The sequence below is a fragment of the Callionymus lyra genome, unplaced genomic scaffold (genome assembly GCF_982586985.1).
Source record: "Callionymus lyra unplaced genomic scaffold, fCalLyr1.hap1.1 HAP1_SCAFFOLD_252, whole genome shotgun sequence".
In the NCBI taxonomy this organism is placed as follows: Eukaryota; Metazoa; Chordata; class Actinopteri; order Syngnathiformes; family Callionymidae; genus Callionymus; species Callionymus lyra.
Window position 1 is genome coordinate 2,660 of NW_028258676.1, and position 62,878 is coordinate 65,537.

The 62,878-nt window shown below is 42.9% G+C and overlaps 2 protein-coding genes and 3 pseudogenes across 2 annotated transcripts; 3 read left to right on the plus strand and 2 right to left on the minus strand.

Annotated features, from left to right (window-relative positions):
• Nucleotides 1–1,558: 1,558 nt before the first annotated feature.
• On the plus strand, nucleotides 1,559–5,879 carry LOC148057960 (acidic mammalian chitinase-like). The gene is made up of 12 exons (XM_087782672.1): nucleotides 1,559–1,583; nucleotides 2,321–2,390; nucleotides 2,449–2,475; nucleotides 2,568–2,772; nucleotides 3,146–3,202; nucleotides 3,263–3,428; nucleotides 3,518–3,642; nucleotides 3,698–3,821; nucleotides 4,812–4,994; nucleotides 5,059–5,175; nucleotides 5,238–5,370; nucleotides 5,441–5,879. The coding sequence occupies exons 2-12, from the start codon at nucleotides 2,366–2,368 to the stop codon at nucleotides 5,701–5,703; spliced, it is 1,425 nt and encodes a 474-aa protein (XP_087638798.1). The 5' UTR covers nucleotides 1,559–1,583; nucleotides 2,321–2,365; the 3' UTR covers nucleotides 5,704–5,879.
• Nucleotides 5,880–8,798: 2,919 nt separating this feature from the next.
• LOC148057961 (general transcription factor II-I repeat domain-containing protein 2B pseudogene) lies at nucleotides 8,799–11,316 on the plus strand (annotated as a pseudogene).
• Nucleotides 11,317–22,810: 11,494 nt separating this feature from the next.
• On the plus strand, nucleotides 22,811–32,662 carry LOC148057962 (acidic mammalian chitinase-like; annotated as a pseudogene).
• A 2,378-nt stretch (nucleotides 32,663–35,040) lies between these two features.
• LOC148057963 (general transcription factor II-I repeat domain-containing protein 2B pseudogene) lies at nucleotides 35,041–37,696 on the minus strand (annotated as a pseudogene).
• Nucleotides 37,697–40,345: 2,649 nt separating this feature from the next.
• Nucleotides 40,346–59,847, minus strand: LOC148057964 (uncharacterized; the record flags this gene model as incomplete). The annotated part of the gene is given in 18 exon segments (XM_087782673.1): nucleotides 40,346–41,595; nucleotides 45,927–46,166; nucleotides 46,216–46,389; nucleotides 47,165–47,323; nucleotides 50,681–50,804; nucleotides 50,863–51,069; nucleotides 51,126–51,181; nucleotides 51,241–51,359; nucleotides 51,419–51,531; nucleotides 51,643–51,752; nucleotides 51,817–51,943; nucleotides 53,153–53,255; nucleotides 53,329–53,516; nucleotides 53,581–53,738; nucleotides 54,248–54,301; nucleotides 57,551–57,625; nucleotides 57,994–58,146; nucleotides 59,218–59,847. Coding segments are annotated over 18 exon segments (4,040 nt in total), but the record flags the coding sequence as incomplete, so codon positions are not given.
• Nucleotides 59,848–62,878: the final 3,031 nt, after the last annotated feature.

A 62,878-nucleotide genomic window follows, 5' to 3' on the forward strand; every position in this document is an offset into this window, starting at 1 on the left:
TGTATTTCATTGTCAACGTGGGAGTAAACAAAGGTGGAGTGGCATTTTGAGCTGTTACAGGATAAATCTGATCAAGCATTTCACAGTGGGAACTGGGAATGGTTATACTTATAATATCCACTATACAAGTGGTAAAATTTGGTTCCATGACACTTGGAACTAATCTTAGCACAGGTCTGGGTCCTGCACATACAAGGCACTCAGTTTTAGCAGGTTTACCTCTTGTGATAGTAATAACCAATTGTTAGATGTTGCAGTGATTCCAGTATGTATGTATGTAGACTGATCAATGGTTATTTTTTTCTAAATCTAGCACGATTATATTTTCTTCTTGTGCAAACTTTTCATTAATTACCTTACTTTTACATGCCATGAGTATGTGAGCTGGATACGGTTTTCTGTAAGGTTGTAAAAATAGGGGAATACATTAATCAATGCATCCGGTGATATTCCCAAATCCCAAACTGTCTTGAAATAAGGGCCTTACCCAAGGTCTGTTGTGAACCATTTGTATCAAAGTCATATTCACCTCTGTCCAATCTATGTTTAAGGTTAATGTAGTAGTAGCGGATGAGAATGTCTTCTTCAGTGAGATATTGTGCTTCATGGTTTTCCAATACTCATACATTCGTTTGTCTTTCTTTGTTGGTCCATATGGGAATACGAATTAAAGAGAATAAAATAAGATAAATCTGAGAAGTATGAGCATTAAAAGAGATCTTACAAAATCTCATCCGGAGATGGGATCAAACCCCGAGCTTTCAGGACATAGGCCAACACTCTACCAAATGGGTTGATCACTTTGATCAGAGAAACCATTATAACATCTAGAACCCCCTTCCAAGCCCCCATCCTTCACCCATGCCTCTCTGTCATTAACGGAAAGATTAAATAAAGCTTTTTGCTTTTTAATAGTTGTCTTTTGTTGTGAATGAAAATACTTTGATAATAACAGTTATGTTACGATAATATTTACTGTAATATAACATTTTATTTGTTGTCATTGTTGTCTTTCTAAGTATAAAGTGTGTAAAATAATTTCAAAAATATTGATCTTTGTCCCTGTTGTATTACTGCAAGGTTTTTCAAATATTGTCCTTCACTTGTGTTTGAACATGGTTTAGGATCAATGGACTGATTCTGTGAAATGCACTGGATTCAAAGAACAATTTAAACTGAAAGCAGTTTCAAACATGAAATACATTCTTTAAAGCCTAATGCAATTATGCTAAGATATACATATTTTTCAATCTTTCTGATTTAAGTCTATATGAAGAGGAACTTTCGGTTGACCCTGTGTTTGTTTCATGTAAAGTGAAATCCTTCCGATTGTTTTTGCTGTTAACTGAAAGACCAAAGTTCTGGTTTACGACACCACCCCCCCCATCTCTCTCTGGCATCCTGATTACTTCCTTACTCATTGCCCCTTCCCTTTCTGCAACAAGGTACAGCACGTCTCCCCAGCCCCAGTACTTTCTCAAGACGCAAGCAAGCTGCACGCAAGCTGCTCTTTCTGCTGCTGCTCATCCTTTTCACCACAACCGCCTCGTCATCATCACGTCTTCCTCTCTCCTCTCGACGACGTAAGCAACTGTAACATTGTCACTCCTGCATTGATTGATGTGTTGGGATTTTTCAAATTGATCGGAGGTAGTGAGATTAGCTCAAGATAAGTTGTAAAACTTTCCCAGAAGTTGACAATTATCAAAGCCTTCAAGTTCCGTTACTTCCTGAGTAATTCATATTGTTCCTTTCATGATATCAAAGCAAGCATTATCATTCCATTCCATTGTTCTTAACTGTCCTACCTTTTCTCTTTGTTTCTTTCAATAAATCCTATAAAAAGTACGTCAGCTGCCTTTACAATTTTTCATTTTTTTGTATAATCAATTTAAGTGCCTCTTACTCAGTAAAGAACAGATAATCACGTTAACAAGTAGTAACTTCAGTTAAATGAGATTGATTAAAATTAGTGTTTCATAGTTAAGGCCGATTAATGAATTATTATCCACTTATATTTAATAGTTTCCCTTGTACTATAAAACAAAGGGCTGTGCTCCAACTTCAGGTAAATTTTTACCTTCAAGCAATTTTAAAGTTAAAACGACGAGAACCTTTTTATAAGGCATATATAATTACTACACATGTTTTCAATGCTGGAACTAATGTTTATTATTTCCTTTGTAAAATTGTTTATTTATTGAAAAACAAAAACATAAAACCGATTTTGTCAAAAAAGAAATATCCCTGTGTTTCGCTTTGAATGACACAATCTGATCTCTGTTAATGATCTCTCTGTGTATTTCCTAAAAATAAACAGAAAGCCAGTGGCTCAGTTACTGTGATCTGATCGACAGCAGGAATCATGAGCAGGATAGTCCTCATCGCAGGTAGGATTTGGTTCTAATTACGGTCATCAGTTCATTGATTATTTCTAATTATTTCAAGGTCTTTGTCTTTTCGTGAGCAACATCAGTGAGTTTAAATCAAACATTTCCCTTTAATACGATTGTTAAATAAAATCAAATTGTTAATATAGTTGTTTAAATATTTGATTCTATCTTCAGCGTCATCCACCAGACTGGTGTGCTACTTCACCAACTGGTCCCAGTATCGACCTGGTGATGGAAAGTTTATGCCGCTGGATGTCGACCCAAACCTGTGCACTCACCTGATCTATGCATTTTCCTTCATCAACGAATTAAATCAAATAGTGACTGTAGAGTGGAACGACGAGGAGCTCTATAAAGACTTCAACGGACTGAAACAGAGGTAGTTTTATATCTATTTGTAGTGTAGACATTAGTTTAGCCATGATATGCAGACTGAAGAGTTGAAGTCACAGCCATGCTAGGGATTAACCGCACTATGCAAAATAACATCACCTGTTAAAAAACATATGTAAATGTTTGTAAAATGAGATACATTTTTTTTACTTTACATTATCATTTGTCAAATGTACTTGAAGAATAATCAGTTGTAAAATAATTTGAAAACAGTTAATTGTTAAATCATTATAACTGGTATAAAATGTGGGTGGTGGGATACAGAATAGAGCACATGGCAGAATGCTTCTGAAACACCTGACATTGGTGGGCATTGACTCAATGTATCTGTGACACGTCTTTTTCTGTTTTTTGCACAGAAATCCAAATCTAAAAACTCTGTTGGCAGTCGGGGGTTGGACGTTTGGATCTCAGAAGTGAGTCGTTTGCCCAGAGATATCTTTCTTAAAACTGAATGGATGTGATCCTCTCCTCAGATTTTCCACGATGGTGTCCACGCCAGCCAACAGGCAAACATTCATTCAATCTACCATAACATTTCTGAGAAGTAAAAGATTTGATGGTCTGGATCTGGACTGGGAATACCCTGCTGCTAGAGGAAGTCATGCAGTGGACAAACAAAGGTTCACTCTTTTATGCAAGGTTAGCACTGTTGCATACAACACAATCGGTACGATAAATTGACAGGAAGTAGCGCTAGATCTGAACCAATCTCTTTTGTGATGCTGCAGGAGCTTTTGGAGGCGTACGAGGCTGAAGGGAAAGAAACTGGAAAAACACGACTTCTGCTGTCTGCGGCTGTTGCTGCTGGGAAAGGAACGATCGATCCTGGTTATGAAGTCGCTGAGTTGGCAAAGTAGGTTCAAAAGTGTCACCTTAGAAAATATCTAATTCAACAAGTGTTTTGTCAGGTATCTGGATTTTATCAACGTGATGACGTATGACTTTCACGGCACATGGGAGAGTGTGACGGGTCACAACAGCCCTCTGTACAAAGGAAGCAGCGACGTCGGCAACAACGTGTACCTGAATACTGTGAGTGTGGGATGTTTACACCTCCAATACATTGTTAACCCCCGTTTTCCCCTTACACTGCTAAAAAAGAAAAGTCCCAAAGATTTGGGATATCAACATTTAAAAAATGTTTATTCATGATGTTTCTTTTACTTATTTCTTTACTTAAATGTTAATAGTGAATATGGGAAGACCCGGACAAGATATTTGGTTAATTTACTATATTTGCATCCAAGCCCACATTTGAAAAGTAAAACATTTCTAAGGATTGGCAGAGGTACAAACTCTCTGTGCTTCGATATCAAGGGTTGACAACCCAGCCCTATGATGCGGCTCTGAGTTTTTTGAAAAAAAAGTATAAATGTGGGAATTTTATTTAAATGTTTCATAGCGTTTTTCCAATGATTCATGAAAAACAAGTAAACATCTTCTTACGTTAACTTTGTATTAACTGTTACAGTAAGACGTATCTTCGATGATATAAGAACAACATTAGTTCTTCAAGATAATGAGCTCAGAACACGGACTCCTCGTTCCCCGTAACCTGTTTCACTCTTAAAGGAACAGTGACACACAAAACAATCGTATTATCGTTATCGTATTTTCCTTTGGTTTGTTCAAAAATGTAATTTCAAATTTGTGCAGACCTGAAAATACTTGGTGAACTATAATTTATTTCTGCTTACATAGAAAATATTTAATATTTTTACGCAAGTCAGTTACAAACGTGTACATTGTAATAAATTAGGTTAAGTTTGATATCAGATAGTTTCTCAAGAAGAGAAAGTGTAAATTCAATGGAATTATATAAAAACAAAAGGGTTTTGCGGCTCCCAGGGTTTTTCTCTCGTCGGAAACGGGTCCAAACGGCTCTTTGAGTGATAAAGGTTGCCGAGCCCCTGTTCTTTATCATTACATTTTCAAACTAAAATGCTATTTCAACTTTGAACTGGTTTTTCTATCTCTTAAATTGTTATTTTTTATAAACAATGTTAATTAAACATTTTCAAGGACTTTGCGATGGGTTATTGGAGAGACCAGGGGATGCCTGTGGAGAAGCTCAACATGGGATTTGCTACATATGGAAGAACGTTTACACTCTCTACTCAGTCCAGCGCTGTCGGGGCCCCGGCATCTGGTCCTGCTCCTGCTGGTGTTTTCACCAGAGAGGCAGGATTCTGGTCCTATTACGAGGTGAATAAGTTAACCTTATTATGGGTCTACATGATGGTGGTTGCTTGAGATATTTACCTTTCAGGTTTGTACCTTCCTCCAAGGAGCCACGGTCATAATGACAGAGGACCAGAAGGTTCCGTACGCTACCAAAGAAACTCAATGGGTTGGCTACGATAACAAGGACAGCTTTGAGATCAAGGTCGCCAAAAAACTCTTCACATAAACTTCTTTATGATTTTAACCTGCTTTTTTTCCCTTTAGGCTCGCTACATGAAGGAGAAGGGATTCGGAGGTGCCTTCATCTGGGCTTTGGACCTGGACGATTTTAAAGGGAAGTTCTGTGGGCAGGGAAACTTCCCACTCATTAATTATCTAAAATCACTTCTGGGATCAGGTAAACAATAGAGCAGCTAAGATGACTGGATATTGAAAAAGGAAGGTTAACAGTGATGTTTATTTTGCAGCTCTTCCTCCTTTACCTTCACAACTTCCTCCATTGGTGCCTGTGATTCCTCCTAAACCCCTGCCAACAAATGCTCCGCTCCCTCCTGTGGCCCCAAGTGACAACTTTTGTGCAAACAAAGTTGGGGGGATTTATGCCAAGTCCGATGCTTCAGGTTCTTATTACAGTTGCGCCAACGGCATTACGTGGGTCCAACACTGCGTGACGGGTTTGGTTTTTGATGATAGTTGCAAGTGTTGTAACTGGCCCAGCAGTACCAAATAACAAGAGGTTCTTAACTCCACCTAGAATCAAATTACTTACACATAAACCCTTTATTTTCTCTGCTTTGGGAAATGGACCACGCGAAGTACAGGAGCGCTGGCCACTGCTTATGTATATTTGCCAGCCAGGGAGGTTGTTCATCCTGACCCAGAATAAACCTACATGACTATTTTAAATGATGTACGTTTTCATTTAACAAACAAAGTCAACTTTGTAACATACCATGATGTCACAGGATGCATATATATATATGTTTTGACAAATATGAGCATGTTTTGTTTAATGTTTGATGCTTTGTACATGATGTCATTGTTTATTCTGTTTGTGTATGTTGTTTTGAATGGAGGGAAAATCGGGGGGACGTTTTTTTAATGGGTTGATGGGAGGGGAGACAGGGAGTGTGAGGTAAGGGGAGACACCTGATTCACTCTCTGTCCTTTGCTATGATTCACTCAGGCGTGTGTCACTGAGCTATAATGATTGTATAATTATTAATTTTAACTTGCAAAACACTTCGGATGCATTTATGGAGACACATTCGGACTCTTAAATGAATGCTCTCTGCTTTTAAAAGGGAGGAGAGATAATCTTAATGAATTCACCTGGTTGGACACTTTACAGATCTACAAATATGCTGTAATTTTTGAATTCACATGAACCACACCCTGAAGGTTTCCTTACTTAAATATAAGCCGATCATGTTGTTCTTCAGCTGATCAAGACGGATACATCGTTTGTAAGTGCTTGACTTTAATTAATTTGTGTTTTACACATTTTATCCAGATTGAATCTGATACTCTTTCAAATGAAAATAACGCTTAGACAAAATGTTAAAAGTTAAATTATCTACCCAATATTTACGACCATATAACCTGGTAAGATATCTTTCAATTATTTACTGATGAAGAAAGGAGGACAAGGACTCAGTTGCAATCCACAGGACCCCTTTGTCATAATAATGCTGAGGGTGAGGTCCACGGATGACGGCTGTGCAGACGTTCAGTCTGTGATGGCAGGCAGATCTTCCTGAGGTGGAGGAAGGGATTGTTTGACAGGCTTTTCAAACAGGCAGACAGGCGGATAGATGGGTTGCTGATTAACTCAGTTCAAGTGGCTTAATCATTTTACTGTCAGATGAGGACTGGAGCTCAGAGCAGCTTCTTGTACCTCCTGGTGAGTGCTGGCAGGAGGAACTGATCATTTGTGCTGGTGCCTCAGTTAAGCACTTTCAGGAGGAGTGGACGAGAAGGCCTGGACCCCTTGTGTTGGAAGGAGAAACAGCAGGAATATCAGGGTTGGCTTCATGGAACTCCTGCAGAAGGGTGGGGTCAAGAACCTCCGTTTCCTAGGAACCCTACATCTCTTCTCCAGCATATAACCCCTTCCAGTCAACCGGGTATTGGAGCCCTGTGTCAGCTCACTGTACAGTGTTTCGCTTCTTGCTCTTTGTTGAATTGCTGGGATCTATTTTTCCTTAATCAACTATAGTCCGATTTCAACTGTATAGTGTCTTGAGATAACTTTGTTATGATAAGACACTTTAAATAAAATTGAATTGAATTGAATTGAATCATCTTGATCTGGGAATCCTGGAGAAAGGGCTGGACCTTGACTCAGTAAACATTACGTTTAGGATGAATCCTGAGGGTTTTGGGCAACTTGAGACAGACCACTACCAGATTGATGATCTTTTCTATTTCAAAGGATCAGATAATTAGGGGAGACTTTTTTGATCTTCAGAGGGAGTTGGTAGTTGGTGGCCAGCCAGACCTTAATTAGGCCACACCAACTTAAATTTATGGATGACCCCAAAACTAATGCGAGAGGGCCAACAAAAAAAAAAAAGACTCCAGCAAAAAAAAAAAAAAGCTAAACCACAGAACTACAAACTGGTATTCTGAATTGAACCACAGAACACAGTGTAACAAACAAACAACAAGTCTTTATTTATAGGAGGTAGCTTTGCTTGTATACACCTTCAAGCTACTTCTGTAATATTCGTGTATGGTGGATTTAAGACATTGAATTCCAAGACAATAAGAAATGCATATTGTAGAGGAAAGAGTAACAGAATTATCGTGCATTTGGATTTCGAGTAGACTACTGATATCTCAGTTGTTTGATATTAAAGTGGATGATGTCTTGTAGATTAACAGATACTTGCAGCCTCTTCGTCCTTCTCAGCTGTCACATCCCTACAGAGAAATATAAAATATAAAAGTTATTATCAATAATTTGACCAAGGCAGATGTATCAATATACTTTACAGTTACCCTAAATGTCTTGAATTGTTGTCCTATTCACATGCAACCTTTCATGCAAGTCACCTTCATCTCACAATTTGTACATTATCACCGTGTCTGATTCATGGTCATTTTGTGCTAACAATGATACACAATATTGTTGACATAACTTTAAAGATCATTCTAGATCATATGTGTCAAACTCAAGGCCCGCGGGCCAAATGTGGCCCGCCATGTGATTTTATGTGGCCCGCCTGCCTTACCTTGACCAACAAGGAAAAAAAAAAAAAAAAAAAAAAAAAAAAAACTTGTCCGACAAACCAATCCAACAACAGACAAAATGGTTTTCCTTATTGTATTCGCGCTGCTTGCGTTACCTTCTCTGACTCTGCCTCGGTCAGGTTTTCACAAGCGCAGGCACACACGCACGCACGCAATCTACGGCGCAGCAGCGCTGTGGCGGTGCGCTGCAGGCGGGTCGGGTTCTCATTGCCCAGCCTGCAAAGCGGGGGGCGATGGGCCATACAGTCTGTCGGTCAGTCTGTCTGTCTGGCTCGAATCAACAACATCAGCCCACCAGAGATTGTCATCCACGCTACGTGTTTGCATTATAGCGCCGCTGCTTTGGGAAAACCGGCCGCGAGCCTTTGATGTGAGCAGCGCGCGCTCTCATCGCGGCACACACACACACACGCACACACACACGCACACACACACACACAGAGTCCCTGGCCTGTCAATCGCTCCCTGTCACATGACCGATTTCAGCAAGAAAAAGTGTCGCACAAGTTGCTGCTGGCTTGTAAAGAAACCTTCATTTACCCACAATGCATGCCTACCGGTATTATTTTTCCCACGATTTAGGCATCCGCCACTAGGCTGCAGCGTCATCAAATCAATGCGAACAGGTGGAATTGAAAAATATAAATACATACTAGCAAAATGTCCAAGAGGAGAAAGGTTGATAAGGAGGGAAGGCTATTTCAAGAAAGGTGGGAAGGCGAATATATGTTTGTGCTGCAAGGAGAAAGGCCTGTATGTCTTTTATGTTATGAGGCAGTGTCGGTTGTCAAAGAATACAATTTACGCCGGCATTTTGACACCAAACATGGAGCTAAGTATGCCACATTTACTCATGAAGAAAAAAAAAAATTGCAGAAGAATTAAAAGGAAAACTGCAAGCACAGCAAAATGTTTTCACGAAAGCCACAGCTAAAAATAATGCAGCAGTGAAAGCTAGCTTTATTGTGGCTGAACACATCGCCCAATGTTCAAAGCCTTTTTCAGAGGGAGAGTTTTTGAAGCGGTGCATGGTGAAAGTGTGTGAGCAAGTGTGTCCCGACCAGGTACAGGCTTTTAAAAATGTCAGTTTATCAAGAAACACCATCGCGGACCGAGTTAAGGTAATAGCAGGAAATCTTTCAACACAGCTGGCCGACGAGACACGCAGCTACATAGCTTTTTCATTAGCTGTTGATGAAAGCACAGATATCACGGATACAGCGCAGTTATCAATTTTTATCAGAGGCGTGAAGTCGGACCTCACTGTCACTGAGGAGCTGTTGGATGTGGCTGCTTTGCATGGGACCACAACAGGACAGGACATTTTTGATGCGGTGGAGAAGTCCATGAGTAAAAATGTATTGCCCTGGGAAAAGTTGGTGGGATTAACTACAGACGGTGCACCCGCAATGTGTGGAGGAAACAGGGGCTTAGTTGGAATAATGAAGGGGAAAATGCAAGAAATTAACTGTCACACACCTCTGATTACATATCATTGCATTATCCATCAAGAAGCTTTGTGTGGGAAGGTGCTGGGGATGGATGGCATAGTGACCACGGTCATGAAAACAGTGAACTTCATTCGCGCTCGTGGCCTGAATCATCGTCAGTTCCAGCTGTTTTTGCAGGAGATGGACTCGGAGCATGGAGATGTGCCGTACCATACAGAAGATCGGTGGCTGAGTAGGAGCAAAGTCCTCAAAAGATTTTTTGAGCTCAGGGAAGAAATTGCTGTTTTCATGCAGCGTAAAGGAAAACCCTTGCCTGAACTGTCAGGTGATCAGTGGCTGTGTGACTTTGCTATGTTGTGTGACATAACCCAGCATCTCGCCGAACTGAATCAGAAGCTGCAGGGACGCAAACAAGTCATCACAAAGATGTCCGACACGATCACGGCTTTCCAGCGTAAACTGGACCTATGGATGTGCCAAGTGAAACACAATGATCTTGGTAACTTTCCTGTTAGTCAGAGAAATCTCGGGCTCATTTCCCCACACTTTTTCATGTGCTGAGTTGGCCTCCAAACTGAGCCTGATAAGGAATGAGTTTGATCGGCGCTTCTCTGACTTACGAGCACAGCACACTGGCTTTGCCCTCTTTACCAGTCCTTTCACCACTGACATCGGCACTGCACCCCGGCACCTTCAGATGGAGTTGATTGATCTGCAAAGCGACAGTGGCCTGAAAGCAAAGTTCCAGGATGCTGCAATCCAGGACTTTTACCGTCTGCTGCCCCCTGCTTTGATGCCACAGCTTCGACTTCATGCTGCCCGTGTTCTTTCAATGTTTGGGAGCACCTACCTGTGCAAACAGTTGTTTTCAATAATGAATGTAAACAAAAACAAGCACAGATCTCGCATCACTGATGACAACCTCCATTCTGTTCTACGGATTGCCTCAGCACAGGACCTAAAATCAGACATTGACACACTGGTAACGGGAACACGGTGTCAGACATCTGGTCAGAAGACATAGGTAAGCATTTTTAAAAACCCAATTAGAATATAATAAAATGTAATGTAACCAAGAAGAAGAATAGTTAAACTGTGTGAAATTTAATGATTGTGCTTGTTATTTTCAGACCATGACCAATGGATGGTGGAGAGGGGATCCACTTGTTCAGGATCTACTCATCCACAAGAATTGAATTGTTCTTGTTCTTGTTCTTGTTATAAAGACTCACCAATCTGATTTTCCTGCAATTGATTTATTTTTTCTCTGCTTGAGGTGACAAGTGTGATGATACATGTGCATCAACAGGAAAAGTTGCTTGTCAGACTGTTTCAACTTGTTAGTCTTGAGCTGTATGTTTTGACTTATTTTTATGTGTAGCAATGTATTTAGTGCACCACATGCAAGGCTGTGTGCAGCCATTTTTATTTTATTGTAAAATGCTACATCACATATGTTGTTAGCAGCTCACAATTGTTGGTTTTACAGTAGTTATGCCCCCTCTCAAGTAATACATTCAAAGTCATTTAACATTAAGGAGTAGTTACATTTAGTTTACATTAGCTTACATTTAGTTACATTTATAAGATACATCTGGCCCTTTGAGGGCAGCCATTATGATGATGCGGCCCCTGGTGAAAACCAGTTTGACACCCCTGTTCTAGATAATCACAATTATCACAACAAGAAGACCAAGGGCTATCAATGCGTGTCGCTTCATTTTCATGCGTTATCCATCGTATTTTGTATTTTATCTTACGTTCAACTGGTGAAAACACAGATCGTTCTCAACTATTCTCAAAGCATTTCCGGTTTTCACTTCATTTGTCACTTCTACAGATGAGTGCGGCTGCAGCGCCACCCGCTTTTATGGGGGAGAACTACGTCTTGCACATGCGCAGAATGTACAAAATACCGTAGCAATTTTGCGAGTTTTACGACAAGCCGACACAATGCTGACCTTTTGCGGCAATATAAGTCAGCGAGTTCCGAGTTCGTGGAGCCTCGGAGGAGGTGACAAGCGGAAATTAATGGGCACGTCTATTTTTTTTTCCCTCGACAAGTATATTCTTATTTCTCCATGCAAAGCATGGGCATTTTGTTTTCTGCAACATTCAGAGTGAAAGAAACCGTTTGGCAAACTATGTCAAGTTGTCTGTCTTGAAGTCCTTTTCTGATCCTCTCCAGATCACCTTAGAAAATATCTAATTCAACAGGTGTTTTGTCCGGTATATGGATTTTTTAATGACTGATTGATGAATCAAGGTTTATATTTGTTGAGCTATTTCTCTGACACTTTTGGGAATGTACTATCAAGGTTTCTGGTTTAAGGTGTTAAAATAAACTCCACCTTTGTTTACTTTTGAATCAATTTAGGAAAAGGTAGATATAATAACATTCTTTGATAAAGCAGTATTATCAGTGTGATAAGATTTCACTGAATCAATTAAGTTTAATTCAGCGAAAGGAGGGTGTATTATAAAGAGATAACAAGATGTCTTACCACATTATGTATAAGGGTAGAGGTACCTCAAGCTACCATGGTGATGACGAAGGACAAAAGAACATCGCAAACGCTGGGGCTGTAGCCCTGGACAGCTAAATTGTATTCTCCTTGTTTTGGCAATCTCTGTTGTTGTTCCTACGGTGTTCCTGGACTATTTCCATATTGCCAAGCCAGTTGAAAGCGAGGAAAGAAACAAAATAAATGATTACCAAGATATTCTGAAGATTCTTAGTCTTACAAACAAACCCAACAACTTACATGTCAATGATACACATAAGACGGTTAATATTTGTAAAATATCACTGAACAAAGATACAGGGTGTCCGGAATGGGTTGAATTATCGCTTTGGAAAAAGTTATGCCTAGCTTCCCCATTTGACAAAGCCATGTACATTCTGAAACCATCAGAGTTTTTTGGTAATCTTGCTGACATATATTACCTGAATGCTTTTTTCAACAATGGTTGGGAAGGAACTATTGCATAAACAGGTACTTGGGTCCCATATGGACCGACAAAGAAAGACCGACTAATGTATAAGTATTGGAAAACCATGAAGAACAATATCTCACTAAAGAAGACATTCTCATCGGCTACTACTACATTAACCTTAACCATAGATTGGACAGAGGTGAATATGACTTTGGTACACATGGTTCACAACAGACCTTACAGACGGCCCTTTTTTCAAGACAGTTTGGGATTGGGGAATCATCGGCTGGATTGATAAATGTATTCCCCTATTTTTACAACCTTATAGAAAATCGTATCCAGCTCTCATACTCATGGCATGTAAAACTAAGGTAATTAATGAAAAGAATGCAAAAGAAGAATATAATCGGGCTGATCAGTCCACATACATACAGACTGGAATCACTGCAACATCTAACAATTTGTTAAAATATCTCTTTTAATGGCTGTCTTTGTATTTTCAGCACTTGCTGTGTTCTGCAGTTGCTATTGTATTCCATGTATCCGCTCATTATGTAACCGTATTATCATATCTGCAATAAATTCTGATAGGCGGGGACAAATTATTAATCTCATATTTTATTTGATTATTTACCATATACCTAGAGATTTTCTAATAATAGGTTTGTTTTAAACTTCAAATTTTAAGGTTGACCTCTGGTTTCAGACGTCAAAGGAGGGATTGAAGATATTTCCTCAGATTGATCCACATATATGTACTCATTGAAGGGTTAAATTATATATCCTCATTTTATGTACTCAATTGTTTACATTGATAATGTTTTCTTCTATTCAGAGTTAAAACATATTCTTGTATTTTATCTTTTAACAACTTGTTATTCCCAAAGAGCAGGGTTCAAAATTTGAAGGCTCTAAACATCTGTGCCTCAACTTTGTGTGAATCTTGGTATGCGTTTCTGAAACCATTGACAGATGCCTCTGTGTTACAATAGTTCCAAACTGTGAAAGATATATGTGTTGGAAGGAGGACGCAGTCATGTGGGCATCCTCTCCTTGTTGAGATAGGAAGCATGACCGATCTTAAAAATGTCATGACCCATAATTTATGGCCTACAGACCTGGTTCAAGATAACAAGTGTGAAGGAAGACTGACGATTCATTGTTTAGGTCAGTGTTTAGGTCAAGGCATGAATACAACATCTGTTGTTCATAATGGAGTCAGATTTTGCAAAACATCCTGTAACCCGAGGTTGTAATTGTATAGTCAACTTACTTCACATGTTCGGGGAGGGTCTCAAGGTCTTTAAAAGACGGGACATGCTAAGAGGTTTTCAGCCACTCTCTGGAAGGATCTGGTGGGTGAACCAGGATTTCGGACAGAGACTGGACCGAGCGCTCAAATTTCTGGTATATCTGAATAATTAGCATTCTTTGTTAACTGTTGTATTTAAGGTCTTGTATGGCCTACTTTTGTAATCATTCTTTGCTATTAATAAATCCACTGTTTTAATTCTAAATGTTACTCTTCCTTGGATCGTACGAATGCCCAGAACTCATTAGACAGGAAAGAGGATTGAGTTCGCTTTACCATATATAAAAGGTATGTCAAAAATATGAAATGATCTTGATCTTTTGCTCCCATGATTTTTAAGCATGATCTGATTAAACAAAACAGAAAATATTTTTCAAATATTGTCCTTCTCTTGTGTTTGTTAACTTTGTAAAAGATCCATAGGCTGTTTCTATGAAAGAATAATAAAAAGTTTAAGCAGTTTAAAAACAAGAGTAATACAATTATATTTACCTAAGATTTTTAATTGAATCTGTTAAGATTTTTAGTCTATGTGAAGAAGTATTCTGGATGACCCACATTTGTTTCGTGTGTTCACTGCTGGAACTAATGTTAACCTAACTATCTTTAATTTCCCATCTATTGTGGCACATTTATTGATGAATAAAAACATAAAAAACTATGGCTGTGAGTATTTCCTAAATATAAGCAGAAAATCAGTGGTTCAGTTGGTGTGACCTGATTGACAGCAGGAATCATGAGCAGGTACCGTCATCCGTTCGTTGATTATCTCAAATGTTTTAACCCTTGTTACACTCCCTTATGTATTATAATAATATTAGTGATATGTGGTGAGGTTCATGGTTGGTGAGGCACTGACTTCTTTAGTGTCATATTTAGTAGTAAGTATAGCCCAGGTGGAAGAAATGCTACTAAGAATGAGACACAGTTATCCTCCAGAGCAGAGAAGGCTTGTCTCTGGACCAAGCACTCCCATAGGAATGTGTTGCTTATCTGTTGTTCAATCTCATCCCTTGAGATCAATTTGAGATTCTCACATTCATATCATTCTGTGATCATTTTCTTCTGAATGACTTCTCCTAAGGGACCATAAGGAGCAAGACATAAGCTAAAAAGAGACAATACACCAGTAAGACAAAGGAGGTTGAATTGAGAAAACCATTTGAGCAATTCTTGAGAAAAAGGATAAACAGAGGACATCTCATAATTGTTTCTACTTGATCTCAATTATAACTGATAACCTTTAAATAAGAATTAAAGAGAATAAAACAAGATAAATCTGAGACTTTTATGAGACAAATCTGAGAAGTTTGAGCATTAAAAGAGATCTTACAAAATCTCATCCGGAGCTGGGATCAAACCCCAACCTTTCAGGACATAGGCCAACACTCTACCAAATGGGTTTATTACTTTGATCAGAGGAACCTTTATAACATCTAGAACGCCCTTCCAAGCCCCTGTAAGGAAATGACAACTTTACTGTAATCAATCATCTAGTTTTAACACACATTTCAAATAGTCACTTGATTAACTGATAATCTGTCATATTTAATTCATATTAAATAATCCTATTCTTGCATTGGATTCACTGACTGCAACACAAGGCCGAGGTCAGAAAGCCTCACACACACAGAAAGATTAAACAATCCCAGATTCCAGGAAGTCTGGACACCTGTTTGAGAATTCACACTGAAGGACACAAGTCGCTGAGAACAGACAGATTTGAGAAAACAACAACCTTCAGTAAGTTTCCACTACGATCACGTGCGACGGCCATCTTAGAATCAAGTGTTTACATTTACTGACCAATCCTACATGTACATTTGACAAGAGGCGTTAACCTGAATATTATAATACTATAAACTATACTATACTATAAAGATCCACCATTTTGTGTGATCTTTGCATTCTGGCATTAAGTATACTTTCTAAGTATAAAGTGTGTAAAACAATTTAAAAAATATTGATCTTTGTCCCTGTTGTATTACTGCAAGGTTTTTCAAATATTGTCCTTCACTTGTGTTTGAACTTTGTTAAGGATCAATGGACTGTTTCTGTGAAATGCACTGGATTTAAAGAACAATTTAAACTGAAAGCAGTTTCAAACATGAAATACATTTTTGGGAAGCGAAATACAATTATACTAAGATATATATTTTTTTCAATATTTCTGATTTAAGTCTATATGAAGATGAACTTGGATGATCGTGTGTTTGTTTCATGTTTAGTTAAGTCCTTCATGTTGTTTTTGCTGTTAACTGAAAGACCAAAGATCTTGTTTACGACATCTTTGGAATGCAGACCTTCCCCCCCATCTCTCTCTGGCATCCAAAGGCCGGCCATTTCACACATTCTAATATGACTTCCTTACTCATTGCCACCTCCCTTTCTGCAACAAGGTCCCCAGCCGCAGTACTTTTTCAAGATGCAAGCTGTCATGAGTCTACATGTTCCTCCCTTTGTTTCCGGTTTTATTGTGAAATCCGCTCCCTTCTGTGTCTGTGCTAATCTTATTTCCCTCTGTCTGAGTAGTAATTCTTCCCAGCCGTGTCTAGTTAGTCCCGCCCCCAGCTGCTGCTGATTTCTCCACTGTGTTCTTAAGCCCCACTCTCAGTCACATCCTTTGTCTTGTTGTCACCATATCCCTGTAACCAGAGTCCTGCAGTTGAGTATTCCTGCTTCCTTACTTTGTTTCCTAACCTTGTCCCGACCAAGACACCATTCCTGCCTGTTGTTTTTTCGATCTGTTTCTCCCCCTTGAGTTTGCTAGCCCCTGCTTTTGCCTTTTGATGCTGATTCCTGGACTGTCTGACTATGCCTCTGCCTTCCCCACTAAATAAAACCAAGTTTCTGCAAATAACCTCTGCGCCTGGGTTTCTCCGTTCCCCGTCGTGACAGAACAACAAGACCTCGATGAACCCAGCAGAGAGACATCTTCCCAACGCTCCACATACACCAGAAGCAGACAGTGAGGAACACTTCCTCACTAGCAACGCTGCAGCTAGGCATGGAAAACATGGCGACGCAGCACGGCTCAAAGCTCCAGAGTCTGGGACACCAGATGTCGGCGATGGGCGGGAAACTCCAGTTGTAGACCGCCGCCGGCAGAACCGCAGCACCAGCTTCCACTGGTGAGTCCACCCTGGTCGTCGTTCTGGTCCCACCCCCCTTTATGATCGAGTGTTTCTCCGTTGACTCTGGAGATTGCCGGGGCTTCCTCACCATGTGCAGTCTCCACTTCGAGCTGAACATCACTTTCCCACTTTCCCACCGAGCGCTCAAGAGTGGCTTACATCATCTCGCTGCTGAGCGGGCAGCGGAGTGGCGGAACCGGTCACCCCTCTGCCACTCTGCGGAGCTGTTCACCTCGGCGTTCCAGTGGACTTTCCGGCGCATCGTTCCGGGGGAGGAAGCTGCGTCTGTTCTTCTCCGTCTCCGCCAAGGGTCCCAGCACATGAGTGACTACGCTATCCGGTTCCGCACGCTGGTCGCAGAGAGTCGCTGGGAGGGGAACGTCCTCACCCGAGTCTTCCTCGAGGGTCTATCCCCGTGCCTGCAGACCGTGCTCATTCCTCTTGAGCCCCTGGAGGGGCTAGACTCGGTCATCGCCATGGTCACCAGGATCAAGACGAAGCTGCGCAACGAGGAGGCGCGGAGCCGATCGTCTCCCCCTCCTCTCCAGTGGTCCCAGCGGTTTCCCTTCCGTCCCTCAGTTCCCCGCCCGCGGAGGAGGAGCCAATGCAGCTCGGACACGCACGTCTCACAGACCAGGAGAAGAGGCGCTGGATGGATGAGGGGCTCTGCCTCTACTGTGGACACCATGCAGCAGCGTGTCCGCTAAAAGACAAGGCTCACCACTGAAGAGGGTCGGGGTGAGCCAAACCAACACGTCCACCAATCCCTCACGCCCCACCGTCGCCATTCCCTGGAATCTGCTGGGAGGGTCTCCCCGGGCCAGGCCTTCATTGACTCTGGGGCTGATGGTAACTTCATTTCCATGGAGCTAGTTAGATCCCTTGACATTCCACTTTAGCCTCTCCCGGCTCCCCTCCAAGTTCAGGCCTTAAACGACCACCTCCTGAACCGGGTGACACACTGCACACACCTGCTTGGACTCTTGTTTCCTGAAGGACACACTGAGGAGCTGCATCTCCATGTGTTGGCGTGTTCCCCTCACCCCGTCATCTTGGGGTTCCCCTGGCTCCGGCACCATGAGCTTCACATCCAGTGGTCCTCCCTCTAGGTGGTCGGGTGGCGAAAGGCTTGCAGTCAAAAGTGTGTAACCCCCTCTAATTTGTGCTCCCCCATTAGGTCTAGCGTCTCTCCGGTACCTTCCACCACATCTGTGGACTTATCATCGGAAACGTCTATGTACCACGATGTGGGTGAGGTTTTTAGTAAGTCTTCCTCCTCATCGCTTTTATGATTGCGCCATTATTGCCAGGTTCCCATCCCCGGCGTGGTCACCTTTACTCCTTGTCTCGCCCAGAAAATGATGCCATGAACCGTTACATCTCGGAATCTCTGGCCGCAGGGATAATCTGCCCCTCCTCATCCTAGGCTGGGGCTGGCTTCTTTTTTGTCGGTAAGAATAGCGGCTGCCTGCACCCATGCATTGATTATCACTCACTAAATGACATTAAGGTTAAGAATTTTTACCCCTTACCACTAAAGGTTTCAGCGTTTGAGATGCTCAAAGGAGCCACCATTTTTACCAAGTTGGACCTACCTAATGCATACCACTTGGTTAGAATCAGCCAAGGGGATGAATGGAAGACCGCATTTAACACACACTCTGGCCACTACGAGTATTTGGTAATGCCTTTCGGTCTCATGAACGCCCCCCGCTGTGTTTCAAAGCCTGGTTAATGATGTCCTGAGAGAATTTCTTAATCGGTTTGTTTTTGTTTATCTAGACGACATTCTCATTTTTTTGCCAGACAAACAGTCACACCACCATCATATACATCTAGTGTTAGAGAAGCTATTGGCCAACCAACTGTTCGTCAAAGCTGAGAAGTGCTAATTTCATGCTGCGACAGTCTCCTTCCTAGGTTACGTTATTAGTCCCGGTAGGATAGCCATGGACCCGGCTTAGGTTCAGGCAGTCGCTGACTGGCCCACTCCCGAATCCCGAAAGGGGCTTCAACGGTTTTTGGGTTTTGCGAACTTTTACCGGAGATTCATTAGTAGAAGGAGATAGGGAGTTGTTGGCCATCAAGGGCGCCTTGGAGGAGTGGCGTCACTGGCTGGAGGGAGCGGAGACCCCTTTTGTGGTATGGACAGATCAAAAGAACCTGAAATATATACGCACTGCACGACGCCTGAATCCTCGCCAGTCCCGCTGTTTTTTTGCCAGGTTTAATTTTGTTGTTACCTTCCAGCCTGGTACCAAGAAACTTAAGACCGATGCCCTGTCTCGGATATATGACTCGCTGTACTCTGATCAAGCCCCTGAGACTGTGCTTCCTTCCGACTTGGTGGTCGGGTCCCTAGTCTAGGAGGTCGAGGAGAGGGTCAGGAGGGCCTTGCGGCAGACTCCCCCTCCGGCCTCCTGCCCCACTAACCGCCTGTTTGTGCCTGAACCTCTCCGTAAACAGGTACTGCATTGGGGCCATTTAGCCAGGTGTTCCTGTCACCCGGGACAGCAACGCACCCTGACTATCAACCGGCGGCGGTTCTGGTGGCCTGGTCTGCAGCGGGACGTGTGTGAGTACGTGGCGGCGTCTCCCATCTGTGCTGGCAACAAGCCGTCTACTGCTCAACCCACGGGAAAGCTCCGGCCTCTGCCAGTGCCTGACCAACCCTGGTCCCACATCTCCATGGACTTCGTCACCGGGTTCCTGCCGTCCGAGGGCATGACCATTGTCCTCACCATCGTCGACCGCTTCTTGATGATGACGCACTTCGTTCCCGTACCCAAGCTTCCGACGCCAGAGAGACTGCTGAAGCGGTCCTGAACCACGTTTTCCGCCTGCATGGCCCCCCGAGGGACATCGTCTCGGACCAGGGCCCCCAGTTTTTTTCCCGGTTCTGGGCCGAGTTATGTCGCTTCATCGGTGCTCGCCCCAGCCTGTCCTCGGGGTACCACCCCCAGAGCAATGGGCAGACCAAACGTGTAAACCAGGACCTCGAGACCTCACTGCGCTGCCTGGTTTCCCGTTCCCCCTCAGCCTGGGCCAAGTACCTGCCCTGGGTGGAATACGCCCATAACTCTTTGACCTGTCTGTCTGGACACTCGGCCAAGGCGATTTCACAAGATGTTTCCCAATCTCATTATATAAGATGTTTGTCTCTCAGTGTGTGTGTGTGTTTCTGGTTTCTCCAGTAGCTGGAAAAGTCATTAGGATGATGTTAGTGATCTTGGACAAATAACCATTTACGCCACAACACGCCTCGACCGGACTAAGTCCGTTTGAGTGTGCCTATGGCTATGGCTAAATGAATTAACTTCGACTCTCCCTCTCTTGTTTTATTATTTTGTGTGCTCCTAATTTTCCTCTGTTTTGCTTTCTGGCCTTTGTTGTTTAATTAGTCATGTTTTTTTGTTTGTTTGTTTTTTTTTAGTCGGTCCCTGTAACCACAGTCCTGCCGTTGAGTATTCCTGCTTCCCTACCCTGTTTCCTTTCCTTTTCCCGACCAAGACTCCATTCCTGCGTTGTGTTTTCGATCTGTTTCTGCCCCCTGACGAGTTTGCTAGCCCCTGCTTTTGCATTTTGATGCCAATTACTGGACTGTCTGACTACGCCTATGTATTCCCCACTAAATAAAACCAAGATTCTGCAAATAACCCTGTGCGCCTAGGTTTCTCCGTTCCCCGTCGTGAAACAAGCAAGCTGCATGCAACCCAGCAGCCAGCCAAGCAAGCCTGAACCTCTGGCTCTTACGAGCAACCAAACTTCTCTCCCAGAAAAGACTTGTGACCATTGCACCGTGTAGAAATACGTCTCTGGTTGGTTACGCCAACACGGTCAAGGACAGCCTGCAACACAGAACCAGGACCGGACCCAAGAAGACCTTCAGCCCTTTCCGCAGCCAAGCCTTCTTCACCGGGGTCCCTGCAAAGTCACGCCCGACATCGCTGGATCCAGGGCCTTCAGTCGTGCTCCTCCTGCTGCAGCTCATCCTCCTAATCCTCTTCACCACAACCTTCTCGTCATTATCATGCCTTCCTCTCTCCTCTCGACAACGTAAGAAACTGTAACATTGTCACTCTTGCATTGATTGATGTGTTGGGATTTTTCAAATTGATCCGAGGTAGCAAGATTAGCTTAGGATAAATTGTTGTCCTTCACTTGTGTTTGAACTATGTTGAGGATCAATGGACTGTTTCTGTGAAATGTACTGGATTCAAAGAGCAATTTACACTGAAAGCAGTTTCAAACATGAAATAGATTTTTGACAAGTGTAATACAATTATACTAAGATATATATATTTTTCAATCTTTCTGATTTAAGTCTATATGAAGATGAACTTCCAGATGTCCCTGTGTTTGTTTCATGTGTACTGAAATCCTTATTGTTGTTTTTGCTGTTAACTGAAAGACCAAAGTTCTGGTTTACAAAATCTTTGGAATGCCGACCTTCCCCCCCATCTTTCTCTGGCATCCAAAGGCCGGACATTTTACACAATCAAAGATGAATTCCTTATTCATTGCCCCCTCCCTTTCTGCAACAAGGTGCCGCACATCTTCTCAGCCACAGTACTTTCTCAAGACGCAAGCAAGCTGCATGCAACCCAGCAGCCAGCCAAGCAAGCCTGAACCTCTGGCTCTTACGAGCAACCAAGCTTCTCTCCCAGAAAAGACTTGTGACCCTTGCTCCGAGTAAAAAAATGTCTCTGGTTGGTTACGTCAACACGGTCAAGGACATCCTGCAACACAGAACCAGGACCAGACCCAAGAAGACCACCAGCGCTTTCCGCCGCCAAGCCTTCTTCACCGTGGTCGCTGCGAAGTCACGCCCGACATCACTGTAACCAGGGCCTTCAGTCGTGCTCCTCCTGCTGCTGCTCATCCTCCTCTTCACAACAACCTCATCGACATAATCAGGCCTTCCTCTCTCCTCTCGACAACGTAAGAAACTGTAACATTGTCACTCTTGCGTTGATTGATGTGTTGGGATTTTTCAAATTCATCTGAGGTAGCAAGATTAGCTTAAGATTAGTTGTAAAGCTTTCCCAGAAGTTGACAATTATCAAAGCCTTCAAGTTACTTTCTGAGTAATTAATATTGTGCCTTCCATGATTTCAAAGCAAGCCTTATCATTCCATTCCATTGTTCTTAACTGTTCTGCCTTTTCTCTTTGTTTCTTTCAATAAATCCTTTAAAAAGTACATCAGTTGCCTTTAAAATGTTCATTTTCTTCTATAATCAATTTAAGAGCCTCTTACTCAGTAAAGAACAATAATCACGACAACAAGTAGTAACTTCAATTAAATGAGATTGATTAAAACTAGTGTTTCATAGTTAATTAATAAGGCCAATTAATTAATTATTATCCACGTAAATTTAATAGTTTCCCTTATACTATAAAACAAAGTGTGGCGCTCCAACTTCAGGTCAATTTTACCTACAGGCAATTTTAAAATGAAATCGACCAGAACTTAGATGTTCTTAAAATTAACCTTTTTATAAGGCATATATAATTACTACACATATTTTCACTGCTGGAACTAATGTTTATTATTTCCTTTGTAAAACTGTTAATTTATTGAAAAACAAAAACTTAAAACCGATTTTGTCAAAAAAGAAAGATCCCTGTGTTTCGCTTTGAGTGACACAATCTGATCTCAGTTAATGATCTATGATCTCTGTGCATTTCCAAAAAATAAACAGAAAGCCAGTGGCTCAGTTACTGTTATCTGATCGACAGCAGGAATCATGAGCAGGATAGTCCTCATCGCAGGTAGGATTTGGTTCTAATTACGGTCATCAGTTCATTGATTATTTCTAATTATTTCAAGGTCTTTGTCTTTTCGTGAGCAACATCGGTGAGTTTAAATCAAACATTTCCCTTTAATACAATTGTTAAATAAAATCAAATTGTTAATATAGTTGTTTAAATATTTGATTCTATCTTCAGCGTCATCCATCAGACTGGTGTGCTACTTCACCAACTGGTCCCAGTATCGACCTGGTGATGGGAAGTTTATGCCGCTGGATATCGACCCAAATCTGTGCACTCACCTGATATATGCATTTTCCTTCATCAACAAATTAAATCAAATAGTGACTGTAGAGTGGAACGACGAGGAGCTCTATAAAGACTTCAACGGACTGAAACAGAGGTAGTTTTATATCTATTTTTAGTGTAGACATTAGTTTAGCCATGATATGCAGACTGAAGAGTTGAAGTCATGCTAGTGATTAACCGCACTATGCAAAATCACTTGTTAAAAAATGTAAGTAAATGTTTTTAAAATAATTTTTTTTTTTACTTTAAATTATCATATGTCAAATTTACTTGAAAAATATTCACTTGTAAAAATGATTTGAAAACAGTTAACTGTTAAATCATTATAACTATTACAAAATGTGGGTGGTGGGATACAGAATAGAGCACATGGCAGAATTCTTCTGAAACACCTGACATTGGTGGGCATTGACTCAATGTATCTGTGACACACGTTTTTTGCTCAGAAATCCAAATCTAAAAACTCTGTTGGCAGTCGGAGGTTGGACGTTTGGATCTCAGAAGTGAGTCATTTGACCAGAGATATCTTTCTTAAAAAAGGAGACTGAATGGATGTGATCCTCTCCTCAGATTTTCCACGATGGTGTCCACGCAAGCCAACAGGCAAACATTCGTTCAATCTACCATTACGTTTCTGAGAAGTAAAGGATTTGATGGCCTGGATCTGGACTGGGATTACCCTACTGCTAGAGGAAGTCCTGCGGTGGACAAACAAAGGTTCACTCTTTTATGCAAGGTTAGCACTGTTGCATACAACTCCATTGGTAGGATAAATTGACAGAAAGTAGCGCTAGATCTGAACCAGTCTCTTTTGTGATGCTGCAGGAGCTTTTGGAGGCGTACGAGGCTGAAGGGAAAGAAACTGGAAAAACACGACTTCTGCTTTCTGCGGCTGTTGCTGCTGGGAAAGGAACGATCGGTCCTGGTTATGAAGTCGCTGAGTTGGCAAAGTAGGTTCTAAAATGTCACCTTGGAAAATATTGAATTCAACAAGTGTTTTGTCAGGTATCTGGATTTTATCAATGTGATGACGTATGACTTTCACGGCACATTGGAGAGTGTGACGGGTCACAACAGCCATCTGTACAAAGGAAGCAGCGACGTCGGCAACAATGTGTACATGAATACTGTGAGTGTGGGATGTTTACACCTCCAATACATTTCCCCCCCCGTTTACACTGCTAAAAAAGAAAAGTCCCAAAGATTTGGGATATCAACATTTTAAACATGTATATTCATGATGTTTCTTTTACTTATTTCTTTACTTAAATGTTAATAGTGAACATGGGAACACCCGGACAAGATATTTGGTTGAATCCACTAAATTTGCAGCCAAGCCCACATTTGAAAAGTATAACATTTCTAAGGATCACACTCCTTGGCAGAGGTACACACTCTCCGTGCTTCTATATCAAGAGTTGACCCTCTGATGCGGCTCTGAGTTGGTTTTTTTTTAAGTATAAATGTGGGAATTTTATTTAAATGTTTCATAGCGTTTTTCCAATGATGCATGAAAAACAAGCAAACCTCATCTTCCGTTTACTTTTTATTTAATAAAAACTGTTACATACATAGAAAATATCTAATATTTTTCAGTAAGTCAGTTACAAACGTGTACATTGTAATAAATTAGGTTTAGTTTGATATCAAATTGTTTAGTTTTGAATGTCCTAGTCACATATTGCTCTACATAAGAAAAGACAACAAAAACCATGACTAAGTTAAACAACTGCAGTAAATATACAGTACAAAATGTTGTTATGATAATTATCAATGCTTAAAAAGTCAGGGTCGGGATTATTTTCAGAGTCATCTGTTCTTTTTAAGAGTTATCGACAAAAATGTTTTTATTTTTATGTGGCGACTGGAGCTCATCCGTCTTTGTCTTCATCTTCGTCCAAAAAGACACTTAACAACATCCAAATACCTTCAAACTGCTCGACTGACGATTTACGCTGACAACCTAGTATCATCCACTCAAAATAAGCCTAAAATATAGATTTGTTTAAGTATTTTTCTGAGGAATTCCTTATGTCAAGGCTTCAATACAATATGGACATTACAGGCCAGCACCATGGAAGTATTTGGATGTTCTTAAGTGTATTTTTGGATGAAAATGAAGACGAAGCTTTAGTTGCCACATTAAAATGAACAGCCTTTGAGATCACTAACTAATGTTTTGTATAACTTTGTTTATATATAGCATAAAGGCAAGAAGAGAAAGTGAAAATAATATGGAATTATATGAAAACAAAAGGGTTTTGCAGGTCCCAGGGTTTTTCTCCCATCAGAAACGGGTCCAAACGGCTCTTTGAGTGGTAAAGGTTGCCGAGCCCCTGTTCTATATCATTACATTTAAATAGCTAAAATGCTATTTCAACTTTGAATTGATTTTTCTATTTCTTAAGTTATTTTTTTCTTTTATAAACAATGTTAATTAAACATTTTCAAGGACTTTGCGATGGGTTATTGGAGAGACCAGGGGATGCCTGTGGAGAAGATCAACATGGGATTTGCTACATATGGAAGAACGTTTACACTTTCTACTCAGTCCAGCGCTGTCGGGCCCCGGTGTCTGGTCCTGCTCCTGCTGGTGTTTTCAGGATTTCAGGAGAGGCAGGATTCTGGTCCTATTACGAGGTGAATAAATCAACCTAATTATATGAGGGGCCGTTTGAGACAAACTTCAGTTTTTCTCTCACACATACTATCAAGACCTCTCACTCACTATCAAGACCTCTCACACTTACTATCAAGACCTCTCACACTTACTATCAAGACCTCTCACACTTACTACCAATACCTCTCACACTTACTACCAAGACCTCTCACACTTACTATCAAGACCTCTCGCACTTACTATTAAACCCTCTCACACCTTCTATCAAACTTGCTCACATCTACTTTCAAACTCTTTATTAGCACTTAATAGCACGTGTATGAGTACTTGATTGTTCGTGTATGAGTATTTGATAGTGAGTGTAGGAGATCTTGTACATAAGTGCATGAGGACTTGATAGTCAGTGTGAGAAAACTTGGTAGTGAGTGTGAGAGAACTTGATTACACAGGATGCCATCTTGATTACACAGGATGCTGCCCCTTTTTTAAGCAACTTCAAAATCAAGTTGTTAAATCAATACTTAATCTCCGGCAGTTTAATACAAATATTTGGATTGTTATCATGTTATTTTTGATATGATCACTTTATTTAATGATATCGCAGCATTAATTACACAATTATTAAACGTTTCTGCTGATGTATATCCTCCTGAAGTCCGTCTAAGCGCCTGACTTTTTATAAACCAGCCTGAAGAGTGAATGCAACGCTTAGAAGATGAGCATGTTAGTTATTTTATTATTATCAGCTCTCGTTGTGCACATCAACGTTATATTGTCTCTTTTTAATATACTATTGCAGCAATATTATTGCTTTCGCTAGGAACCTTTTTGCATGGCCTGTAGGACCATTACTTGTGTGACACCAGTGAAAACGGTTTAACGTTTTAAAGTTTGTTCCTCCAGTTAATTTTACATGGTTGGATCTGAATTTTTCCGTGAAAAAGTAAGTGTCATACAGTTCCACTTTGGGCTTGTAGAATGTTATCGAGGTTTTAATATTTAGACGATTGTTTGTTTACGTTCGCTCCTGTGCATTAAGTCGAAGACATTTCCAAATGTATCATTATTTTAACATCCCTGTGTGTCTCTGACGTGTCTGAAGTGTTTCTAATGTTTAACGTCGTCTCTCATCCCTCGCAGTCTCCTCATTTAGCAAGAATCTAAAATAGTAGAAATACTTTTCGGAGTCATAGTTTGCAAATAAAGTATTAAAACGTGACTTTAACACGGAAAACTAACTTCTCATCCTTTTTTCTTTTTTTTTCAGATTGATGTCATTCAAAAAGAAAGAAACCAAATCATTCATTAACTAAAGGTTGACAAATGTAGAGGATCTGTATGAGAATACTGTGAAAAAAGGATCCTTTAAAATGTGTATTATTTCTCCACAGATGACCAGGACATGCGACAGGAAGAGCTGCAAAATATCCCTTATCCTGGGACCACAATGCTGTAACTCATTTGGTGCTGGATCATCTCAAGAGTCTCTCAGGAAACAATGAACAATTTCAAACACACACAAAGGCAGATGAAGCAGCAGAACTAATAAACTAGCAGAGTTTATCAACTGAATTGACCATTTAAATGTTTAAACATCAGGTGATTATTGTGGTTCTCTCTGTTGTATTCTTCAAAGAGTGTTCACTTCCAGAAGCTCACTCATTTTACTTTATCTAAATATACTGAACAATTAATAACTCTCACTTCATGCACTTTTAACTTTTACAACTTGAATTTTGTTCACAGACCACTAAACAAAAGAATGTTTTTTGAGTTATGTTAAACATATATTTTGTAAGTACTGCGATAGTTTTGACAAGACAACTAGCAAACATCACTCATAGTACAGACATAGAAATACATGACAAAATTGTTGCTGTAAATATTTTTTGGAATTGATTTGTCCCAACAGTTTGAACCATGACACTTCAGAAGTGCTTGCACCAGTGTGACATTATCCCGGTAAGTAGGAAAATCCAGAGAATCATCATCCAGGAATTCGATGAACGTTGTGTCAATCTGGGGTAAATAAGTTAATATTTTTGTACTATTTTCGTACTTCTTACAATAAGGGTCCAATAGGCTCAACACTCAAAAGTTCTTATTTGCTTTGATTATTATTTAGATTCCAAATAGGCAGTTCTGTGTGTATAAAAAGTGAAGCACAATGTGGAATTATCAACAAGATATAATGTTAAGGTCCACAACGAGGACTGATTTAATTAACTTAACATGCTCACCTTCCAAGTGTTGAATTCATTCTTCAGAAACTTTTGTTAAAAGTCCATCTTGGAGTTATCAGGTATTTGTGCTATTTCTACTGAATCTAGATGCACTTCAGACAGATGTACTTCATCAGAAGCGTAAACTACTTAAAAAAAACCTACTGTTTTAACGTTAATATCATTTAATAATGTGATCATATAAGAAATAACGTGATACCAAACCAAACATTTGTATTATACTGCTGGCAGCTCTGAAATTCAGAAATGATGAAACAACTTTTTTTGAATTTCTTTTGAAAAAGGGTGTGGCTTCCTGTGTAATCAAGATGGCTTCCTGTGTAATCAAGTTCTCTCATATCACTATCAAGTCCTCATGCACTTATGTACAAAATCTCTTACACTCACTATCAAATACTCATACACGTACTATTAAGTGCTAATAAAGAGTTTGAAAGTAGATGTGAGCAAGCTTGATAGAAGGTGTGAGAGGGTTTCATAGTAAGTGCGAGAGGTCTTGATAGTAAGTTTGAGAGGAATTGGTATTAAGTGTGAGAAGTCTTTATAGTAAGTGTGAGAGGTCTTGATAGTGAGTGTGAGAGGTCTTGATAGTACGTGTGAGAGGTCTTGATAGTACGTGTAAGAGTACTTGATTACACAGGAAGCTGCCCCCTTTTTCAAAAGAAATTCAAAATAAAGTTGTTTAATCATTTCTGAATTTCAGAGCTGCCAGCAGTGTAAAACAAATGTTTGGTTTGGTATCACGTTATTTTTTTATATTATCACATTATTTAATGATATCAACGTTAAAACTGTAGTTTTTTTTAAAAAGTACATCTGCCTGAAGTGCGTCTGGATTCAGTAGAAATAGCATGAACACCTGATAAATCACAGATGGAGTTTCCTTAGAATGAATTCAACACTTGGAAGGTGAGCATGTTAAGTTTATTAAATCAGTCCTTGTTGTGCTCCTTAACATAATATCTTATTGATAATTCCACATTGTGCTTCACTTTTTATACACACAGAACTGCCTATTTGAAATCTTAATAATAATCAAAGCAAATAAGAACCTTTGAGTGTTGAGCCTATTGGACCCTTATAGTAAGTACGAAAATACTACGAAAATATTTACTTCTTTCCCCCAGAGTGGTCCAACGTTCATTGAATTCCTGGATGATGATTCTCTGGATTTTCTTCTTACCGGGATAATGTCACACTGGTGAAGCACTTCTGAAGGGTCGTGGTTCAAACTGTTGGGACAAATCAATTCCAAAACATTTCATAGTTTATTGTGTAGAATAAAATATTTACAGCAACCTTTTTTTTATGTTTTTTCTATGTCTGTACTATGAGTGATGTTTGGTAGTTGTCTTTTCAAAAGTACTGCAGTACTGCAGAACAATATATGTTTAAAATAACTCAAAACACATTCTTTTGTTTAGTGGTCTGTGAACATAATTCAAGTTGTAAAAGTTAAAAGTGCATGAAGTGAGTTATTTATTGTTCAGTATATTTAGATGAAGTAAAATGTGTAAACTTCTGGAAGTGAACACACTTTGAAGATAATACAACAGAGAGAACCACAATAATCACTAGATGTTTAAACATTTAAATGGTCAATTTAGTTGATAAACTCTGCTAATTTATTAGTTCTGCTGCTTCATCTGCCTTTGTGTGTGTTTAAAATTGTTCATGCTTTCCTGAGAGACTCTTGAGATGATCCAGCACCAAATGAGTTACAGCATTGTGGTCCCAGGATAAGGGATATTTTGCAGCTCTTCCTGTTGCATGTCCTGGTCTTCTGTGGAGAAATAATACACATTTTAAAGGATCACTCCTTTTTTCAAAGTGTTCTCATACAGATCCTTATATCATCTACTTTGATGAGTAACTGAAGTATTAATATTTACAACAACATTACCATGTGTCACACCTGAGGAGAAATAGTACCGATCTAAACTTTCTACATTTGTCAACATTTAGTTAATGAATGATTTGGTTTCTTTCTTTTTGAATGACATCAATCTGAAAAAAAAAGAAAAATTGATGAGAAGTTAGTTTTCTGTGTTAAAGTCACGTTTCAATACTGCATTTGCAAACTATGACTCCGAAAAGTATTTCTACTATTTTAGATTCATGATAAATGAGGAGACTGCGAGGGATGAGAGACGACGTTAAACATCAGAAACACTTCAGACACGTCAGAGACAGACAGGGACGTTAAAATAATCATACATTTGGAAATGTCTTCTACTTAATGCACAGGAGCGAACGTAAACAAACATTAGTCTAAATATAAAAACCCCGATAACATTCTACAAGCAGACACTGGTACTGTATGACACATATTTCTTCACGAACAAATTCAGATCCAACCATGTAAAATTAACTGGAGGAACAAACTTTTAGAACATGTGAAACCGTTTTCACTGGTTTCACACAAGTAACAGTCCTACCGGACAATGCAAAAAGGTTCCTAGCGAAAGCAATAATATTGCTGCAATAGTATATTAAAAAGAGACAATATAACGTTGATGTGCACAATGAGAGCTGATAATAATAAAACAACTTACATGCTCATCTTCTAAGCGTTGAATTCACTGTTCAGGCTCCACTGGTTTATAAAAAATCAGGCGCTTAGACGGACTTCAGGCGGATATGAAGTACATCAGCAGAAACGTTTAACAATTGTGTAATTAATGCTGCGATATCATTAAATAGAGTGATCATATCAAAAATAACATGATAACAATCCATAACATTTGTATTAAACTGCGGAGATTAAGTATTGATTTAAAAACTTTATTTTGAATTTGCTTAAAAAAGGACGGCATCCTGTGTAATCAAGATTGCATCCTGTGTAATCAAGTCCTCATGCACTTATGTACAACATCTCTTACACTCACTATCAAATACTCATACAAGTACAATCAAGTACTCATACACATACTATTAAGTGCTAATAAAGAGTTTGAAAGTAGATGTGAGCAAGTTTGATAGAAGGTGCGAGAGGTCTTGATAGTAAGTGTGAGAGGTCTTGATAGTAAGTGTGAGAGGTCTTGATAGTAAGTGTGAGAGGTATTGGTATTAAGTGTGTGAGGTCTTGATAGTAAGTGTGAGAGAAAAACTGAATTTTGTCTCAAACAGCCACTCATATTGTTATGGGTCTACATGATGGTGGTTGCTTGAGATCTTTTACCTTTCAGGTTTGTACCTTCCTCCAAGGAGCCACGGTCACAATAACAGATGACCAGAAAGTTCCGTACGCTACCAAAGAAACTCAGTGGGTTGGCTACGATAACAAGGACAGCTTTGAGATCAAGGTCGCTGTTGTGAATTTGGAAATCAGGCAGTCGGAGAATTTTAAAAGGTTAAAAACAAAACGCTTTATTTCAAGCGTAAGAGCAGATATATGCCGGCAGTCCAACGTGCACGGACCTAAGCGGAACAACCTCTCAGGTGAGCTGATGTTCCAAAAAGGATACCTAAGCAGAGTGCGCAGACTTGTTTTGTACGAGAATCTTGTGATTTACATTGGTCAAAGTCAAAGATGCAGGCGGGCGTTGTTTAGCGATACGCGGCCTGGTTGGAGCACTTGGATACTTCCTTCGCCGTTGCTCCCCCTTACGGGTGGGTCCATTGGTGTCTCTCGGTGGCAGGCCCCAAGTCTCCTCCTTACGGGTGGGTCCATCGGTGTCTTTCGGTTGCAAGCCCCAATTCTAATTGTTATGTTCCTGTTCTGACGGTTAACAGGGGGCCGTTATCAACTGACATGCCGATGGTTGTGAGGGAGGTTCCTCTCGTTGACCTCGGATCCTTCGGTGCAGTGTCGGGGCTGAGTCGCAATGTTCGTGTGTTTGTTCACCTCAGTAGTTTTCCAGAAAACAGAATGTTGCATAGCACTGCAATTATATAAGCATAGCACGTATAGCACATTTGTATGAATTAATTAAAGAATATCCCCTTTAATGATTAAGACCCGCACATGTATTTTACTCATTATCGCCAAAAAACTCTTCACATAAACTTCTTTATGATTTTAACCTGCTTATTTTTCCTTTAGGCTCGTTACATGAAGGAGAAGGGTTTCGGAGGTGCCTTCATCTGGGCTTTGGACCTGGACGATTTTAAAGGGAAGTTCTGTGGGCAGGGAAACTCCCCACTCATTAATTATCTCAAATCACGTCTGCGATCAGGTAAACATGAGAGCACCTAAGATGACTGGATATTGAAAAAGACAGGTTGACAGTGATGTTTCTTTTGCAGCTCTGCCTTTACCTTCAAATCTTCCTACATTGGCACGTGTGACTCCTCCTAAACCCCTGCCAACAAATTTTGCAGCTCTCCCTTTACATTCACAACTTCCTCCATTGGTGCCTGTGATTCCTCCTAAACCCCTGCAAACAAATGCTCCGCTCCCTCCTGTGGACCCAAGTGACAACTTTTGTTCAAACAAAGTTGGGGGGATTTATGCCAAGTCTGATGCTTCAGGTTCTTACAGTTGCGCCAACGGCATCACGTGGGTCCATTACTGCGTGAGGGTTTTTGTTTTTGATGGTAGTTGCAAGTGTTGTAACTGGTCCAGCAACCAAGATGCAACTTCAGGGCAGGCGGACCAGCGTCTCTGCACCTCACCGAGTGGGGTTTACTTTTGGATTTATTTCACGCTGATCGCAGCCTTTTTTGGACCTTAAGTTTGACTAGAACATTGGACTTTGATCGCAAGCTTTTTGACTGTGGGGTTGTCGCGGGTGTTTAAGTTGTTTTGTTTCTTGACGAACTGTTCATTTAATCCCTCCGTTATGGAGCGCCTTTTTGTTAAATTTCCAAGATTAAGTTGATAAGTAAAGATATTTTGATTTCCTTCGATATCAGCCTTATGTGTGGTCAGTCTTCATTATAATAAATGCTTCATTATAATGAAGTCCGCACCAGAGCTGCGCCCCATAAAAATGTGTTTGTGACGTGTGAGTCATTTGAGACGGTCCATTGCAACTTTATCTATGAAGTTGGTAGATGTGTGCTTGGCTGTGTGTTGTGGTATGGTGACAAATATTCTTGTTGAAGCTTGAATATAGTCATCAACGATGCCTGTCAACAACAAGTGGTCGGTGAGCCCTTTCCGCACCTGAACTTAACTGATATCATTACAAGTGACGGTAGAAATCAAATTCTGGTGTGACAGAACATTAAGTCGCAGAAGAAAACGTGAAAAACAGTAATACGAAAGTCAATAACTAAACATTCCTGGGCAACAAAAATTCAAGCTGTTTCACTCTCTGTCCTTCGCTATGATTCACTCAGGCTTGTGTCACTGAGCTATAATGATTGTATAATTATTTATTTTAACTGCATTTATGGAGACCACATTCGGACTCTTAAATGACTGAAGTAACTGCTTTAATCTTGAAACTGCTCTCTGCTTTTATACGTCTTAATGAATTCACCTGGTTGAACACTTTACAGAGCTATAAAACGATTAAAACTTAGTCCGTTTCTGTCGCTCCAACACGACGTCACGTCCTGTGTAGGTACAATTTCGGTCCCCCCTACAATATCGGTCCCCCCACTTCCTACGTGATGACGTCACACGCGTCATATGCGAACGTCTCTTTAAAATATTTTTTATGGGTTAAAGAAACGTCAACAGAACGTTTACATGATACTTTTAACCACACATAAAACATTTATATTGACAAAAAGACGATCTTCGTCAACATAATCACTTTCCGTTCTTTCATTTCCTGGTCTGACGACACACGTGACTTTGAGACCAACGGAAGGGTCCGCGCTACATGTGACGAAGCCGCTGATTGGCTGAAGCTGTTTTACTACTAATAAAGCACAACTGTATAATGAAATAAAAATCATTCGAGTTCCGAAATAATTCGCTTTTCAAAAAAAAAAAAGTTAGAATATTCCCCTTACAATAACTTGTCTGTAGTTCGGATCATAAACACCTCAGTAATTATTTAGGTTTCGATTTTTTTCAAATCAATTAAATCAATTATTAAATGTACATATGCCCACTTTATTTAACGAGTCATTTTTTTTTAATTGTCATATTTGTATAATGTATGCACTACAAAAAAAATTGTGTTTTTTTAACACTACTGGCAATAAACATTTTCTAATTTTCACACTATTGAGATTTGTTCTCTTCATAATACTGTTGGAATATAATATATATATATATATATATATATATATATATATATATATATATATATATATATATATATATATGCATAATACGTACAATTCTACGGTTAAGTCTGTTTATATACACTGCAACACAAATAAATGACAGAAACAATTATAAAATGACAACAACATTTAATAATTACAGCATTTCAGTATATTCATGAGCATGTGGCCTCTAGGTCACAACACTCAACAAACAGTAATAAACTGTCTGACCACCAATGGTTCATAAAACGATCAAAACACGACACTTCCGTCGCTCCAACACAAAGAGTGTGTAACGGGTCGTTTATTCGCCTCTTCAAGTCAAAGAAAATACAAGCTTTCAATTCAATTTTATTTAAAGTGTCTTATCATTACAACATTATCTCAAGACACTTCACAGTTGAAGTAAGACTATAGTTAATTAAGGAAAAATAGATCCCAGCAATTCAACAAAGAGCAAGAAGCGAAACACTGTGCAGTGTACTATGGCGAGGAAAAACTTCCTTTTAGAAGGCAGAAACCTCGAGCGGAACCAGACTCATTGTTGACGGCCTGCCGCTTTGACCGGCTGGGAGGAAGGATGGAGGGGTAGACAGATGGATAAAGAGAAGAGTGAGGGAGGATATAGTGAGAAAAAAAGAGGACAGTGTAGGAGAGTCCATGGAGGTGCTGGAGAGAACTCTGGATCTGATGGCATCTTGGAGATCCTGGATCAGCAGCAGCTCTGGAGGTCCTGGGGCTCCAGGAGAGAAATAAAAAGGTGTTTAAACTGCACAGGTGATGAATGTAATGCAGAAAAGGAAGGATATACAGAGCTCTTAAAGGTTAAGAGAAGAATTTTAAATTATATTCTAAATTCTACAGCAGGGGTGTCAAACTGGTTTTCACCAGGGGCCGCATCATCATAATGGCTGCCCTCAAAGGGCCAGATGTATCTTATAAATGTAACTAAATGTAAGCTAATGTAAACTAAATGTAACTACTCCTTAATGTTAAATGACTTTGAATGTATTACTTGAGAGGGGGCATAACTACTGTAAAACCAACAATTGTGAGCTGCTAACAACATATGTGATGTAGCATTTTACAATAAAATAAAAATGGCTGCACACAGCCTTGCATGTGGTGCACTAAATACATTGCTACACATAAAAATAAGTCAAAACATACAGCTCAAGACTAACAAGTTGAAACAGTCTGACAAGCAACTTTTCCTGTTGATGCACATGTATCATCACACTTGTCACCTCAAGCAGAGAAAAAATAAATCAATTGCAGGAAAATCAGATTGGTGAGTCTTTATAACAAGAACAAGAACAAGAACAATTCAATTCTTGTGGATGAGTAGATCCTGAACAAGTGGATCCCCTCTCCACCATCCATTGGTCATGGTCTGAAAATAACAAGCACAATCATTAAATTTCACACAGTTTAACTATTCTTCTTCTTGGTTACATTACATTTTATTATATTCTAATTGGGTTTTTAAAAATGCTTACCTATGTCTTCTGACCAGATGTCTGACACCGTGTTCCCGTTACCAGTGTGTCAATGTCTGATTTTAGGTCCTGTGCTGAGGCAATCCGTAGAACAGAATGGAGGTTGTCATCAGTGATGCGAGATCTGTGCTTGTTTTTGTTTACATTCATTATGAAAACAACTGTTTGCACAGGTAGGTGCTCCCAAACATTGAAAGAACACGGGCAGCATGAAGTCGAAGCTGTGGCATCAAAGCAGGGGGCAGCAGACGGTAAAAGTCCTGGATTGCAGCATCCTGGAACTTTGCTTTCAGGCCACTGTCGCTTTGCAGATCAATCAACTCCATCTGAAGGTGCCGGGGTGCAGTGCCGATGTCAGTGGTGAAAGGACTGGTAAAGAGGGCAAAGCCAGTGTGCTGTGCTCGTAAGTCAGAGAAGCGCCGATCAAACTCATTCCTTATCAGGCTCAGTTTGGAGGCCAACTCAGCACATGAAAAAGTGTGGGGAAATGAGCCCGAGATTTCTCTGACTAACAGGAAAGTTACCAAGATCATTGTGTTTCACTTGGCACATCCATAGGTCCAGTTTACGCTGGAAAGCCGTGATCGTGTCGGACATCTTTGTGATGACTTGTTTGCGTCCCTGCAGCTTCTGATTCAGTTCGGCGAGATGCTGGGTTATGTCACACAACATAGCAAAGTCACACAGCCACTGATCACCTGACAGTTCAGGCAAGGGTTTTCCTTTACGCTGCATGAAAACAGCAATTTCTTCCCTGAGCTCAAAAAATCTTTTGAGGACTTTGCTCCTACTCAGCCACCGAACTTCTGTATGGTACGGCACATCTCCATGCTCCGAGTCCATCTCCTGCAAAAACAGCTGGAACTGACGATGATTCAGGCCACGAGCGCGAATGAAGTTCACTGTTTTCATGACCGTGGTCACTATGCCATCCATCCCCAGCACCTTCCCACACAAAGCTTCTTGATGGATAATGCAATGATATGTAATCAGAGGTGTGTGACAGTTAATTTCTTGCATTTTCCCCTTCATTATTCCAACTAAGCCCCTGTTTCCTCCACACATTGCGGGTGCACCGTCTGTAGTTAATCCCACCAACTTTTCCCAGGGCAATACATTTTTACTCATGGACTTCTCCACCGCATCAAAAATGTCCTGTCCTGTTGTGGTCCCATGCAAAGCAGCCACATCCAACAGCTCCTCAGTGACAGTGAGGTCCGACTTCACGCCTCTGATAAAAATTGATAACTGCGCTGTATCCGTGATATCTGTGCTTTCATCAACAGCTAATGAAAAAGCTATGTAGCTGCGTGTCTCGTCGGCCAGCTGTGTTGAAAGATTTCCTGCTATTACCTTAACTCGGTCCGCGATGGTGTTTCTTGATAAACTGACATTTTTAAAAGCCTGTACCTGGTCGGGACACACTTGCTCACACACTTTCACCATGCACCGCTTCAAAAACTCTCCCTCTGAAAAAGGCTTTGAACATTGGGCGATGTGTTCAGCCACAATAAAGCTAGCTTTCACTGCTGCATTATTTTTAGCTGTGGCTTTCGTGAAAACATTTTGCTGTGCTTGCAGTTTTCCTTTTAATTCTTCTGCAATTTTTTTTTTTTCTTCATGAGTAAATGTGGCATACTTAGCTCCATGTTTGGTGTCAAAATGCCGGCGTAAATTGTATTCTTTGACAACCGACACTGCCTCATAACATAAAAGACATACAGGCCTTTCTCCTTGCAGCACAAACATATATTCGCCTTCCCACCTTTCTTGAAATAGCCTTCCCTCCTTATCAACCTTTCTCCTCTTGGACATTTTGCTAGTATGTATTTATATTTTTCAATTCCACCTGTTCGCATTGATTTGATGACGCTGCAGCCTAGTGGCGGATGCCTAAATCGTGGGAAAAATAATACCGGTAGGCATGCATTGTGGGTAAATGTAGGTTTCTTTACAAGCCAGCAGCAACTTGTGCGACACTTTTTCTTGCTGAAATCGGTCATGTGACAGGGAGCGATTGACAGGCCAGGGACTCTGTGTGTGTGTGTGTGCGTGTGTGTGTGCGTGTGTGTGTGCGTGTGTGTGTCGCGATGAGAGCGCGCGCTGCTCACATCAAAGGCTCGCGGCCGGTTTTCCCAAAGCAGCGGCGCTATAATGCAAACACATAGCGTGGATGACAATCTCTGGTGGGCTGATGTTGTTGATTCGAGCCAGACAGACAGACTGACCGACAGACTGTATGGCCCATCGCCCCCCGCTTTGCAGGCTGGGCAATGAGAACCCGACCCGCCTGCAGCGCACCGCCACAGCGCTGCTGCGCCGTAGATTGCGTGCGTGCGTGTGTGCCTGCGCTTGTGAAAACCTGACCGAGGCAGAGTCAGAGAAGGGAACGCAAGCAGCGCGAATACAATAAGGAAAACCATTTTGTCTGTTGTTGGATTGGTTTGTCGGACAAGTTTTTTTTTTTTTTTTTTTTGTTTTTTTTTCCTTGTTGGTCAAGGTAAGGCAGGCGGGCCACATAAAATCACATGGCGGGCCACATTTGGCCCGCGGGCCTTGAGTTTGACACATATGTTCTACAGGAAGCCAATGTTCAGACACAATACTCACCTGAATCCTCCAACTCGGGAACAATTGGAAAAAAGCCACCTTACCAGAATGGACAATGGAGACTGGATGTGTGCCTATAGGAAAATAACAGTGAAAGCAGAGATACATGGTAGGGAGTGCAACTACTCTACACTATGAAAATCTAAAAACAACTTACTTTTGCCTATGGCATTAGACTGCAAAAATGACTGCAGTATTCGGAACCTTCTGAGTAAAAGGCCTGCAGATCTCCCCTTTTTCCGGTCCCAGTGTAACCTATGGAAATGAATATAAAGGTTATCCATTTTTATGTTCAAAGAATGACCTTACGAACACGTTTACCTGGTAAACTGTTTTTGAATTCCAGGCCACACCCTCTGCAGGAGTCGATTGTGTACATCCTGTAGAACTCTTTTCTAAAGGATGCAGAATTTGTGCTCCAGGTATTAATGCCTCAGGAAATATGTAAAAAAGAAAAGTCGTAAGAAAAAGGAGTTGGATAGGATTTGTGAATACATGCATGTTGTACTTACTATCAAGCCACTGAAAATGTGCCCGTATTCTGAAGAAATCTGCAGAAATGGTGTCTCTGAAAGTGGTGCACACCAGGCTCAATGTAAGGTATGCACCATCTCCCACCGGTAGGATAACCTCAAGGAGGATTTCTGAGAGGATCTCCTTTGGCAACTGCAAAATAAACAACCGTTTTTCAATAATATGACAACAAATCTCAATAGTATGAAAATTAGAAAATGTTTATTGCCAGTAGTGTTAAAAAAACACGATTTTTTTTTGTAGTGCATACATTATACAAATATGACAATTAAAAAAAATGACTCGTTAAATAAAGTGGGCATATGTACATTTAATAATTGATTTAATTGATTAAAAAAAAATCGAAACCTAAATAATTACTGAGGTGTTTATGATCCGAACTACAGACAAGTTATTACAAGGGGAATATTCTAACTTTTTTTTTTTTTTGAAAAGCAAATTATTTCGGAACTCGAATGATTTTTATTTCATTATACAGTTGTGCTTTATTATTAGTAAAACAGCTTCAGCCAATCAGCGGCTTCGTCACATGTAGCGCGGACCCTTCCGTTGGTCTCAAAGTCACGTGTGTCGTCAGACCAGGAAATGAAAGAACGGAAAGTGATTATGTTGACGAAGATCGTCTTTTTGTCAATATAAATGTTTTATGTGTGGTTAAAAGTATCATGTAAACGTTCTGTTGACGTTTTTTTAACCCATAAAAAAAATTTTAAAGAGACGTTCGCATATGACGCGTGTGACGTCATCACGTAGGAAGTGGGGGGACCGATATTGTAGGGGGGACCGAAATTGTACCTACACCGGGTCTTAATACTTTGCTTTATGGAGAGAAAAGGTCAAAGTGCAGAGTGTACGGGGTCGTTTATTTGCCGCTTCAAGTCAAACAAAGATATAAACTTTTACGATCGAAAGGACTCGCTCTTTGCCGGCAGCTCTACAGGTCAATAGCTCCGGGAAAGACGGTCCTGTGTTATGGAGCTTCGCTATATTTAAGGGACAGAGAGCTGATGGAGACTGGCTTAAGGCGAGAGACATGGAAGGTGGGGTGTACGCGCATGGCTGGAGGCAGCTTGAGTGTGACAGCTGAGGGGTTGACGATTGAAACAATGGGGAAAGGACCAACAAAACGAGGGGTTAGCTTCTTGGAGCCAGTCTTTAAGGGGAGATCCTTTGAGGACAGCCACACCTGTTGGCCCACCCGTAGGCAGGAGCGGGAGCCCGGTGACGGTCGGCAATGCGCCGGTTCTGCTCGGCAGAGCGCAGCAGAGCGGAGCGTGCGACCCTCCACATCTTGCGGCAACGGCGGAGATGGTGTTGAACCGAGGGGACGGAGATGTCCTCCTCCTCGGCGGCAAACAAGGGTGGCTGGTACCCCAGGGAACATTCGAATGGGGACATGCCGGTGGCCGCACAGGACATGGAATTGTGGGCATACTCAATCCAAGATGATCCAGAGATGGTCGCTCCATGCAGAGGGGTTGCGCGCAGCCACACAACAAAGTGCCCGAGTGTCAGCGTCCATCGCTGGCCACCAAGAGTACCTCTTCAGGAGGGACAGGGTGCGGACCACGCCAGGGTGACAGGCAAAGCGCGATGTGTGGACCCACACCAGAACTTTGGAGCGAACCGCACTGGGGACGAAGAGACGGTTAGGAGGACCGTTACCGGATCCGGTTCGGTGACTTGGGCCTCCCGGATGAGGGACTCGATCCCCCTGGTGACGGCAGCGATCCTGAGGCAGGAAGGAGAGAGGATAGTGTCAGGGGAAGCCGGTGCGTCCTCAGGGTTGAACTGACGAGAGAGGGCGTCAGGCTTGACGTTACGGGAACCCGGACGGTAAGTGAGGGTGAAATTAAAACTCCCAAAAAACAGGGACCATCGGGCTTGGCGGGAAGTAAGGCGCTTCGCTGCCTGGATATAGGACAAGTTCTTGTGGTCGGTCCAAACCACGAACGGTTGTTCAGCCCCCTCAAGCCAGTGGCGCCATTCCTCCAACAATTTCACAGCCAACAGCTCTCTGTTACCCACATCATAGTTGCGCTCAGCAGGTGCCAGCCGCCAAGATAAAAATGCGCAGGGGTGAATCTTCTCGTCAGAGGCAGAGCGCTGGGACAGGACTGCCCCCACCCCCGTGTCAGACGCATCGACCTCCATGATGAATTGCCTGGAGGGGTCAGGTTGGATGAGAATGGGGGCAGACGAGAAAAGTCTTTTTAGATCCGAGAAGGCAGTCTCCGCCTCGGGTGACCAGGCAAATGGGAGGGCAGGAGAGGTAAGACTGCTGTAGTTCCGGATGAACCTCCGGTAGAAGTTTGCAAACCCCAGAAACTGCTGCAGTTTCTTGCGGGAATTGGGGATGGGCCAGTCTGTCACGGCACAGGCCTTCTCGGGGCAGGTCCTCACTTGTCCGCTCGCTATGATGAACCCAAGGAAGGATACAGAGGTGACACTAAACTCGCACTTCTCGGCCTTTACATACAGTTTGTTCTCCAACAGCCGCTGAAGAACTTGTCGGACGTGCTGGCAGTGCTCCTCCTGGTTCCGAGAAAAAATAAGTACGTCGTCCAGATAGACAAAAACTGAGCGGTTGAGAAAGTCCCGGAGGACGTCATTTACGAGGTTCTGGAACACAGCAGGGGAATTAGAGAGACCGAAGGGCATGACCAGGTATTCAAAATGGCTGAGGGGGGTGTTAAAAGCAGTCTTCCACTCATCCCTTTCACGGATGCGCACCAGTATTGCGTAGGTCCAATTTCGAGAAGACTGTAGCGCCCTGCAGTGGCTCGAATGCGGAACTGATGAGGGGCAGGGCATACTTGTTCTTGATCGTAATGTTGTTGAGTCCCCTGAAGTCGATACAAGGACGAAGAGACGTGTCCTTTTTGGAGACAAAAAAGAAGCCAGCACCAACAGGGGAGGAGGACTGGCAGGATAAGTTAAAAATATACGGCATAAGTTAAAAATATACAAGGCATCTCTTCGGAAAGCCAGAGCCAGCTACTACTCATCACTTATAGAAGCAAATAAGAATAACCCCAAGTTCTTATTCAGTACTGTAGCCAGGCTGACACGGAGCCATCAGTCCATTGAGCAGTCCATCCCTTCTCATCTCAGTAGCAGTGACTTCATGAACTTTTTTAATGAAAAAATTGTAACTATTAGAGGAAAGATTCAAGACCTCCTAGATTCTTCTAATACAACCAGTGCAGCCTCACCGGACACAGACACTATGACTGATACATATTTTGACTCCTTTCTACCTGTGAGTCCTTGACAGCTGTCCCAGGTTGTTTCCTCCTCAAAGTCCACAACATGTCTTCTCAATCCTATTCCCACATGGCTACTTAAAGAACTGTTCCCCTTACTTAGCACTTTCATACTTGACATTATTAACTTGTCAATAACATCAGGCTATGTGCCTCAGATTTTTAAAGTTGCAGTAATTAAACCTCTGCTTAAAAAACCCACTCTCGATCCAGAGGTCCTCACTAACTATAGGCCTATCTCTAATCTAGTCTTCATTTCAAAACTTCTGGAGAAAGTGGTAACAAGTCAGCTCTGTGATTATCTCCAGGACAATGATCAATTTGAGGTGTTTCAGTCTGGTTTTAGGGAACACCACAGCACAGAGACCACCCTGGTAAAAGTAAGTAACGACCTACTGATGGCCTCCGATCAGGGCCATGTTTCAGTTCTTGTTCTTCTAGATCTCAGTGCTGCATTTGACACTGTCGACCACCAAATCCTTCTACAGAGGCTAGAAAACCATAAAGGCATTCGTGGAACTGCTCTTAACTGGTTTAAATCTTACCTGTCGGATAGAACTGTAAGGAAATGACAACTTTACTGTAATCAATCATCTAGATTTAACACACATTTCAAATAGTCACTTGATTAACTGATAATCTTACATATTTAATTCATATTAAATATTCCTATTCTTGCATTGCATTCACTTAAACTAAACTCAGGTTCACAACTCAAAGGCCGAGGTCACAAAGCCTTGCACACACAGAAAGATTAAACAATCCCAGATTCCAGGACGTCTGGACACCTGTTTGAGAATTCACTCTGAAGGACACAAGTCGCTGGGAACAGATTCTTGAAAACAACAACTTTTGGTAAATTTCCACTACGATCACGTGCGACCGGCCATCTTAGAATCAAATGTTTACACTTACTGACCAATCCTACATTCACATTTGACTAGAGGCGTTAACCTGAATATTCTACTATAAAGATCCACCATTTTGTCTGATCTTTGCGTTCTGGCATTCGAAGACGTCTGCGATAGATCTCTCTGCTTGCTAGCGCCCGTGTTCACGTAAGTTTGTCTCTGACTTTTGCATAATTCACTAAACGAGCATTTTTCTTAAACTCATCCATGTGTCTGTCCTTCATTCCATCACCACGTACGAGGCTGGGGAGGGGTCGGTTCATGGAAACACAAAAACCCCTAACAGAACGCACTATGTACATGTCAACCATCTCTCATCGACACACACTAAGGTCAGCTATGGTGTCCCACAAGGTTCTGTTCTTGGTCCAATACTATTCACAATCTATATGCTCCCACTAGGGGACTTGATTAGAAGACACTCTATAAACTTTCACTGTTATGCTGATGACACCCAACTTTACTTGTCCATGAAGCCAGATGAAAGAAATCAGCTAACACAACTACAGTCCTGTATTACAGATATCAAGTCATGGATGACCAAAAACTTCCTCCTACTGAACTCGGAAAAGACTGAGGTTTTACTAGTTGGTTCGCAACATCTCAGACAATCATTAACTAATGATCTAGCTTTACAAAATGGACTTGCTCCTGCTACTAGCACCACTGTAAAGAATCTGGGTGTATGCTTTGACGAGGATCATTTAACTCACACATAAAACAAATCTCACGGACTGCTTACTTCCACCTTCGTAACATTTCAAAAATCAGGCACTTCCTTCCTTTAGATGCTGCTGAGAAGCTAATCCATGCTTTTGTAACCTCCAGGCTGGACTATTGTAACTCTCTTCTCTCAGGATGTTCTAAAAAATCTCTCAGAACTCTTCAGCTCATTCAGAACTCTGCAGCTCGTGTCCTGACTAAGACTAAGAGGCGCAAACACATTTCCCCTGTACTGTCTTCCCTACATTGGCTTCCTGTAGAATTTAGAATACAATTTAAAATTCCTTCTGCTAACCTATAAAGCCTTACATGGTCTAGCACCAACATACATTAAAGATTTAATCCAAACTTACCAACCCTCAAGGACCTTACGATCCTTAAACTCTGATCTATTAGTTATACCACAAATCTCTAAATGTAGATTCGGAGCCAGGGCCTTCAGTTATCAAGCCCCTCTGCTGTGGAACAAACTACCGGCTTCAGTCCGGAGGGCAGACACCCTCTCTATGTTTAAAAACAATCTTAAAACCTTACTTTTCGATAAAGCCTATAACTAACTTGACTGTTTATCTTTAGCTGTTATAACTGGTGGTGGTGACCGCTGGTGCCGTGATGGCCCTGTGTGCCGGCGTGGGGGTGGTCCGCTTCCGGGGGGTCTTTGGTGGTGTGCGGGGGTTGGTGCTGGCGAGGGTGGTTGGGGCGGTGGACAAGGGGTTGCGTTGGGGGCGGTGCTGGGGCTGGGGGGTTGCTGGTCCGGCTGACGGGGTTGGCGGGTGAACCGTTATGGGTGGGGCTGGGGCTGGCCGGGTGTTCTGGATGGCCATCCGGCCCCGATGTCTTCACCTGGGGGGCTGTGGTGGGGGGCTGTGGGGGCCAGTCTTGGGGTGGGTGTCTGCTGGAGCGGTGGCTGTGGTCCTCTACCCGCCCTGTGTGGCATGTGCTGTGGTCGGGGAGTCTGTCGCCCTTGGTCCTGGGGGTGCGTGGCCGGGTTGGTCGGTCTTTCGGGGGTTTCCCGGGTGGGGGGGGGGGGGCCACACTGGGCGGGGCCATGTTGGGGGGACGGCGGAGGCATTGGGCGGACCCATGTTACCGTAGAGACCATGTACCGCCCATGCAAGTGATGCTGTCCCCCTGGGTGCTGCATGGTGGGTGGGGGCGGGGGCTGGGGGTCAGTACGTGTGATGGGCGGGGACTTTGCACCTTAGAGACCGTGGACCGCCCATGAAATACTGCTGGCCCCCCAACTTCCCTCATGACATGGGGGAGGTGGGCTGTGGCTGTTGGGGACGGTCTACAGTTTGAAGATTGGGGGGGGCCGTTCCCGGACGGCTGCAGCCCCATTACCCCCGCCCTGCCCGCACAAGAGTGGCCCCCCTGTGACCCGGGGGACTCTCACCGGAGGACCTGAGCCGGTGCCTGGCCATTGTTCCCCCGGGCTCATGCGGTGGCACTCGACCCGGCTACTGGCCGTGTCCGCAGGGTATTGGGGGGGGCTCCGCCGCCGCTGCTGTGGTGGATCCCTATCTCCTTGGCTCGGTCCCCTGCTATGGACTTGGTGGCGGCCTGACGGTCTGGGGGTCTTCCGTGGCCCGGCCTGGCCCCGGGGCTCTATCCCCTGACTGGTTTTTCTGGCTGCCCCTCTGCCTTCGTGCCTGCGCCTGGTGCCTCCCCCTCTTTGCTTCCTCGGTCGTCCTCGCCTGTGCTCGCCCTCTCACGCCCCCGGTGGTGGTCCGCCTTCTCGCTGGTGGTCCGCCTTCTCGCTGGTGTTTGGGGTCGGCTCTGGTGGTTATCTCGCCTGCCGGATCCTGGTCTCCCGCGGGTTCCTGCCACGGCTTGGGCCCGCCAAGACCCCGAGTTCTCTCCAACACCCCCATGGACCCTCCTACACTCTCCTCTTTTCTCTCACTATATCCTCCCTCACTCCTCTCCTTATCCATCTGTCTACCCCCCCATCCTTCCTCCCAGCCGGTCAAAGCGGCAGGCCGTCAACAATGAGTCTGGTTCCGCTCGAGGTTTCTGCTTCTAAAAGGAAGTTTTTCCTCTCCATTGCTCACTGTACAGTGTTTTGTTTCTTGCTCTTTGTTCAATTGCTGGATCTATTTTTCCTTAATCAACTGTAGTCTTATTTCAACTGTATAGTGTCTTGAGATAACTTTTTTATGATAAGACACTTATCAGAAATAAAATTGAATTGAATTGAAACATGGGCTGTGTAGTAGTTGATACAAGTGTCGCAGTGACACACAAACAGGTTGTGTAGTAGTGTGTAGCAGTGACACACACATTTGTGTAGTAGTGTGTAGCAGTGACACACACATTGGTGTAGTAGTGTGTAGTAGTGCAGCAGGTACTCACCCATGCAGGCCAGCAGTCCAGTGATAGCGTGCACGTCGGCTCCAGCGAACACGTCGGACAGCGAGCTGACGACAGGCAGACACAGCGTGTGGACGCGGATCCTTCTCTCTCCTGGAACACATCCGTCAGTCTGGTCCACAGAACATCTGTCGTCACCAACCTTTGCTGGACGTGTAGAGCAGAGCGGCCTGGAACGAGACCACCTGCATGTCGTCCAGGTTCTCCTCGATGGACATTTGAACGGCGAAGCCTGAGTCTGGGTTCACGTTCGGCAGCGACAGGAGATCAGTGGACCTCACGAAGAAGTTCCCGTGGAACGTGTGGATGGAGAGACCTGGAGAGACATCAAACCATCTCCTTAATCTTCATCCTCATCCTCATCTTCATCCTCATCCTCATCCTCATCCTCATCCTCATCCTCTTCATCTTCATCTTCATCTTCATTGTCACCATCATCTTCATCATCTTCATCTTCATTGTCATCATCTTCATTGTCATCATCGTCATCATCATCGTCATCATCATCTTCATCATCATCTTCATCATCTTCATCTTCACCATCATCTTCACCATCATCGTCATCTTCATCATCACCATCTTCTTCATCTTCATCATCATCATCGTCATCGTCGTCACCATCATTATCATCATCATCATCACCATCTTCTTCATCTTCATCATCACCATCTTCTTCATCTTCATCATCATCATCATCATCGTCATCTTCATCATCATCCAGACAACACTCTTTTTTTCCACTTGAAATCTTTGTTTCAAACTTATAATCAAACTATTTTCAGTTCATCAAAGAAGATTCTTTAAGGAGAAGTTCTGACTTTATACTTGCATTTATGTTGTTCTATTAATTAATGAAGCCGACTTAATGCGATTGATCATTTATGTGCGCACACACACACACACATACACACACACACACACATACACACACACACACACATACACACACACACACACACATACACACACACACACACACGCACACACACACACGCACACACACGCACGCACTCCAAAATAAGACACACTCCAAAATAAAACACACTCCAAAATAAAACACACTCCAGTTCAAGCACAAACGTTCTTCTCACCTTTGGTGCATCGTATCCTCATCACAGCCTCGAAGCCGATCTTTCTGCTCAGGTATCTCTTCAGGTCCTTCTGGAACCTCTCCACCTGAGCAGGGTTGTGTTGGTGGTGATACGAGGGGAAGTAGTGGACGCTGCCAGCAGAGTATCGAGAGATGCATCCTGGGAGGACCAGAGCAGGAAGTGATCATCAAGAGTTGATGTGTGTGTTCACTCTCTTTAAGAATCACTCAAGTGTGTGTTCACTCTCTTTAAGTATCACTCAAGAGTGTGTTCACTCTCTTCAAGTATCACTCAAGAGTGTGTTCACTCTCTTTAAGTATCACTCAAGTGTGTGTTCACTCTCTTTAAGAATCACTCAAGAGTGTGTTCACTCTCTTTAAGAATCACTCAAGTGTGTGTTCACTCTCTTCAAGTATCACTCAAGAGTGTGTTCACTCTCTTTAAGTATCACTCAAGTGTGTGTTCACTCTCTTTAAGAATCACTCAAGTGTGTGTTCACTCTCTTTAAGTATCACTCAAGAGTGTGTTCACTCTCTTTAAGTATCACTCAAGTGTGTGTTCACTCTCTTTAAGAATCACTCAAGTGTGTGTTCACTCTCTTCAAGTATCACTCAAGTGTGTGTTCACTCTCTTTAAGTATCACTCAAGAGTGTGTTCACTCTCTTTAAGTATCACTCAAGTGTGTGTTCACTCTCTTTAAGAATCACTCAAGAGTGTGTTCACTCTCTTTAAGTATCACTCAAGTGTGTGTTCACTCTCTTTAAGTATCACTCAAGAGTGTGTTCACTCTCTTCAAGTATCACTCAAGAGTGTGTTCACTCTCTTTAAGTATCACTCAAGTGTGTGTTCACTCTCTTTAAGAATCACTCAAGTGTGTGTTCACTCTCTTTAAGTATCACTCAAGTGTGTGTTCACTCTCTTTAAGTATCACTCAAGTGTGTGTTCACTCTCTTTAAGTATCACTCAAGTGTGTGTTCACTCTCTTTAAGAATCACTCAAGTGTGTGTTCACTCTCTTTAAGTATCACTCAAGTGTGTGTTCACTCTCTTTAAGAATCACTCAAGTGTGTGTTCACTCTCTTTAAGTATCACTCAAGTGTGTGTTCACTCTCTTTAAGAATCACTCAAGTGTGTGTTCACTCTCTTCAAGTATCACTCAAGTGTGTGTTCACTCTCTTTAAGTATCACTCAAGTGTGTGTTCACTCTCTTTAAGTATCACTCAAGTGTGTGTTCACTCTCTTTAAGAATCACTCAAGAGTGTGTTCACTCTCTTTAAGTATCACTCAAGAGTGTGTTCACTCTCTTTAAGAATCACTCAAGGGTGTGTTCACTCTCTTTAAGTATCACTCAAGTGTGTGTTCACTCTCTTTAAGAATCACTCAAGTGTGTGTTCACTCTCTTTAAGAATCACTCAAGTGTGTGTTCACTCTCTTTAAGTATCACTCAAGTGTGTGTTCACTCTCTTTAAGTATCACTCAAGTGTGTGTTCACTCTCTTTAAGTATCACTCAAGTGTGTGTTCACTCTCTTTAAGTATCACTCAAGAGTGTGTTCACTCTCTTTAAGAATCACTCAAGTGTGTGTTCACTCTCTTCAAGTATCACTCAAGTGTGTGTTCACTCTCTTTAAGTATCACTCAAGTGTGTGTTCACTCTCTTTAAGAATCACTCAAGTGTGTGTTCACTCTCTTTAAGTATCACTCAAGTGTGTGTTCACTCTCTTTAAGTATCACTCAAGTGTGTGTTCACTCTCTTCAAGAATCACTCAAGTGTGTGTTCACTCTCTTTAAGTATCACTCAAGTGTGTGTTCACTCTCTTTAAGTATCACTCAAGTGTGTGTTCACTCTCTTTAAGAATCACTCAAGTGTGTGTTCACTCTCTTTAAGAATCACTCAAGAGTGTGTTCACTCTCTTTAAGTATCACTCAAGTGTGTGTTCACTCTCTCTAAGAATCACTCAAGTGTGTGTTCACTCTCTTTAAGTATCACTCAAGTGTGTGTTCACTCTCTTTAAGTATCACTCAAGTGTGTGTTCACTCTCTTTAAGTATCACTCAAGTGTGTGTTCACTCTCTCTAAGAATCACTCAAGTGTGTGTTCACTCTCTTCAAGTATCACTCAAGTGTGTTTTCACTCTCTTTAAGAATCACTCAAGTGTGTGTTCACTCTCTTTAAGTATCACTCAAGTGTGTGTTCACTCTCTTTAAGTATCACTCAAGTGTGTGTTCACTCTCTCTAAGAATCACTCAAGTGTGTGTTCACTCTCTTTAAGTATCACTCAAGTGTGTGTTCACTCTCTCTAAGAATCACTCAAGAGTGTGTTCACTCTCTTTAAGAATCCCTCAAGTGTGTGTTCACTCTCTTTAAGAATCACTCAAGAGTGTGTTCACTCTCTTTAAGAATCACTCAAGTGTGTGTTCACTCTCTTTAAAAATCACTCAAGTGTGTGTTCACTCTCTTTAAGTATCACTCAAGAGTGTGTTCACTCTCTTTAAGAATCACTCAAGAGTGTGTTCACTCTCTTTAAGTATCACTCAAGTGTGTGTTCACTCTCTTCAAGTATCACTCAAGTGTGTGTTCACTCTCTTTAAGTATCACTCAAGTGTGTGTTCACTCTCTTTAAGAATCACTCAAGTGTGTGTTCACTCTCTTTAAGTATCACTCAAGAGTGTGTTCACTCTCTTTAAGAATCACTCAAGAGTGTGTTCACTCTCTTTAAGAATCACTCAAGTGTGTGTTCACTCTCTTTAAGTATCACTCAAGAGTGTGTTCACTCTCTTTAAGAATCACTCAAGAGTGTGTTCACTCTCTTTAAGAATCACTCAAGAGTGTGTTCACTCTCTTTAAGTATCACTCAAGTGTGTGTTCACTCTCTTCAAGTATCACTCAAGTGTGTGTTCACTCTCTTTAAGTATCACTCAAGTGTGTGTTCACTCTCTTTAAGTATCACTCAAGTGTGTGTTCACTCTCTTCAAGTATCACTCAAGTGTGTGTTCACTCTCTTTAAGTATCACTCAAGTGTGTGTTCACTCTCTTTAAGTATCACTCAAGTGTGTGTTCACTCTCTTTAAGAATCACTCAAGTGTGTGTTCACTCTCTTTAAGAATCACTCAAGAGTGTGTTCACTCTCTTTAAGAATCACTCGTCCTTGATGTCTTTGTTTGTCTCAAAGACACATTGATGAAGTTAAAAAACATATTTTGTTTAATCAAATCTTCTGTGACACCAGATTTTATTTTAACGTTCGCTTGACGATGACCTTTGACTGGACAAGCAGAGCCGTAGCAACACAACTGATCGAGAACCAGTGGCTCAGAGACGGCGTTTGCACTCGTTACCATAATGTCTGAAGCACTGAGAGATTTTGTTTTTCAAATCCTAGAAATGCAGCGACGAGAACCAACAGAAGCAACATTACCATGATCCAACACTAGAGGGAGCCACAGACCAACAGGTTCAATCTGACTCTGGCTCGAAGGTCAACTGTATTCTAAAACATGGAGTCGTCGTGAGACTCACCGAGAGACGCCAGGTCACAGTACTGGGAGCTCAGCAGGAACAGGTCCACAGCGACCTGTTGTCCGGAGCAGTCCAGAGCCAGCTTCTTGTAGAAGTCTGTGGCTGGAGACAAGTGCTGGATGTCCTGGATCCAAACACACTCAAGTTACACATCAGATCAGACACAATCGTCCTGGACTCGCCTTGGCAGACGCCCGCTGGTTGGGGTCCTCCCTGGACTGCAGCGCGCCGACCCCCAGGTTAGGCAGCTGGGTCTGGAACACGGACATGCGCCCCCCAGTGGGCGACAAGAGTTTGAACGCAGCTTGCAGGGCGGAGCCGAGGGCGGACTGGGTCTCCATGGTCTTCTGGAATAGTGTCGGTAGACTCTTGAGGAGGTCCTGCACGAGCTGGAGGGAGAAGAGGTCAGAGACCAGGATCCAAACGAAAGGTCAAAGTTCCTCACCTCTTTGCATTCGTTGAGGTTCACGAGAAGGCTGTCTGGTGTGGGTAGAAACACGTCTGTGGAGCACAAACATGAAGACCACGAAGGACGGCAGAGTAACGTCTGGAACCTTCACCTTCGATGTCCGACACGATGAGCATCTGCGGCTGAGAGAGACCCTCCTGGAGGTTGTAGAAGTGGATGGTGCTGTCGAAGGTGATGAAGCCCACTTTGGTCCGCGAGTCTCCAGGAAGCCTGAACGCACCACAGAAGGTCACACGCCTGCAGACACACCTTCTCACCAACACTCGTACGCGTTGATGTTGTCCAGCATGGACTGGCAGAACACGTCCAGGTAGCCCGTCTCCACGGCGTTGTGGGACACGTCCAGCAGGAAGAGATAGACGGCGGGCTGCGGCGGCCTCAGCTGTGGAGGCGACGACACGTTAGCGACACGTTAGCGACACGTTAGCGACACGTTAGCGACACGTTAGCGACACGTTAGCGACGCTTGACGGCGCGAGCGAAGGAGACGCACCATGTACTCTGAAGGAGCGATGAACTCGATGGTGGCGTTCTGGACTTCGGGTCTTTTGTGCGGCTCCCCGTACGACCTGCTGACCGGGTTGTACATGAACTCCTCCGGGACTGAGAGAGCAGAGGACCTCTTACTACAGCGAGTCCATGAATGAACCTCTCGTTTCAAACTCACCATCGTTGACCCGGAAACACAAGTTACATTTCCACCTCCTCTGGTCCAGGAAGGACACGAAGGGGTTGATGTAGGTTCTACAGGAGCGACACCGGACGATGGTGCTGGACGCCACCACAGGAAGTTGCTGCAGGAGAACACATGTCAGAACCTCCAGGAAGAGTCAGTGCTCTGAAGGTTCTTTGAAGCCCTTTTGCTCCGTCGCTGCATTTCTTTGAAAAAATGTCTAATTTGCTAGATTTGAAGGATTTTAACCTAAGTTTAAACAAACCTTAATCACTGAAGAGAACAGACTTGTTAGTCCATGTTCTGCTGGATGAAGAGTTTCATCTCAACATCATGTTCTGCTCCTGAGTCTTAGATTAGATGAGAACTTTAATGCCAAACATTCTTTGCAGAACATCTTTTGTATTGAATTATTATTGAAATATTATTAAGTTTTATTAAAAAATGCTCTTCACAGATTTCTAGGGAAATTTATATATATATATATATATATATATATATATATATAAACCTGGAACTGACAGTTTGTTTGGTTCAGAACCTACATCAGGGAACCTTCTGTGGTTCTGAACCTACATCAGGGAACCTTCTGTGGTTCTGAACCTACATCAGGGAACCTTCTGTGGTTCAGAACCTACATCAGGGAACCTTCTGTGGTTCTGAACCTACATCAGGGAACCTTCTGTGGTTCTGAACCTACATCAGGGAACCTTCTGTGGTTCAGAACCTACATCAGGGAACCTTCTGTGGTTCAGAACCTACATCAGGGAACCTTCTGTGGTTCTGAACCTACATCAGAGAACCTTCTGTGGTTCTGAACCTACATCAGGGAACCTTCTGTGGTTCAGAACCTACATCAGGGAACCTTCTGTGGTTCAGAACCTACATCAGGGAACCTTCTGTGGTTCTGAACCTACATCAGGGAACCTTCTGTGGTTCAGAACCTACATCAGGGAACCTTCTGTGGGAACCTTCTGTGGTTCTGAACCTACATCAGGGAACCTTCTGTGGTTCAGAACCTACATCAGGGAACCTTCTGTGGTTCAGAACCTACATCAGGGAACCTTCTGTGGTTCAGAACCTACATCAGGGAACCTTCTGTGGTTCAGAACCTACATCAGGGAACCTTCTGTGGTTCAGAACCTACATCAGGGAACCTTCTGTGGTTCTGAACCTACATCTCCAAACTAATCATTCCTTCTAAACGTTCTCCTCGTGTTGGCGTCTAGGTTGAGGAACCGAGGGGTGGAGAGTTGGTGGAAACAACTGACATAAACATCTTGAAATGTTTTCCAGTGATTGACTTGAGCTTTGAAGCCACGTTTCGTACCGAGAGGTCCTTAAAGGGATGGAGAAGTAGACCCAGAGGCATCTTGGCTTTGTTGAGCAGAGACTGGGTCTGCGGGATGCTGGTCAGTGTACTTCGGAAAACCCTGGAGACACAAACGAATCCACGCTGGAGTCAAGCTACCATGATGACATCACGGCGGGTCACGTGACTCTTACTCTGGATGGCAGTTGATCTTCTGCAGGTCTTGAGGCAGGCAGGGCGTTGGTGGTGGGATGGAGCTCGGAGGCAGGATGTTCCTCTCCTGTAGCAGGTTGACCACCCTGAGGGCTTCTGGGGTGCTGGACTGGAGACTCATGGCAGCCAGAGACGGACTCAACTGTGAGGGTCCCGGACCTCTCGACGGCTGGAAAGAGGGTCGACAGTATTTTAAAGTCCAATCCCTGCAGGAAGACAGGAGTCGCTCCGACCTGCTGGTAGACCTGAGGGCCCTGAGGGAACTGCTGGGAGCCGCCCTGCATCGGAGGCTGCACGGGACCACCGGGGGGGGCCTGGCTTTGCTGGTACCCGGGGGGTAGAGAGGGGTAGTGCCCCAAATGCCGACCAGGTGGTCCAGGCTGAGGTGGGCCTGGTGAGGTAACAGAAAAGATTCTGTTCATAAGAAGGTCCGTTAAAACAACAGATGTTTGGAGACGAGAGCAGAGAGAAGAACCGTTTAAGTTTAAGAACTGAGTTGATGTTAATGTTTGGAACAACAGAGCAGAAGTCAGTAGAAGACAAACCACAATTAAAATTAGACTTTTCATTCATTGTCTCAGTTTAACCAGAGATGATCTCAAGGACATGTAGTCCAGGGTTGACCTTAAATATTAGGATTTGAGGTTCAACTCGCACAACTGAAAAGAAAGCCCTTCGTTTATATTTATTTTGTAAATGCTAATGATGTGGTTCGACACGAAGACGTGTTCTTGTGACGTAAAAACATCGTTTCCAGGGTTCAAGGTCACGCAGCTGAAGTCACTCGACGCCAGCTGGTGGATTTGAATCACATTTGCATGTCAAGTTGTTCCACAGACGAGGAACATGAACTTCCAAACACCTGGTCAGACAACAGTGGTCAGTGAGACATGAACGTACCCGTCTTACTGTCAACGTGGTTATAGCTGATCTGAGAACTGTTGCCAGCGGCTCCTGTTGAAGAACAAACACAATGAACAAACTCCTCCACGCTCTGGATGAGAACCTCTGGAGATCCAGAAGACACGGAGGACGACACGTGACGTCAGATATGAACGAGGAGTGAAACATTCATGCACGTCGAGAAAGAGTCTTCACAGATGGAGACGAGAGATGATCCACCAACATTTAAAGAGTGTCTGTGGACATGAGCTCAGAAGCATCGTGGACATCAACCATCAGCTCTCACACGTTGAGGAGCAGATCTACAATCAGTGCTTAGATGTGACATGAAAATAAAGAGTTCAGGTCCTGGAAAACTACTGGACATGGATGTAGTCCAAAGAGATGAAGAGCACGTGTTGCTAGATGGTGAACACATGGAGTGAACATGATGAACACATGTAACATGATGAACACATGGAGTGAACATGATGAACACATGTAACATGATGAACACATGGAGTGAACATGATGAACACATGGATGGAACATGATGAACACATGGAGTGAACATGATGAACACATGTAACATGATGAACACATGGAGTGAACATGATGAACACATGGATGGAACATGATGAACACATGGATGGAACATGATGAACACATGGAGTGAACATGATGAACACATGGAGTGAACATGATGAACACATGGAGTGAACATGATGAACACATGGATGGAACATGATGAACACATGAATGGAACATGATGAACACATGAATGGAACATGATGAACACATGGATGGAACATGATGAACACATGGATGGAACATGATGAACACATGGATGGAACATGATGAACACATGGAGTGAACATGATGAATACATGGAGTGAACATGATGAACACATGGATGGAACATGATGAACACATGGATGGAACATGATGAACACATGGATGGAACATGATGAACACATGGATGGAACATGATGAACACATGGATGGAACATGATGAACACATGGAGTGAACATGATGAACACATGGAGTGAACATGATGAACACATGGATGGAACATGATGAACACATGGATGGAACATGATGAACACATGGATGGAACATGATGAACACATGGATGGAACATGATGAACACATGGATGGAACATGATGAACACATGGATGGAACATGATGAACACATGGAGTGAACATGATGAACACATGGATGGAACATGATGAACACATGGATGGAACATGATGAACACATGGATGGAACATGATGAACACATGGAGTGAACATGATGAACACATGGAGTGAACATGATGAACACATGGATGAAACATGATGAACACATGGATGGAACATGATGAACACATGGATGGAACATGATGAACACATGGAGTGAACATGATGAACACATGGAGTGAACATGATGAACACATGGAGTGAACATGATGAACACATGGATGGAACATGATGAACACATGGATGGAACATGATGAACACATGGATGGAACATGATGAACACATGGATGGAACATGATGAACACATGGATGGAACATGATGAACACATGGATGGAACATGATGAACACATGGATGGAACATGATGAACACATGGATGGAACATGATGAACACATGGATGGAACATGATGAACACATGGAGTGAACATGATGAACACATGGATGGAACATGATGAACACATGGATGGAACATGATGAACACATGGATGGAACATGATGAACACATGGATGGAACATGATGAACACATGGATGGAACATGATGAACACATGGATGGAACATGATGAACACATGGATGGAACATGATGAACACATGGAGTGAACATGATGAACACATGGATGGAACATGATGAACACATGGAGTGAACATGATGAACACATGGATGGAACATGATGAACACATGGATGGAACATGATGAACACATGGATGGAACATGATGAACACATGGATGGAACATGATGAACACATGGATGGAACATGGTGAACACATGGAGTGAACATGATGAACACATGGAGTGAACATGATGAACACATGGAGTGAACATGATGAACACATGGAGTGAACATGATGAACACATGGAGTGAACATGATGAACACATGGAGTGAACATGATGAACACATGGAGTGAACATGATGAACACATGGAACATGATGAACACATGGAGTGAACATGATGAACACATGGAGTGAACATGATGAACACATGGAACATGATGAACACATGGAGTGAACATGATGAACACATGGATGGAACATGATGAACACATGGAGTGAACATGATGAACACATGGAGTGAACATGATGAACACATGGAACATGATGAACACATGGAGTGAACATGATGAACACATGGATGGAACATGATGAACACATGGAGTGAACATGATGAACACATGGAGTGAACATGATGAACACATGGAACATGATGAACACATGGAGTGAACATGATGAACACATGGAGTGAACATGATGAACACATGGAACATGATGAACACATGGATGGAACATGATGAACACATGGATGGAACATGATGAACACATGGAGTGAACATGATGAACACATGGAACATGATGAACACATGGAGTGAACATGATGAACACATGGATGGAACATGATGAACACATGGAGTGAACATGATGAACACATGGAGTGAACATGATGAACACATGGAGTGAACATGATGAACACATGGAGTGAACATGATGAACACATGGATGGAACATGATGAACACATGGAGTGAACATGATGAACACATGGAGTGAACATGATGAACACATGGATAGAACATGATAAACACATGGAGTGAACATGATGAACACATGGATGGAACATGATGAACACATGGAGTGAACATGATGAACACATGGAGTGAACATGATGAACACATGGAACATGATGAACACATGGAGTGAACATGATGAACACATGGATGGAACATGATGAACACATGGAGTGAACATGATGAACACATGGAGTGAACATGATGAACACATGGAGTGAACATGATGAACACATGGAACATGATGAACACATGGAGTGAACATGATGAACACATGGATGGAACATGATGAACACATGGAGTGAACATGATGAACACATGGATGGAACATGATGAACACATGGAGTGAACATGATGAACACATGGAGTGAACATGATGAACACATGGAGTGAACATGATGAACACATGGAGTGAACATGATGAACACATGGAGTGAACATGATGAACACATGGAGTGAACATGATGAACACATGAAGGCACTACTACACCCACAGCTAGTGACGGATCAAACCACACCTGGACATTCAACATCCCCCTCCTGGACGTGGGGTTCAGTGGGGGACAGTGTGTCGACAGCTGCCCCGCACTGACCTGGCATGTGGAGGTCAGAGGAGAGAAACAGACGAGGCTGGTCAGTGTTTGCAAGTGAAGAGCTGACGGCCATAAACATGCAGCTGTAATGTGTTACTGTCGGATCAATGAAGCACCAGAACACAGCCTTCAATCACGACTTGAAAACGTAGTGAAAGAAAGAGTTGGTTGATTATAAGGGAGGCATGAATTAAAAGCCTTCATTATTACACCTTATAATTCATAATTATGTTGAAACGAAAGTTAAAAACCAGAGAATAGGTGCTAAACCTATTCTCTGGTTTTTAACTTTTGTGCAGAAGCTCTGATGGAACGTTCATGTTGAAGGACTTTAGGGTCTCATTAGAGATGTTGTGTTGAAGTCTTACCAGGCGGAGGGGTGGCGTTCGCTAGAGGCGCTCCAGTAGGAGGCGCTGTGGGTTTCATGGTGGGTGGTGGACCAGGAGGTGGGGGTCCATATGGACCTCTGACCGGCTGATAAGTCTGAGGAACCATGGGGTTCACTGGTGGGGGTGCAGTGCCTGGAAGACAAGGGTTTTAGCGCATTACTCTGAAAATATTCCGAAACATTAGTCGACGTGACGATGATTAGAAACTGAGCTAAATGGGAGTTTTTGGCCAAACTATAATTTTACGTACATTTCAAATTCGTTGATAAAAAGTGCGACGATTTTCCAGTTTAAAGCCCAAGTTAGAAATAAGATCAAAGTTCAAGTACAAACAGATATTCGGGTGAAGACAATCAAGTCTAAATGACTTCATGTGTTTCCTTCTCAACAAGGTGTGTTGAACTTTGGACTTATTCAGTGAACGAGTGCCTGGAAGAAATCCAGTGGCAACAATCAGCCGTGATTCAGAGGGCAGAGGTCAAAGTCCAGCGCCAACATATCAGCAGATCACAGGTCATGGTTTCTTTGCAGATAAAGAGATGAAACCAGCAGCACTGAGACGGTTCTTCACATCCCAACACGACACACTGTTCAAGTCTAGACACTGATCTTTACTAGATCTTTACTAGATCTATACTAGATCTTTACTAGATCTTTACTAGATCTTTACAAGATCTATACTAGATCTTTACTAGATCTATACTAGATCTTTACTAGATCTTTACTAGATCTTTACTAGATCTATACTAGATCTATACTAGATCTTTACTAGATCTTTACTAGATCTTTACTAGATCTTTACTAGATCTTTACTAGATCTTTACTAGATCTTTACTAGATCTATACTAGATCTATACTAGATCTATACTAGATCTTTACTAGATCTATACTAGATCTATACTAGATCTTTACTAGATCTATACTAGATCTATACTAGATCTATACTAGATCTTTACTAGATCTTTACTAGATCTATACTAGATCTATACTAGATCTTTACTAGATCTATACTAGATCTAACTACTTGTAGTAAAAATAACTTATACAGTCAGAATAAGTTACCATTTAGTTTTGCTTATCAAAAATGTAAAGTGGCCTCAGACGACACAGATCTTTCTCCTGACACGACACAATCTACACAACACTTCCTGTTTGTGCGTCTTGACCTCGTCAGCACATGACCAGGAATGAAGGGTTCTGTACCTGGGTGCGTGTAGCCGCGCTGCTGGCCCGGGGGGACCCCCACATGGTGCTGCTGGCCCGGGGGGACCCCCACATGGTGCTGCTGGCCCGGGGGGACCCCCACATGGTTGGGTTGAGCGCTGTAAGACACGGGCGGTGTTGAGGTGTACGCTGCAGCTTGTGGTGCCGTCATGCTGGCGGGCGGGTTCACGTGATTGGTCGCTGGGCCCGGCACCGGCGCGTTCATAGAAGGGGGCGCCGAGTTGTATTGCCATGATGGCGCCATGGGCGGCGGCTGCTGCTGAGGATGCTGGGTATTTGGGTAGTAGCTGCTGGAGGACACAGCCGGAGGGGGGGGTGTTCCATGTGCGGGGGGTAGTCTGGGACCAGGGATCGGACTGACGGACTGGGGAGGGGTGTGAGATACCGGAGCTCCTAGAGGGGGTCTGGGCATCAGGGTCGGGCCTGGATAAGAGGAGGGGGGCGGACCATGTTGGTATGAGCTAGCAGGGGGGTACTGCCCCGAGGGGTACAGTCCAGAGAGGGGGGGCGCAGGTGCTTTGGCTTGCATTGCATTGTAGGCCGGCTGGTGATTCATTCCATAACCGACCCCTGGATGCTGAGGCGGCCCGGCAGGATTCTGAGATGGACCTGCAGAGAGAGACGAGTGAGTTAGTTTAATACAAGTTAGTTGTTCAGCAACACAACTCTAGGATCATTGAACACGTTTGAAAACCATGCATTAAACTACGATAACAACAAGCAAAACCACTGCTGCAAACATGAAGATCCAAGCGAGACATGCTTATGTCCCGGTGAGAGGACATGCTTATGTCCCGGTGAGAGGACAGGCTTATGTCCCAGTGAGAGGACAGGTTTATGTCCTGGTGAGAGGACATGCTTATGTCCCGGTGAGAGGACAGGCTTATGTCCCGGTGAGAGGACAGGCTTATGTCCCGGTGAGAGGACAGGCTTATGTCCCGGTGAGAGGACAGGCTTATGTCCCGGTGAGAGGACATGCTTATGTCCCGGTGAGAGGACAGGTTTATGTCCCGGTGAGAGGACATGCTTATGTCCCGGTGAGAGGACAGGCTTATGTCCCGGTGAGAGGACATGCTTATGTCCCGGTGAGAGGACAGGCTTATGTCCCGGTGAGAGGACAGGTTTATGTCCCGGTGAGAGGACAGGCTTATGTCCCGGTGAGAGGACAGGCTTATGTCCCGGTGAGAGGACAGGCTTATGTCCCGGTGAGAGGACAGGTTTATGTCCCGGTGAGAGGACAGGCTTATGTCCCGGTGAGAGGACAGGCTTATGTCCCGGTGAGAGGACAGGCTTATGTCCCGGTGAGAGGACAGGTTTATGTCCCGGTGAGAGGACATGCTTATGTCCCGGTGAGAGGACAGGCTTATGTCCCGGTGAGAGGACAGGCTTATGTCCCGGTGAGAGGACAGGCTTATGTCCCGGTGAGAGGACAGGCTTATGTCCCGGTGAGAGGACAGGTTTATGTCCCGGTGAGAGGACAGGCTTATGTCCCGGTGAGAGGACAGGCTTATGTCCCGGTTAGAGGACATGCTTATGTCCCGGTGAGAGGACAGGCTTATGTCCCGGTGAGAGGACAGGTTTATGTCCCGGTGAGAGGACAGGCTTATGTCCCGGTGAGAGGACAGGCTTATGTCCCGGTGAGAGGACATGCTTATGTCCCGGTGAGAGGACAGGCTTATGTCCCGGTGAGAGGACAGGCTTATGTCCCGGTGAGAGGACAGGCTTATGTCCCGGTGAGAGGACAGGCTTATGTCCCGGTGAGAGGACAGGTTTATGTCCCGGTGAGAGGACATGCTTATGTCCCGGTGAGAGGACAGGCTTATGTCCCGGTGAGAGGACAGGCTTATGTCCCGGTGAGAGGACATGCTTATGTCCCGGTGAGAGGACATGCTTATGTCCCGGTGAGAGGACATGCTTATGTCCCGGTGAGAGGACATGCTTATGTCCCGGTGAGAGGACATGCTTATGTCCCGGTGAGAGGACAGGCTTATGTCCCGGTGAGAGGACAGGCTTATGTCCCGGTGAGAGGACAGGCTTATGTCCCGGTGAGAGGACAGGCTTATGTCCCGGTGAGAGGACAGGCTTATGTCCCGGTGAGAGGACAGGCTTATGTCCCGGTGAGAGGACATGCTTATGTCCCGGTGAGAGGACATGCTTATGTCCCGGTGAGAGGACATGCTTATGTCCCGGTGAGAGGACAGGCTTATGTCCCGGTGAGAGGACAGGCTTATGTCCCGGTGAGAGGACAGGCTTATGTCCCGGTGAGAGGACAGGCTTATGTCCCGGTGAGAGGACAGGCTTATGTCCCGGTGAGAGGACATGCTTATGTCCCGGTGAGAGGACAGGCTTATGTCCCGGTGAGAGGACAGGCTTATGTCCCGGTGAGAGGACAGGCTTATGTCCCGGTGAGAGGACAGGCTTATGTCCCGGTGAGAGGACATGCTTATGTCCCGGTGAGAGGACAGGCTTATGTCCCGGTGAGAGGACAGGCTTATGTCCATAGGAGGTGGAATTATAGAGGAAATAGAAAAGTTTGTAAAGTAGAGACTAGATTGTTTATGGGCTGCAGGAATGTAACGTTTCTGCATTAATAACATCAAGAAAAATCATTTTCTACACAAAGATAAAGCAGCAGTCGAGTGTCGACAGATTCAACTCAGAACCATCAAGAGACCGATGAACCACAAGCGCACACATTATGACTAAGTCGCACACAGGCGTGAGATTGGAATAGAAAAGAGCAACAAAACCAACTTCTTATGTCATGAACCTTCATTATTTTTATTCTAAATCATCTCCTTATTGTTCTGGATTCTCAGGATGAAAGAATCGAACGAGGCAGCAGTGGTTTGTAGGAAAGTCTCGACACCGTAAGACTGAACTCCTCGCACTGCAGCGTTACACAACTGCGAAAAGACTCCACAATCCCTTTAGTCCATCGCAGTGTCACAAGAAGCTGAGGTAAGTCGGTCAAGTGGGATTAGAGCATAGAGTAATCCAGGGAATCTGTGGCACGTCTCACTGAAGCATGAACACACTTCTTCAACTACAGAAGGTCAAAACACCGATTTCCCAACAGCATCAACTCAGATGTTCCAAGGGTTTGAAAATATAAACTGGATGAATATTGCTTAATTATAACGAGTCCCCTTGTAGGATTTAACTCATACAATTAAATAAGTGTACTTTGAGCGTTGACGTGACATCAGGGACACACAGTAGCAGCACTAGAACATACGAGACAAACAAGGCATCAATACTATCATTGCTTTCATGAATCCACAGCAGAAACACCAGACAGTCGAGTCCATCTCAGAGACACACTTGGATGACGTCCAACATGGACGGAGAGAAGATGTTTGCTCAGATGCTTCATCAGCAGCTGGAAAGTGTGCGACTGTGAAAGATCGAGGACGAGCTGACATGTCAACTACACAACATGTTTGGAGGGTCATTACTGTGCATTATTGTGCTCATGATAGAAACCGTCAGACGTTCATCTCGACACCTGAAGTCACCTCCACGAGCCCAAAGTGAGTCAAAGTGGATGAAATTCTCCTGTAAGCATCAAGAGATCATCAGAGGAACCAGAGATGTCACTGTCATCCATGGAAGTATCATTTATATTCATGTTCACCTG

Bases quoted from the DNA above. Each gene is read 5' to 3' on its own strand.
- LOC148057960 (XM_087782672.1), top strand. From the start codon at position 2,366: ATGAGCAGGATAGTCCTCATCGCAG. The intron at 3,203-3,262 runs GTGAGTCGTTTG...TCCTCTCCTCAG, and splicing joins TGGACGTTTGGATCTCAGAA to ATTTTCCACGATGGTGTCCA. The intron at 3,643-3,697 runs GTAGGTTCAAAA...GTGTTTTGTCAG, and splicing joins GAAGTCGCTGAGTTGGCAAA to GTATCTGGATTTTATCAACG.